The 72089-nt window shown below is 40.9% G+C and overlaps 1 pseudogene; it reads left to right on the plus strand.

Moving 5' to 3' along the window:
• The first annotated feature begins 37930 nt into the window (after positions 1 to 37930).
• LOC149211429 (pentatricopeptide repeat-containing protein At3g12770 pseudogene) lies at positions 37931 to 42521 on the plus strand (annotated as a pseudogene).
• The last annotated feature ends 29568 nt before the right edge of the window (positions 42522 to 72089 follow it).

A 72089-nucleotide genomic window follows, 5' to 3' on the forward strand; every position in this document is an offset into this window, starting at 1 on the left:
TACGTTTATTTTTTAACGAGCATGAACTTCTGCACAAAAACTGCTCGAAACTACGTTTATTTTTTAACGAGCATGAACTTCTGCACAAAAACTGCTCGATTTATACCAGTCTTAATACAAGGAATGCTTTAGGTGAGGTAATCTTTTTTAAGGAGAAATACCTCACTAATTACTCCAATTTGGAAGGTTTTAACTTTTGCCCTTCATCCTTTCTTTATGCAAACTGGAAACGGCTAATCCTACGAGTTTAACGGGTTAGACCTACAGGTTTAAGAGGGAGGACCTAAAAATTTAAAAAATAAATAGTCGTCCCGTGCTTGCACTCCAAAAGGTTTGCATGCCCCCAGGTATAAAGTATAATTTCTAGAGACTGCCCTCTTACTTATTATCCGAAAAATGGTTTTCGTTTGTTGCCACAAACTAACTCTCTTTTCGGCGATGTCTATCATTGGGTTGTTAAGGATGGTGACCACTTGTTACAGCAATTTCCTCTCTTTCTTTGAAGACTGCCCCTACTTATCCTTTTAAAAACCTGCCGTTTTAATGGGTGAGGCTTGAACTTCAAAGATGGTGCCTTCTTGCTGTCACAAATAGACCCCCTCCTTAGCAGAGCCCACCTTTTTAGACAAAGGAAGCGACCGCTTCGCTTCATAACTTTGACAAAAGAATTTTATCCTAGAACAACCCTCCTTTCCACTGCCGGACGGGGTACGGACTAGTCCATTCTTCTGCGGAAATTAACTTTATACCCAAGGTTTTCTCTGCCCGAGGCAGGCCAGGGTGCATGCCCCCTGGGTCCCCATTCTTATCTTCTCGAATTACTCACATTCATCGGGAAGTAGAACCGGGGGAGGTGGCATTCCTTGAGCGAATAAACCGTTAAGGGATGGTATTTGACTATTTGCAATGCGTGATCCTGGAAATGAAAGTTGGTCTACGAGCTTGACCATTCTTCCTTCGTGCGGAAAACACATGACTCTAAAGAGTGAGGACACTATTGCCTCCATGCAATATATATAGTCTCATCCAAGGAGTAAGTTATATGCCAAGGGTCCCTGGACGACCATGATGTTCATGCGAACTGTTTTCCCTTTCAATGTAACTGGAACATTGGGGAGAATCCCTAACGGGTGACTGGTTCCTTTATCAAAACCTGATAGATTTCTCATCTCAGGTAAAAGCGCTGGGCAACCCAGTGCTTTCCAAGCAACAGAGGAAAGGATACTCACAGATGCCCCTTCATCAATAATAGTTCCAGCCATCACCATTCTGTAGATTTGGACTATGATTCTGAATGGGATACTGGCTGGCAACCGGGGTCTGCCTAGTTGATTCCAATCAAAGGATACAACTAGGTTGCTTGGTGGTGGGACCGAATATACGGCCGGATACGACTCTGATGATGTTCCTTCCTGCGAAAAAGGAGTGGGCGCATTGCCCTGATGCTCACCAGAGTCTGTGTTGATGAAAAGAATATGGACGGTGTCATCCTTATCCTCTTCAGTGAGGGTGTCATTTGAAGATGGGTCTTCAATGACGGATTCATTGGACGATGATACCTCCGAAGGAAGAACTGGGTCAACTGCCGTTTCGACCTTTAGACTTTCGTCTGGTCTGGATTCAGTAGGTTCATTCTCAATGACCGACACTTCAGTTGACCACTTGAGCGGGTCAACTGGATTTTCAACTATCGAGGGATTAGGCGCGAGTTTTTGGTATCCAGGAGGAAGTCGCAACGGTGAAACCGGGCGATCTTCCAAAACTCTCTTTGCCTCATCTAAGAATGGACATCGGTGGATGGCATGCTCGCTTTCACACAACATACAGGGTGATCTTGGTCTCCCTCTTCGTCCTTCACTCTCGCTAGTTGACGGACTGCAATCAACATGACTACCAGAGGTTGATGCTACCGGATTGTGCAACCTTGGGGACCAGTCCCTTAGTATCCGGGGAATACAAGGACAATCACGATGGAAGTGGGTCCCTTCGCAAATGACACATGGCGATTTAGGCCCGGTCGGTGCAGTGTGTGGGTTTTTGTCAGCTGTCTTTCGTTTGCCCCCAGTCGCCTTCGCCATAGGCTCCTTCTGCTTCTTTTCTTTCTTCTTCTTTTCCTTTTTCTCCATGGGAGGCTGACTTTTGCCGGCTCTACCTCGTGAAGATGAAGGATGAGAGGAAGAATTGTAAGAAGTGGAAGGCTGGTGGGAAACTCTAGATTGGTCTGACTGTTGATTCGACTGCTCAGGATTAGTGGCGATCTGGACTACATTAGTTGAAAAGAGCCATACAGGTAGGCCAATTGTCAATCCTGGAAGTGACAATGTTGTCATATGAGGCGCACCAACATCTCCCCAAGAGGAGAAGGGATTTGGACTTCCTCCAAGGTTGCTTCCTTGGTTGGTGGGCTCCATACTTTTCAACTGGAAGATCAACGTGGGAATAATAGGTGATTATGTTCCGCTTAAAATAAATTTTATTAACGACGCTTTTAGACACAAACTTGCTTTTTCATGTTTTAAGAGTCGAGAAAAAGCTAAAGATGACTCTAGTCGCCTTCGATGTATTAACGAGCCCGAAGTGACAAATGCTCGGTTGGACCTTTTCAGTTATAGAGTTTGAAAAGGGCCAAAAGAAACTGCTCTGGAGATCTAGGCAGAGGGTGTGCCAAACCTTTCGCGAAACCACAGAATACGTTTTACGGTACGGGTGGTCGATCTTTGTGAATGCTGTGTTCATTGCATCGCGATCAGTAGGGCGGCCGACACGGCTTCCTATGGATAAAGGATAATTGCCTATAGGGGTCTCCCAATATATACGCGACGGTACGTGGGAGCACAAGTCCGTATTAGTGCCACCGACTCTCAGGAGGAATCACCCACCTTCGTAGAGATCGACAGTCACTATGTTTAACAACGCCGGAACACGTCTCTACCTAGACCTCTAGATGTTTGCGTTATGTTACAAAGCATTGTTATGTAAATTGGGTTTATTTTAATGTTGATCTTGCTTAACAGTTTGCCTTTAAGGATCACCACGAGATGTATATAACAAATTCCTGAATGCAATCTAAGATGAGAAGCAAACTTTTCAATCTTTCAACTTTGAAAACCTTAACTACTGAGGGAAAAGAAAGGCAAATCTTTTCGCACAGATCATAGAGCACACACTAAAATGCAAATTTTCCTAAATCGACAAGCACACAGTCAAATGCAAAATGCACAATGCATGTATTTTCTTTTCCCTTTCTTAATGTGGATGGATACAAAAAGAAAGTGGTTATATAACTTTGATTTCGATTTAAAGCGAAAGTAAACAAGTTTGTCCAACAATCAAAAGACACCTTAAGATTCACTTGCTTAATCACTGGAAATACATGAAATCAAACCATACTAACGAAAGTAAAATGACTAATCAGCTATGGACAGCAAGCAAGCTAACTCTTTAGACCAGCAAAATGCCTAACACAGGTTCAGATCTAAGAGGCCAAAAGCATGACTAGTTTACTTCTCGTTATGGGAAATTGTAAATGAATAAGAAATACAAAGAACAAGTACAATTTCGTTATATAACAGAGGCGGAATGATGGCAAGTAATACTGGTTTCAAAACAAGTACAAGACTGACACTTAGCAGCAAATCTAAGTGAAAACAGGCAAGAGAAAGGAGGAAACCCCAAATGCACTAGGCAAATTTGGGCCAACGCAGGCTTTGCACAGCCAAACTAGCTCTCAGCGCAGGTAGCCCCTTCGGGACCTGCGTTGCAAAGCAGGTAGCCTGTGTACTACCTGCTCTGGAAAACGAGAGTTGCGTTTTCACAGTTTCTGGGTCATAATTTTCTCAAAAATGCACGGTTTTTGCTCAAATCAGAGACATTCAGTCAAGCATACTCAAAGGGATGATTTAGAAGGTGAAAAGCTATCACTAAGAGCTTACAAGGATCTTTGTAGATCAGCTCTTCAAATCATGAACTTGCTCAGAAATGAGCCAGAGTAGCTGCCCCTCTACTTCGCTTTTGATATAGTCAAAAGCTTTTCGATTCGGTACTCTTTGGTTCAGGAAATGAATAGCAAAGATACTACAAACACAATCAAATGGATACGCTCCCCAGTGGAGTAGCCAGTTTGTTGTAGGGAAAAGTATCCGACTCGGATGACCCTAACCCACTCTAAGGGTGACAGTTCCTTAGCAACAACTGTAAGACAAACTACTGAAAGTTTACTTCTTTATGAAAGCAAAAGAGAGTGGAGAAAGCACTAACCGTTGCCTTGCGCTTAATGTCGAATCCAAACTCTTCTCTTTGGCCACTTGCTCCAAGCTCTTTGTCCTTCTTCTCGCCCAGCTACAGAGAGATCCTGCAAAACAACAAAGAAGGAGACTACAAGAGGCATGCAATCATAACTGGTTCATGGATTAGTGTAAACCAAATATGCAATCATCACAATATATAGATGAAACAAGAGCACATAGAAGAACCTCAATAGCTTTTATTAATGTAGAAGAAAAGGTTCTGAGAGGATTACAACCATAGCAGGCTCCAACCCAGCAACACCTCCCAGCAGAAAGAGTTGCTCTTCTTCACCTCTCTCAAACAATCACCCAATAACTCAAGAATGAAACCAACAGCATATCATTACTTTGCACAAAATTCCAGCCTCCTGAGCTCATAGGAGAGAGCTCAATATATAGATGAATTGAGAAAGGATGAGTCAACTTGCAACTGATGTGTAGCTGCCTTGTGTCCTTTCTCTCTTCAGTTAATCTTTAGTTGATCTTCAGTTCTTGAGTCCACTTGGTGAACCTTGCTTCCACTTGGAGAAACAAAGCCTTTGACTCATCACAAGGCGAAATACCTGATCCAAGTGTCATTTTTGGAAGATTCCAAGGCAATGACTCACTGTGCCACATGTCCAAACTCGCCCAACGTAGGTGGGCTTTGTTCTGCCTGCTTTGCAACGCAGGTACACCATGGAGCACTTGTGTTTCAGCGCAGAAGCCTAGTGGAGCACCTGCTTTGATTTCAGGATTGCTTGTTTTTGAGTGTTTTCAAGTGGAGAACTGATCTGAGAGCTGTTGGCTTGCTGACCTTGTTCCTCTAGGGGTAGGAACATCATGTTTAGGGAACTTTGGATCCCTTGGATTATTGACAATTCATGCTTATTGCTGTAAGGCACAAAATTGTCTATAACAATCCTCCTTCCCACCAAACATAAACAAAACCCCCTTAAACTCATTAGCTAGCCTAATATCATCTTCAAAAAAGCTAAATCAGAAAGAGACAGCCCTCTCTGACTGCAGGTAGGCTAGGACCTGCAGTCCAAAGATTGGTTTGTGGTTACCTCGGTCGTATCCCTTTAAGGAGCTTTAGGGACAACCTGAGTGATAACATAATGGCGACTCCGCTGGGGAGCATCCTCAGATAATTTCACAAATCAAGTTGGAAAGCTCCACTGGGAAATAACCAGACCTTCAAAAGTTTCTTTCTAACCCATACATTCTTAGAAAATCCCCAAAAAAAAAAACAAGCCAGAAGCTAGCTCCCATGAAGGATTCACATTATACAAGGTCAAATCTAGACCCAAATCCTGCAGCTGCTGTTGAAAATCCGAATTTAATCCCAAGGAACCTCAGGAGATTAGAGCAAAAAGAGGATTTTGCTGATTCTAGTCCTGAAACAGTTCAGCCTAGTTGTTTTCCAACCCTGGTCAAAGTTTTATTTTGTTCAACCCCTAGTTCCCCTTGTTCTTCATCTACCTCTCCAAGCACCTCTTCCACACCTCTGTTCACTGCACATACTACCACTACTACTTCTATTATCCCAGTTGTCCCAGTTGTTCCATTTATCCCTGTTGTTCCACTTATCCCTGCAAATATGGCTAACAGATATGCACCTTTGCAGTTGCCTGCTAATCCCGGGGCTATGCCTCAGGATTACCAGACTAAAATAACCTATTTTGATGGCACAAGTGCCTGCACAGCCCTTCAGCATACAAAGAAAATGCAGGATTACTTTGAAAGCTATGAGATTGATGATGATAGTGTCAGAATGAAAATTTTTGTCCAAAGTTTGACAGGTGATGTCAGAACTTGGTTTAGAGCACTCCAAGCTAATTCCATAGCAGACCCAGAAGCCTTGTACCAGTCGTTTATCAACAGATGGGAGAAAAAGAAAGACCCCTTGCACATACTAGCTGAATATGATACAATTAAAAGAGGCCCTCAAGAGACTGTTTTGGACTACTGTGCAAGATTCAATAGTGTTTATAATGCTATCCCACAAAACTTAAGGCCTCCACCTGACCTTGCCTTGTATAAATTCCCTGATGGATTCGACCCAGATATGGCCTACCAGTTAAAAGAAAGAGCCCCTAATAGCCTTGCAGACATGCAAAACGTGGCTGTCAATGTGGAGGCAAATTTAATTGCCAAAAGAAACAGAGCTAGAACTGAGAGGAGAACCACCTTCAAGGAAGAGCCCTCAGCCTTAGATCAAAAGCTAGATGCTATTATCAATGGCATGCATAGGCTGGGAGACAGAGTAGAGAGTGTTGAGAGGAAATCATCATGGGACGGGCAGCAAGCTAACACTGTCAGGAACCCGAATTTCAGGAAAAATCAAAATCCAAACGCTGGCAGGTCTAGCCCATACCATGATATAAGACCTCCTTTTCAAGAAAACTACGCAAAGGCAACCACTTCTAACGAACCCATAGAAGACACTCACATGAACTTAATAGATTTGAAGGGTGAGCAACAAATTTTTCTAACCCAAAAAGACCAAGATGATCATGAGATAAATCAATTTCAGACTAACTCTGGTGAGTCTTTTGACTTTAAACAAGGTTATGATTCAGCTATTTATGAAGTCCACAAACAGTAAAAGCTGAGGACAAGAACCATAGATGTGCCCGAAAAAGTTAAACCAAAGGAGGGCAAACAGCCCAACCAGATTAGAGGCAAGGCCATTATAACAAAAACAACTGATATAACTGTCCCAAACCCGCACCAAGTGACTGTAGAGGACATAACAAACATACAACCTTCTGTTGATCAGCCTCTACCACCTTCTTCCTCGAAAGAGAACTTGAACAGCGTTCCAAATTTCCCTCTTAAAACTGAAAAACCGCAAGCAATCAATTCCCATAACGTTGATATACAGGAGCAAATCGCTGATAATTCAAATGAAAAAGAAAAAACTGTCGTCGTCAACACCAAGACTCCATTGGAAAAGCCATTTAATTTAGAGGCAGAGATTGGAAAACTTAAAATATCCATCCCCCTCTCAGAACTTGCCAAACATGATGTGTATAGGAAACAAATTCAAAGATCACTTCAAATGCCAGAGGTCAAGGATGATGTAAATGTTTTAGATGATACCCCTGAGCTGCTGTTCGGTCTTGAAGTTAATGGAAAATCAACATATGGATATGTTCCACCCTTTTATGTCAGTTTGCACATTCATGACAAAGTCTTGCACAATGCTATCTTTGACTTAGGTGCCTCACACAATCTTATGCCGAAAGTTGTAATGGAGAAACTAAACCTTGATGTCACAAGGCCCTACAAAGATCTATTCTCCTTTGACTCAAGTCAGGTCAAGTGTTTAGGCTTAATCAAAGACTTATGTGTCTCCTTAGTCCAATTTCCCAACAAGACAATCCTAATGGACGTGGTGGTTGCTGACATCCCACCAAAGTATGGCATGCTCTTGTCAAGATCTTGGGGGGAAAAACTCCAAGGATCTCTCCAATTAGACCTCTCCTATGCCACTATTTCAGTCTTTGGGCAACCAAATAGACTGTATAGAGAAACACTGATGAAGTATGTGGTAAGTAGTGAGGAAAAGCCCCAAAAATTTCCAATTTACTCAATCCATTCTGATATGGATTCTTTTATTTTGTTTAATGATGAAACAAGTCCTCCAACTGATGATAAGCATATGGATTTAGTACAACAAGCACACATCAATGAAGAATCGGTTTCACATACCCATGAGACTGTCACAACAGCCAATGCAACCAGCACACAAGAAAAACTTCCCGAAACACAAGACTTGGGTCTGCCCAATTCTAAAATGACTGAAACTCTTAATACTAACCCCAAGCAAGAAATCACATGGTATTTAGAGTTTGACGGCTCTGTTAACAAGTTAGGAGCAGGGGCACGAATATGGATTCACAATACACACAACAACCATGCAGAGGGTCATGCTTATAGACTAAATTTCAAATGAACCAACAACATGGCTGAGTATGAGGCCCTCCTCTTAGGCCTTAAGCTGCTTAAAGCTTTAGGAGCTGCCAAAGTTTCCATTTTAGGCGACTCAGACCTAGTAATCCAACAAATGAAAGGCAACTTTGTTACCAATGATAGAAGGCTAAGAGCTTATAGGACTGCTGCCACTGCAATACTTGATACATTCACTGAATCCAAGCTTGCCAAGATTTCAAGAAATCATAACATTCATGCTCATAGCCTAGCCACTTTCGCTAGTACATGCAAGCTTCCCTTTGAGCCAAATCACCATTTCACTGCTGAAATAAAACATAGGTCTGCTGTCCCAAATAACATTAAAGACTGGCAAGTGTTCGAGGATGATGCTCAAATATACAATTTTCTTACCTTACAGCATGAATTTGCAGGTCTAAACATTGATGAGGATACTATGGAGGACCCACAACAACAAGCATCAAACGAAAATCAGCAAGCTGTAACAGCTGTAACAGCCAGACGGATCCTAAGCCCAACAGTATTTGACAATGCAAACATTGAAGAGCTGAAACAAATGCATTTGGAGGAAATAGATAAAACAGAGGCCGAGACTACTGATCTAAAAGACAATTTTCTCCCGGTTGGCCTCACTCCACTAGAAGACATGTTTGATGCAAATGATGTGCCCAAAAAGCCAAAAATACAGCCTATAAGCATTGCCATAGAAGAATACAACATTGGAACAGCAGAGAAGCCCAAAATGATCAAACTGTCTAAATCTTTGCCTCCTGATCAAAAACCAAAGTATGTGGATTTGTTCAAAGAATTCCAAGACGTCTTTGCTTGGTGTTATGAGGACTTGAAGTCCTATGATACCTCAGTAATCCAACACACCATTCCCTTAAAACCAAATCAAAAGCCTTTCAAACAAAAACTTAGAAGAATCAACCCCGTGCTCCTTCCCTTGGTTGAGAAGGAGGTAAAGAGGATGTATGAGGCAGGAATCATAGCACCAATCAGATTTTCCAAATGGGTGTCAAACTTAGTTCCCACAAGAAAGAAAACAAATGAGATCAGACTTTGTGTAGATCTCAGAAATCTAAATCAAGTCTCCCTAAAGGACCACTATCCTTTGCCCAAAATGGATCAAATTCTACAGAGAGTAGTGGGGTCATCACGAATTTCCCTGCTCGATGGCTTTTCAGGTTTCAACCAAATACTTGTTCACCCGGATGACCAAGACAAGACAGCATTTACCACACCGTGGGGAACATTCAAGTATGTTAAAATGCCTTTCGGCCTAAAGAACACTGGTGCCACCTTTCAAAGGGCAATGGACATTGCATTCGCCAAGGAAATCCATGATTTCCTAGTTGTCTACCTTGATGACTTAACCCCTTTCTCCAAATCTGATAAAGAGCACCTCAAACACCTAAGGACAATATTCATCACATGTAGGAAATATGGCATTTCCTTGAATCCCAAGAAGTCTCTCTTTGGCCTTGAAGAAGGCAAATTACTTGGACATATCATCTCAAAGGATGGTATTAGAGTTGATCCAGAAAGGATCCAAGCCATATTGCAAATCCCATATCCTAGAAATATAAAAGAATTACAAGCATTCCTTGGGAAAATCAATTTCCTAAGGAGGTTTATTCCAAACTTGGCTGAGCTAATAGGAATGCTAAACAACATGCTCAAGAAAGACGCCAAGGTAAAGTGGTCTCTAGAGGCCAAGCAAGCATTTGAGGATATTAAATCAGCCTTAACTCAAGCCCCAATCCTCACAAGTCCAAAATTTGATAGGGACTTTATCATATTTTCATTTGCATCTGATAATACTATAGCTGTTGTCCTTTTGCAAAAGGATGATCAAGGAACTGAAAAGCCAATTGTATTTTTCAGCTGAGCCTTAAGAGATGCACCCCTGAAATACCCAATCATGGAGAAGCAAGCCTATGCCCTTGTTAAAGCAATCAAGGAATTCCGAATTTATATTTTATATTCACATGTGATTGCTTATGTGCCAAATGTTGTTGTAAAAGACGTATTAACCCAAGAGGGGTTAGAAGGCAAAAGAGGCAAGTGGATTGCTAACATTCTTGAGTATGACATAGAGATAAAACCAACCAAGCTGATAAAGGGACAAGGTTTAGCTAAACTGATGTCCGAAACAAACTTTCAAGCCTTAGACATCAACCAACTGGACAATGAACAGGAGCTGGCAACTCCACAGATCAATGACACCTTTTTGCAATCCCCATGGTATTCTGATATTTGCTTCGTATTGTTAAACCTGTGTGCTCCCCCAGGATTGTCCGGGACCAAGAAGAGATTTTTAAGAATGAAGGCTTTGAAATTTTGTGTCTTAGATGGTGCATTATTTTGGAAAAATCACGAAGCTATATTGCTTAACTGCTTGATTGTGAATGAAACTAACAATTTCATGAAAGAATTCCATGCAGGGGACTGTGGAGGACATCTATACTAGAATTCCACTGCTGATAAAATTCTAAGGGCTGGTTTCTATTGGCCCACTTTGTTTGCAGATGTAAAGAAGTTTGCCACGTCATGCCACAATTGCCAAATCTTTGAGGGCAAGAGAAAGCTGCTCCCTTTGCATCTTAAGCCCATCTCAACCGAGAAGCCTTTTCAACAATGGGGTCTTGACTTTATTGGAGAAATCCATCCCTCTTCCTCAGGCCAGCATAAGTGGATCTTAACAGCAACCGACTATTTCACTAAATGGATTGAGGCCATCCCATGTAGGCAAGCCAATGACACCACCATTATCCAATTCCTTGAGTGCAATATCCTTTCTAGATTTGGTTGCCCTGAGAAGATCATCACTGACAATGCCGCTGCTTTCAAATCCAAAAAGATAATCAATTTTTGCCATAAATTCCATATCACTTTAGGCCATTCCACAGTCTATTACCCTCAAGGTAATGGCTTAGCCGAGTCATCCAACAAAAGCCTGATCAGTATTATCAAGAAGACCTTAGAAGAAAACAAGAAGAACTGGCATGAAAAGCTCACCAATGCCCTATGGGCAGACAGACTTTCAACAAAGAGATCCATTGGAATGAGCCCTTATGATCTAGTATATGGCATGGAAGCCAGATTTTCGTCTTCTTTAGGCATTCCTGTTATCAAGCTGTTGCAGGAGGTTCAAGCTGAACCAAATGATATTCAACGAAGGATCAATCAGACCATTCATCTTCAGCAAACCAAAGAGCAGGTGTATGACAGAGCTCAAATGTTACAAGAAAGGCTAAAGAAGGCATTTGACCAGAGGGCTAAAGCTGAGGATTTCTTTATTGGCGACAAGGTTCTAAAGTGGGACTCACGAAGAGAAGACAAGGGAAAGCATGCAAAGTTTGACTTTCTGTGGAAGGGCCCATTTGTCATCAGCGATATGCGAGGAAATAACACATATTTTCTCAAAACTCTAGATGGTTGCGCAGTTGAAGAGGGCCCTGTGAATGGCCGCATGCTTAAACATTACCTTGATCCATGTATTTGAGAGATAACGCAGCTCTGTATATATATGTACATACATGTTTGTAGATATCAGCAATTGGTTTTTAATTTTTATAGCAGTTTGGTTGTTAGAAGAGTGCAGCAAAGTTTGAAGGCACAAGCCCACATAAGTCATCCATTTCAAAGCTCTGTCTTCATGTTAGTCTCAGCAAGAAGCGTAGCGCAATTTTGAGGGAAAAGAAACAGAAAAGTGCAGCATTACAGTTCTTTGTTCTTTGAAATATTTCAAAGAAAATATTCATTTTTGATACCTATGCACAAATAAGAGATAGATGGCTTCCCAAAGCAGAGTTCAACGCAGTTCTGAACATTCGGTGTCAAAAGGGTATCGCTGTTATTTATAAGAGCAAGTTCTATTAAAAATGCTGCATTCAGGCTTCCAGTTCTTCAGTCAGTAGTATCAAAATAGAGGAGTTTTTTTTAGCGTTACATCTACAGCCTGTTCAAAGACAAGAAAAGAAGAGCTCCAGTTTTTTTCCCTTTTTGTGTTTATTTTACAAGGCAGTTCTCAAGCAAAAGTGTATGCAATATCAAGCACGCAGAAGAAAGCAGGCAATGCTTTATATTTCACAGTGTTTCAGTTAAGGAGGAGTGCTGCATTCAGAAGTTAGAGTTCTAGTCATTCAGCAGTTAGCACAAAAGAAATTTTCAAATAACAGCAACTACATAGGTTCAAGGCATTCTGACCTGTTGTTCTTGGCTTGTCACAAGGAAAAGCCATCCCCAAGTGGAGCCACTGTTAGCCTCTTGTTGCGGCAGGTTAATCATCTTTCATGATCGACATTTTTACATGCCAATATATGTCATACTTTGCTTGTTGCAATGCTCCATATTTGCTACAGATGACTAGAGAAGTATCCGTGAAAGTGAGCTAATCTAAATGCCACTGCTTTGTTTCAGTCTTGATGAGTAATCCATTTTGATCAATTTTCAAGTATGGGAAGGCCAAACAGCTTAATCTTGGCTTCCCTAGGTTTCAATTTCATATTGTAGAATATAGAGAATGAACATTTGTCCAAATAGCTTAATCTTGGCAGATTTGTAGTTAGGTAGAGAAACAAGGGTGCTCAATAGCTTAATCTGAGCCCCTGGCTGAAATAAGTGTAGAAGTAGATAGGAGCACAAGCAACAAGAAAGAATGAAAAGCTAGGTATGCTAGTTCAAGTGCACCCAAAACAAAAAGAAGAGAAAATGCTAGGTGAGTAGGTCGAGTAGGTAGCTTTGTGGTTGCAGAATTATGGCTTGTGATCCATTTCATATTGTCAAGTGTTATATCTATCATATCACAAGTTGAAGGCAATTGTTCAGTTGGAGGACTTCAAGCGAGGCATGTCTAACTTCCCCTTCTTCCTCTTTCCCCAAATCACTCACTAACTTCCCCTAAAGAGGTCAAGATTTGCTTGATACCTCTTAGATTTATCATTCTCCGTATCATTTGCCTTGGTGGAGATCTGCTTCACTCAAGGAATGCTCACACTTCTTCTATCAATCATTTTCCCCCTTGATAGCCTAATACATCATACTTAGCGCTTTTCCTCATCATTGTCATATTAACTACTAACTTTATTATGTAACTCCCTGTTTGTTTACCCTTCCCCTACTAAAACTATGTATATAACTCCCCTATATATTTATCCCTCCCCCTGGTTGAAAAATAACAATATACACCCTTGGGAATTGCTAAGCTTATCAGAAACTCAGCAAGAACCCACACTGCCCCCCTCTAACCATCTTCCAGATGCATTTAGGACTCCTTCATCACTCCATAAAACCCTTCTAATGCTTTTTGATTCCTTCACAAAGCATAAATTCCCTTCATATGTATAAAAAACCATCTTTTGGCCTTGTTCCTACCTTTTCCAAGGCAAAAATCCTTTTAAAGGCCTAAAATCCTTCTCATATCCATTGAAATCCTCCTAAGTGCCGTTGGACTCCTTCCAAGGCATAAGAATACAAAAACCATGAAAAACCTTCAAAAAAAGGATAAAATCCTCCCTTTTTGGCTATCGGGCCCCTTCCGATGCCTTAGAATCCATGCCAAACTATAAAGGAACCCTTCCGATTTCCCAAAAGGCTTGGCAGTTCACAAAAACATGGGTCCGATATAATAAAGTTTCATTTGGACCCCCTCCGATGCGATATCGCTATCGGGAGGGGGCAATCATATGTTTAAAACATCATATATAACCCCTCCGAATTCATTTGCCTTGCCTTTTCATAAAAAGCGTGCTCCGATGAGATAAAGATTTTTTTGATCCCCCTCCGATGCAATATTTCTATTGGGAGGGGGCAGTGGCATATATAAGCGAAAATGGCTAAGTCTCAAGGCATGGGGCATAGTGCCAATGGGCCAGACCCGAAAACATATAAAGTGGACCGGTAAAAGCATATCGGGTCCGCGCAGTTCGGCGATTCCATATGTGCCGCCCTCTGGTCCCTCCGACTGCCGATTCGCCGATGGATCCAGGACCGTTGGATCGAGCCCCATATCTGACGGTCCAGATCTTGTCGCGCGGCCCCCACTTCGCAGCGCCCATATACTGCTTTGATTTCGTGGAGCCGAAAAGTTATCAAAAGCCAGTATTAAAGGGTTTCGGGTCCGTTGGACCCATTTCAATTGTAAATCTGCTAATATGAGGGTCTCGATGGGTCGGACCCGAAAAGAGATAAAGTGGGTCTGTAAAGGATTTCAGGTCCGCCATTTTTCGGCGATCACACAGATGCTCCCCCCCGGTACCTCCGACTGCCGATATGCGATTTAGCGCCAACCGTCGGATCGGGCCCCCAGATCAATGGCCCTGATTTAATTGCAGCACTCCCCATGTATTGCTCCGACTGGCGGAGCCGAAATGACAATAAAGCATGGTATATTAGCATTTCGGATCCGGAAACCAAATTCTTGTAAATCCGCCGATATGACATCGCCGATGGGCCGGGCGCGATTCCAAATAAAGCAAGGCCTATAGCATATCGGGTCCGCGCAGTTCGGTGATTGTTTATGTGCCCCCCCCGGTCCGCCCCGATGTGATTTAGCGCCAGCCGTTGGATCGGCCCGCGCCGGATCCAATGGCCAGGATTTAAAGGCTGCTACAGTGCCCGCCAAAAGCCAATTTTTCATTAAAATTCCATGTTTTTGACACATTTTCTGTGTTATTCGAAAATGGGCCATTTTCAAAGGTTTTGTATGCGGCGCCCCCGCCCGCCCAGGTTTAAAGAAATAATGGTTTTCTCAGGCCATCCCTGGATCGATCCAGGCCCAAATTGCCCCAAATAGGAGGCTTTCACCTCGGCAGGCCTTCAGTGACCCTTTACCCATCCAGTTCATGTTGTTAAGTGTTGCTAAAGCATTTTGAGTCGGCCAAGGGCCGACAACCACCCAGAAGCAACAAAGCGCCTCGCAGCAGATACTTGGGCCAAATAACAACCACTAATGAGATGATGTGACAGTTTAGAGCATTTTTAAAGCCAAGAAAGATCAGGAAACAACAAAGAGTATCAGGGAAGCGGCAGAGAGGATCAGTCGAAATCTTCCGAAGCAAATGAAAACAGAAGGGCCCCAGCAGATTCAGCAAAGCATCATCAAGCCGTTATGGCTCCCCAACTTACAGTTATGGCCACGAGGCCAACACACTACTCAAAGACCTCTCTCCACTCATTTTTGAGGCTGCTGCCTCATGCGCAGCCCTTGTTTACAAGACTTGAGATGCCAGCTGCCCCAGCGCAGCTGTTTTAGATATTTTATGCATTTATTTCCAGCATAGATTAGGTTCAAAGACAGTGATTGTAGAGATCTCTTTTGATCTGGTTTCAAAGATATTTTTTGGGATATTTTACCCCTTGACTCCTGTTGAAGGGAATTCTGTAGCTATTTTTCTTTATATACCACCCTCTGCACTGTTTGAGGGGGGTTGGTGGTATGACTCCTCTAGAGACTCACTCTGTATCTAATATAATTTCTTTAATCAAAGACTGCTAAAAGCTTGGAGGATGGACTGTTTGATGTGTTGTTAATGGTTGAAGAGTGGATGATGGAATTCATGTGCTGCTATATGGATCAATAAGTGTCTCTCACCTCTGTTATCTCAATTTCATACATGCTTAAGTCACAGAACAAAAGATTGGCTTAGAATTTGCTTGACTGCACTCTATGCTCAGTTTCTGTGGCTTCTTAATGTTTTCCTCCTTATTTAGGCATAAATATGAATTCCTTTATGGCTCATGTTTGATCTATTTCACATATGAATGATTGTTGTTTAAGAATTCTTAGCTGCTCCTAGATAGAGCTCATTCATCTTCCCTCTGTTAAGCTGAGTGAGAGATTCTTTGTTGCCTCTCATTCCTTAGCCCTCATTCTATCCTTTTAGAACTTAAGTGTTGTTTCATGAGCAGCTACCTTGCTCCTCATTCCTCTTGTGACCAAGAAAACGCACCAGCAGTCTCACTCCATAACTCCATGCCCAATGGTTTGAACTTATCATACTACGCATTGCCTCTCTACTTGAAAGCATCCTCCTTCCCACCAAGCATAAACAAAACCCCCTTAAACTCATTAGCTAGCCTAATATCATCTTCAACAAAGCTAAATCATAAAGAGAGAGCCCTCTCTGACTGCAGGTAGGCTAGGACCTGCAGTCCAAAGATCGGTTTGTGGTTACCTCGGCCGTATCCCTTTAAGGAGCTTTAGGGACAACCTGAGTGATAACACGTTCCGTGGTCGCTCATCAAATTTTTTTTACATCCAAACCATTTCAACACATTTTCGAACAAACATTTCACAACTATAATGGCTGTGCAATCCTTAATCAGCTATGCTTCTGCCCATGAAGTCAAGTATTTTGTCGTGGTGATGATATAGCGTGCATCCGTCTTTGCTTGAGGTGTGATAGGCCCCACAAAGTCGATCGCCCATTTTTTGAATGGTTGTAATGTCATATGTGGCTTAAGCGGCATTTCGTCCCTACGCGATGGTTTCCCAGTCCGTTGACATACGTCGTAGGCCCGATAGTACGCTTTTGAGTCTTGATGCAGAGTTGGCCACCATAGTCCAGTGCGAAGAATCTTCTGTGTTGTGGCATGTCCTGCATAATGTCCTCCTGCAACCCCCCCATGTGCTTCGGCAAGGATCTGTCCTCGCTCAAATTCAGGTACATATCTACGTAATATTTCATCGTTGCCCATTTTGTAGAGGTGCCCTGCAATAACAATAAATTTTGCTACGCGTATCGCCAGTTTTTTCTTCTGCTGAACGAAGTACCCCTGTGGCACGATTCCTGTAGTTAAGAAGTGGATTATATCCTCAAAGTGGTCATCCGTGATGCGCACTGCATAAAGTTGTGCATCAGGTTGTCCTTCCTCTAAGTTTGTGGGCTCTTTGTCGTTCTCAATTTGGGACAGGTGATCCAGGCCGTTTAGACGCCCCGACTTTACGCTAACTTCAAAATCATAGTCTTGAAACAATAACAACCATCTACAAATGCGCCCCCCCAACATAGGCTTATTCACTAAGTATTTTAACGTGGAGTGATCAATATACATTTTAAATTGTTCTCTAAGTAGATAGTGGCAGTATTTTTGGAGCGCGTATACCATCGCCAACCCCTCACACTTAGTAGTGGAGTAGTTATTTTTAGCTTTGGATAGTCATCGACTTGCGAACACGATCGGGTGATCAACTCCTTCTGCTCCTTCCTGTGTGAGTATTGCGCCCAGCGCGATACATGACGTGTCAACATGCACGTGAATTTTGATGTCCCATTTTGGAAATACTAGAATGGGGGCTGATGCCATCTTTTCCTTGAGAGTCTCCAGAATTTTGTTACATTCCTTATTCCAACAATAAGTAGCATCCTTTTTCAACAAATTTTCCATGGGTGCCATGATCTGTGCATAGCTCTTAATGAACTTTCGATAGTAACCAATGTGTCCTAGTGTGGTGTGTAGTTGTTTGACACTTTGTAGTGCTTGTAGATTGAGTATGACAACAATCTTCAGCGGGTCCACCATCAGGCCTTGCTTGCAGACCACATGGCTGAGCAAGCTCCCTAAGGGGACGAGGAAAGTACACTTCTTTAGTTTTATCACAATCTGGTGCCGTCGGCAAGTATCCAACCATGGAAAATTTTAGGGGCTAATGTTCGCCCAGTGGGCTAATTTTCCATGATTTTTCCAAAAAAAAGATTCGCCAATTTCCAATTTTATAAAAGATGATTCGCCCAAATTTTAGAATATAAAATTATTTTACCTTAAAAATCGCTAACATTATAGAGAGACTATATATAAAATAATTATAAATTTGATTAATTTTACAAATATATCAATAAACATTTATAATTTTCATATTAGGGATTAGTGAGATTCGCCAATGTTTTAAACTTCAAGAAAATTTTCCATCCTTAAAATTTTCCTTGTTAATCCAACATTAGTCGTAAGCTCGCGTTATGTTTATTGACTAGCCCAAATATGGTCCAATCATTAAGATATACTTCCAAAAATTATGTATAAATTCCTTAAATGCAGCTACCACGACACATGAGAATATCGCCGGTGCATTCTTCAGTCCAAAGGGCATCACAGTGTACTGAAAACAGCCCCATTCGGTGGCGAAAGTTGTTTTACTCCTGTCCTCTGGCACGATCTTGATCTGGTGGTACCCCGAGAAACCGTCCGTGAAGGAGTAGGCTTCCTGTCCACCCACATTTTCCAGTACCTCGTCTGTGAATGGCGTTGGGAATGGATCGTTAACACATGCATCATTGAGCTTCCTGAGATCCACACAGATGCGAATTTCACCCTTCTGTTTTTTCTCCTGTACAACCATAGGACTTACCCAGTCAGATTCCTCCATTGGTTCAATTATTCTGGCTGTAAGCATTTTGTCGAACTCTTCGTGGAACTTTGCTTTGTATTTTGGATTCAACTGATAAGGCCACTGCTTGACTGGCTTCGTGTCCGGCTTCAGGGTTATCTTCATCATTCCTAGGTCACCGAGGATCCCTTTTAACTCCGTGATTTTGGTCGGGAATAAATCTTGATATTCGCAAAGTAACTCGACGACCTTCTCCACCGTGGCATCATCCCAATAATCTCTAAGTGTTGCGTACTTCGGCTCCTCCTCCGTACCAATGTTCACTTGCTTCGTCTTCAGTGGCGCGGTAATGTAAGGGTCCTCGATCGCGGGTCCGCGAACCTCACGACTTCCCTCTGTCTTCGGAATATTGATGTTTTTGGGGTCATCATCATCATCTTCTACCTGCACATTGTAACATTCTAGGGCCTGGCTCAACTGATGCGACCAATCTGGCTACACTATTTCCTCTGGTTCCAGTGGTAATTTGAAAATGGCGGCCTTCACAACTTGCAATGCATCGTCAACAGTATCCATCCATTGGTCCTCAAATAAGAATGTTAATAAAAATCCTTCACGCAAGATATCCCATTTGCCCATACCATGTCGGAGTTCTGTTTCAATATACCAATTCCTTGGGATGACATCCAAGGTATGATAAAATAAGTGTACCCACTTCAGCTGGGGTTCTTCTCCATAGGCCTGGGTCCATCTGGTGAGGTGCATATGTGGGTCATCACGTCTGTCGTATTTCTCAGTTATTCATAGTTTCAGCTTCCCAAACCTTATCTGCATCATCCGCCTGCAGTTGTGCCAGTCTTCAAAAGTTCCTTCATGTGTTCCCCACCAACGTGCAGGCATCGCATGCAATGCCCATTTTAATGCATCGAACTGTTGGTGTTCTAGTACCACGCTCTCAAACTTGGTCAAGAATTCATCCACCGCTATCAGCCCATCATACATTGGCAGCTCTCGATCCTGATCTTTTACACAATACAACGACCTCGTCATCATGTTGCAGTTTAACGTTGTTACTCCATTCAACCGGTTATGCCATCGTTCGTCTTCATGTGAATCTGAAATGCAGGCCTCTGCACGTACCCATGATATTCTTCCTTCTGCAGTCAGATTTACTCAATCCTGATCTCGCGCATTTATCTTGTAGATATGGTCCAAGTCATAATCAATTTCATCATCGCGCATGGGTTCAGTGTAGTGTGCTCCTTCGGCTGGGTCTAGCGGAATGACTATGCGTAGGGACTTTTTCTCAAATATCATCTTTCACTTCTTTAAATTAATGACCCCATTCATGTCTGTGGCCCAGTCTATCCCTAATAATGCAGGGTAAGGGTTACTGTCATCCACAATTTCTATTACCTCAAAGTCCATTTGCGTGCTCGCGCCTTCTATGTCCACCGTGACTCCTTGCAATCTTCCCATAGGCAAGATCTTTTGTTGGTTCGCCATCTGTAATTGAATAGGAGACCATCATAATGTGGGCCTGCCCATGCGTTCCCATGTTTGTTTAGGTAACATGTTCGCATCCAAGCCTAAATCCAGAATGATCTGATCCATCTCATAGTCGCCAATCTGCGCCATTAACCGCATTTCCCGTCCAGTGCACAAAGCATGTTTTCCTAGCTTTCGAACCACATGAGGTTCACCTGACCCTGCGCACCTAGTTATCAGTTCTTGTAGTCCTTTAACTACCTTATTGTTGTGTAGAAACTTCATACATGTCTATAAAAAGGTAGTTAGCATCGAGGGATCCATTTCCAGCCCAGTTTGATCCTTACTACTTGAGGAAGAGACCTCCACGAATCTTTTCTTAGCTTCCATAAACGTCTTCTTCGCGCATTTCAATTCGAACTCAGGCTACTTTGTAGGGGTCTTGTGAACCCCTAGGGCTTCCTCGGCTAGTTTTCCCTTATTTTCTTCTATGGCCGCACCACTTCTGAGCATCATATTCACGTTGGGGTCTTCCTCGCGCAGTTCATACCTCATCATTTGGGCATTCTGCGTTGGCGTAGGTTGTGCTGCCCTTTTCTCACGTATTTGCGCTATCAGCGTGGGGAAATCTATCATTTCATCACCGAACTGCTCGCAGTAGGGGCACGATATTCTGGTCGGGTTGGTACAATCACGCGCGTAGTACCCTGGTCCTCCACAGTTGTAACAAATTAGCTACCCATGGCCCCTTCCTGACCCCATTCCTCCCCATCCTCATCCTCGCCCTTGGAACCCACTGTGTGCTATCACTGCGGCTGGATCCTGATCTTGCGCCTTAGTCTGCATCCTATAGGCAAGTGTTCGATCCATCAACAATTCATAACTACGACAATCTCATTCATCGTGGCCCACCGATCTGTAAAAATTACAAAATAGCTGCTGGGGGGTCTAGCTAAAATTTTGCAGTAGGTGACAGTTGTCCATGTTGTGCTTTCCTCCCACCTGACAAATTGCGCACCAGAGTGAGGGTGTCGTGCTTGGCCCCACCTATGGGTCTAGTCGCAACGGCATCGGTCCCCCCACTACCAAATAGTTTGCAAATACCGGACAATGATCCTTATCATGGCCCTGGCTTCTACATTTTATGCACCACACTTCCTCTCGTGCTTTTGGCCGGGGTGCCTTCTCCTGTTTCAAACTCTGCATTTCTAAGCATAGGTTTTGTAGTTGCGCGTGGATCTGCTGAACTCCCAACCCAAGATCCTGTATTGGAGTCTCATGCAACCTCATCGCTATCTCTAATGCTTCAGCCTGGGTCGAGATCTTTTGTTGTGATAGCACCGTTCATAGATATGGCGCCAAAGATGCCATAAATGACGCGCGGTGCTGCCCATCCATTAACGTCATGTTAGCCTCTTAGATCATACTTTTCAGTCTTCAATCTAGATCCCAAGGGGTTTCACTTGGAAGCATCACAATCTCCTTGAACCTGATGATCAACTGCATCTCTGATTTTGGCCGACTGAACTCTTTGTTCAATGCATCCCGGATCTCCGCTATCCCGACATTTGGATGATCGCTAGAGTGCTTGATATACCAAGTCAACGCGCGGTCCTATAGTGCACTCACCAAGGTAGCCTTTTTAATATTATCGTTCGTAACTCCGTGTGCTTCCCACACTGCCCTTACTACAAACCAAAACTATTTTGGATCTTCGCTTCCTACTCCTTTGAATACAAGCAACTTGATCGCGCTTGCCATGTTAAACTTCTGGTTTGTGCGTGGGTGTGCTAAGGCCAACTATGAACTCGTACCACTTCTGATCCAACCAATATTCAATCTCTTTCTTTGTAGGGTTTCAAAATTCCAACATCAGACATCCCTTAGGCAGATCCTGGTCCCGGCAACGGAACCATTTGTTGGCTTGTTGGGTCCTGACCCAGGTTTAGAAGTGTTTTAGCCGAACAAATCCCACACTACCAGCCCGTTCGGCAACGATCCGCAGAGCGTGGACTGAAGTCTCACCCAAGGTAGTATGGGAGGGTGCTCGAACTAGGTTTCTGCACCCTAGGGATGTCTTGATGCGACCTGGAAGGATCGCAAACCGTTCTGCGAACCCGTGCTACTCTGCACAGTTATCTATCCTTCACGTAGATTCGTGCCAGTTACTTCCCGTATCTTATTATTTACATGGATTTATTATATATCAGAATTAATTAGAAAGGTCTTTAAGCAAACATTAAACAATGATAACCAGTGCGCACTATTATAATTCTTAAAGACATAAACTCATATACCAGATGCATAAACCAGAATACAACAGATCCACGATATTTCAGAAACAACTTATCTTTATTAATATCTTCCGTTCAGTACAACCAGATCTACCCTGCGCAGTCAGCTATAGGGGTCTGCACACACAGCTGCGGACTCTACCCGTCCTCCGTGCACATAGTTGCGGAGCCTCTATCTAACCACTAACCCCCACGACTTAGACTTACAGAAGCAGAGAGAATATTGCCTTCATAAACCCATAATGCCTCAGATGTTCCTCAAAGCTACTTTCTACCCTTAGAGCCTCTCTCTATTTATACATTCCCATGGTTTGTAGACCAGGACAGGCCGACTCACTTCCTATTATTTTATATCATTTTTGGGCAGACAACCCTTTGACTTGATCTATTACATTTCGCACTCCGCGCATTCGGTAGAGCTTTTACAATATCATCACCCTAACTTATAGGCTTTAAGCCCCAAAACCATTACGTGCGGCCTCTGCTACCCAGCACATCCACATGCACATGAAATTCCTTCTTCCAATTCGGGAAGAATAGGATCGACGTGGTGACCATTTTCTTCTTCAATACATCCAAACTCCATTGACATTCTTCATCCCAACAAAATGTAGCGTCCTTCTTTACTATCATTTCCATCGGCGCGGTAATCTGGGCATAACTCTTGATGAACTTCCGATAATATCCAGTATCACCCAACTTTTTGTGCAACTGTTTAACACTCCTTGGCACCTCCAAATTTATTATAACTGTGATCTTAGCAGGGTCCACCATTAATCCTTGTCTGCACACTACATGACCCAGCAATATTCTGAAAGGGGCACAAAATAAGAATTTCTTCAAGTTTAGCGCGATCTGATACCTTTGGCACATATCCAACATCAATCGCAAACTAGCTACATGGCATTTTACCAGTCCAAACACCATCCACTCATCAAAATATACCTCCAAAAACTTGTGAATGAATTCTTTGAACAACACAATGACTACATGCGAGAAGATTGCCAACGCATTCTTAAGTCCAAAAGGCATTACCGTATACTGGAAGCATCCCCACTTAGTCGTGAAGGTAGTCTTACTCCCGTCTTCTAACGCAATCTTTATTTGATGGTATCTAGAGAACCCATCATTGAATGAATAGGCCTCCTTCCCAGCAACATTATCCAGTACTTCATCGGTGAACGAAGTTGGAAAAGGGTCATGAACACAAGCATCATTCAACTTCCTGAGATCTATGAAAATCCTTATTTCATCTTTCTGCTTCTTTTCCTAAACTAGCATTGGACTCACCCAATTAGATTCTCCACTGATTCAATAATACCTGCTGCAAGCATCTTATCCAACTCCAAGTGGACCTTTTCCTTGTACTTGGGATTAAGGCGATATGGCCTCTGCTTAACAGGCTTCGCGTCTAGTTTCAACGTTATTTTCATCACTCCCAAATTGCCTATGATGCCTTTTAAGTCTGATTTTTTTTTGGGAAACAAATCCTGATATTCGCAGAGAAACTCAGTAACCTTGTCCACTGTAGCATCATCCCAATAGTCCCTTATCTTCGCAAATTTTAGCTCCGCCTCTGTGCCAATGTTCACTTGTCTAGTTTTCAGTGGAGCGGTGATATTTGGATTCTCCATCTATGGTGCCTCAACTTCATGGTGGCCTTATGCCTCTGGGATATTAATGTTTCTTGGATCCTCGTCTTGTTCTTCAGAAGTCACATTATAGCATTCCAACGCATGGTGCTCCAATCCATGGGTATTACATCCAATCCAATAGAGCTCTATTTCTAGGTACCAATCCATGGGTATTACATCCAAGGTGTGATAGAATAGATGTACCCACTCAAGTTGCGGATCCGTCCCATACACACTAGTCCATTTTGCTAAATGATCGTGCAGATCATTCCTTCCATCATATTTCTCTCTTAATCGGACTTTTAGTTTCATGTTTTCAAGAACTCTCTCCAATCCTAGAAACAACTGTGATATTTGCTTCTCAGGAAGAGTATATTTTAACTGCATTAAAAAAATTATCTATCTCTCCACCTCCACAAGAAGATATTCAAGTCTCTTTGGATTCCTCTTATCAATTTGTTGAAGAGACTGAAGAATATGCAATACTGTGATGGGGAGACTCTACTATAATATGAGGAATTCATAACAAATGAGGATATTCAAAGTGATTTAAACCAAGAAAGTAATCAGGAATGTCATGGCCTTATTGAAAGATGGTTCCAATCAAGTACCAAATCACCTTATTTCTTAATTGCATTATCAAAACAATTGGTTTTTCATGCTTTGATGTGTTTTAATGAATATTTTTCAGAACTAAGCATGAATATATTTTTACTCCTGTTATGCACATGGTTACACTGGAAATATGCATACACTTGATCAATTTTTCTATTTCCAGTAGAGTAGAGTAGGATATAATTGATGAATAAAACCAAGTCTAATGATGTTTTTTTTTTAAGTTTTTATGTTAAATTTCATTTTTTTGAAATTTTATTTATTGGTAGTGTAGTAAGAGCCACCCAACTCACTAATAATTTGTAGGAAGATGTAGAAAGAAAAGGAATTGAGAAGAAGGAGAATGTGTTGGACACCTAATCCTAAAGGGTTAGCGTGGAAGTTGAATGGACAAAGCAGTCCAAGAGACCTTGGGATCTGAATCCCAAGAGTCACCTATTGTACTATAAATGTACATCTATTGTTAATAAAAATTGAACTCAATGATTTATCTTTCCTATATTCTATGTTTTCCATGTGAGTTTAACATGGTATCAGAGCCACTTGTTTTTCTGTGGCCTATTATGTGCATGTCAGTCCATATTCTTTTCCAGCGCTCCTAATATGCTGCCTCTGCCATATATAACGTCTTTGTCCTGCGTTGCTCTGCCTCTGCCTAGGATATGGTAGTAATTGAATATCGCTGCTTTGTCCTGCGCTGCTCTGGGCTTGACACTGACATCTCTGTCACTGTGTACGTTTTTGCTAGGACGCTGTTGCTCATATTTCATTATGGAATTAACGCTCTTGCTCTGGGCTTGACACTGACATCTCTGTCACTGTGTACGTTTTCGCTGGGATGTTGCTCATATTTCATTCTGGAATTAAAGCTCTTGCTCAGATTTCAGTTTGGAATTTGCTTTCCAGCCACGCTCTTGCTCAGAATTCTGTCTAGAATTTAAATTCTTTGCCAATGCAGTCCGCGTTATTTATTTGTTAGGTTTCTTTATGTGAGGCAACATATTTCTTTGAAGACTAAACTCTGTTCTGCGCACAACTTCTTGAAAACCAAGCTTTGTTCTGGCAGTGAATAGCGCATTCTACGGATCGGTATTTGTTATGAAGCATTTCAAAACCACAACGAAGGCTTGATAGATTCTGTATTGGGTGACAATGAATTTCTACAATTGGATTATTGTTCTAATTTGTGATCAAAGTATCACCGTCTTCGTCCCACATCAAAGCTTTGACACAGTGAAGTAATTATCATGACTACGACTGTCTTCGCATTGGTTTGGGTTTCCTGCAATCTTCCGGGCCGAATCCTTGACATCCGACTGAACAACACGACTATCATCGTTACGAAAAACGAGGAAGAGAGGATCTAAGAGTAAGATGCGACATTTTCTGTTTATAGAAATTTGGGGCCTCTTCTCCTCTATGTGGGTCAAGCCGCACTCTGCGAAATCATAGCTGTCCAGAGCTTTTATCACCAACTTTGCCGCATCAGGGACTCCACTAAACGCCACCGCCAATTCCTTTTGAAGGGTTTCAAACTCGTTAATGTTGTCGATTATGTAATTTTTGAGGCTATCACCGTCAGCTTTGATCTCAAGGCGGCCTTTGACAGACGAGAGAATTTTAGTAAATAAAGAACTGAGGACACTCGAATCGGCGACCAGCCTTGAAGCGCTTCTTTCTTCGAGCACTTCAATTTTGTCGCGGAGAGACCCCACGGCGCAGAGGCTGGACCGTAAGATCTTTAAATTGTGGAGTGTGAAAAATTCATCAGCTGAATATCTTTATGGAGAAGAGCCAAATCTGAGACATTTCTGTGGACGTCGAAGTTCCTCATTTGTTGCTGGTTGAAGTTCACAATCGGAGCCACAAAGGGGACCAAGTTCACCATCAAAGAAGAGGGCCGACTCATCTATTGCTTTGTTGGCTGAGTTTGCTTACATTGTTGACTGAGTTTCACTGTCAAGGAAGAGGCTGAGTTCCTGTGAGTTGCTAGTCGAGTTAACTGCTTAAAGGGGTCGAGTTTATCTTATTTCAGAGCTGAGAGCTAATATCTTACAAGGGGCTGAGTTTTCTCTGTTAGGGTGGCTGAGTATCCATTTTCCATATAGGACCGACTGCAGTCACTTTAGGACTGAGTTTTACCTGCAAACAAAGGCTAAAAATCTCCTCATTCGTGGCTAAGTATATCTGCGAAAAGAAAAGAACCAAACTGCTGTTACATATGAGCCAAGTTGGGGTATTGTGGGCTGTGTAAGCTACTACAGCCATCATTTATAAGAGGCTGAGTTCCCTTGCCGTTGGTAGGATTGCTGTGCACAGATATTTGGGCTGAAGATTGAAGTTTGCTGCTACTGCTATCAAAGGAGGCCATTAATATCATCTTGCTGGAACACACCCAGATTGATTGAAGACCAACAAGCAATATATTTTCCTTAGAAACGAGTGACAGTTACAGCGCATGGTGTGCAGTTTCCACAAGAGTGCAGTCTTTTCCCATGAAATCAAATGTATAGGTGTTTTCCGTAGCAGGCTTGCACAACAATGTTTATGAGCAGTTTGAGTTAGAGCATGGCATACCTGGGTCTAAGATTTGAGGACCGCCTTGATGGGGCCTCGAATTTCTGTGCTCTTGGGTGAGATCACCATTTGTTAACATGGGAAGTTTTGAATTTTGCTTCTCAGTATGATGCTATTTATTATCTCTGTATTCTTTTCTTGAAGACCGGTGTCTAGTAGAGTAAGTAAATCTAAGAAGCAGTAAGTAAATCTATATCTAGTCTCTAGTAGCAGTAAGCAGTTCTCTTTTGGTCCAAGGGCTTATAATTTCAGTTTTAATGCAAAGAACTTGCTTTGGAAATATAAGTTTCAACTGAAGTGACTACCATTTCAATATTTTGATTTTGTAACCTGGAGGGACGAGATATATCAGTGTTTGTCGTTTCAGCAATTTGATTTTGTATGTAAAAGGGGGCTGAGATTCATTGGGGATCATTTGTACCAATGCTAAAAGATCAAGGGCGCATTGAGTAAGGACAAGTCCAAGCCTTTCATCGATTAAAATAATGGGCACATTATTTCATTGAATTTTGGTCATATATGAATAATGTTTATTGGGTTGATGAGCATTTGAATGATTTGAGTCAGTGGGTTTAAGAAGTTATGAATTTGCCTGCTAAAGAGTAGATATTGGAATTGAGATAATTCCATATATGATGACTTTTAATGAAAGTATGAAATCAATGGTGAATGATTTTGAACCACATGAAAGATAAGTTTCCGCATGCAAATGGTACAGTTGTGAAATTGCCAGCTATTGAAGTTTTTTTTGCTGATGCTGATTTGAAAGTGAAGGAGTACTTGAAGGATCCAAGCAAGTTTGCAGTTGCTGCTGCCCCAATTGTGGAATTGTACTTAAAACTCACTATAGTGCACTGTTTCCTTGATTCAACTGCTTTATAAAGTTTTTGTTGAGCTGATTGTAATCTTTTATGCTGCACATTGATCATTTGCTGACATTTATAAAGGATATTGCTGTGTACTGTGAGTAGATATTATTTTTCTGCATTAAGACAGATGACCAGAACCAGTGAAGTATTATAGTTCCTTAAAACTTTGATATTATCTACTGTTGATGACACATTACAAATCAGCAAAGGATCTCTCTCAGAAATTCAGACATGTTTACAAAATGCACAAGAAAAGATCGATTTTTTGCAGCTTGAATCACAGCTACAGCAAGAAGAGCTACATCAAAATAGACACCATTCTGAACTTGTTTTTGTTCAGAACATTGAGACAACCACCCATCAGCAGCATGTTAAAAATGTTACAGTTCATTCAGATAAAGCAGCAAAGTTACATGCAGATGCAGAGGTTCAGTCTGCACTTCCCAAGCCCATCATCAGACCTTGGGAACAGCTTGTCCACAACAAGCACAGAACTGGTCTTGGATATGACAAGGACTTGTCCTTTCATATTCCAGACTATGCCAAGCCCATTCAATTTCAGAGTGCTGGATTCATTCATGACAGTTCACCTGCTTCCCATGCCAGTTCAGCTTCAGCTATTCCAGAATCTGCTCCTCTTCCACAACAACAACAACAACAGATTGAGAAATGCCAACACTGTGATCGAGTTGGCCATCTGAAAGATCACTGTTTTGATCTTCATCCATGTGAGCACTGTCATAAAACCAGTCATTCTTCAAACAGATGCTTCAGAAACAAACGTCCTGCAAGAACAAAGATTCATCTAGGATGGATCGCTTCTTGGCAATGGGCATCAATAGCCAAGAAGATATTCCAAACACATGTCAGAACTTGTTCCAGAGTATTGAACAGTCTTGCAGTTGAGTCTTCTCCATCTTCTCACCTTGTACCTGACAGGGGGGGAAATGATGGTCATCTACAAGCTTCAAAGTCACATCAAGCGAGCCTGAGCCACAACCTGCCACACCAGTTTCAGAGTTGCAGCCAGAGACAAAGATGCCCGTGATCACAGATTGAGAACACTTCCTCTAGCAGAAGGCACCAGCTTCTTGCCAGTTTTGGAAGAGTTCCAGGAATTGCATTAAGCATTCCAGAGTTGTTGGTTATCCTTAAACCATCACAGGTTGAGACTTCCCTTTTCAGGTTGAAGTTTTACCTTTTATGCGGGGTGATACCTCCCTTTTATGGTTGAAGGTTTCCCTCTTTAAAAATAGGATCACTTCCTCTAGCAGAAAACTTCAGTTTCTTGTCAGTTTTGGAAGAGTTCCGGGAACTGCACTAAGCGTTCCAGTGTTGGTGGTCATCCTTAAACCACCGCCCTTTTTTACCAACATTTCATAGAGCACATTCAGCCTAGTGCTGCCATGCATTCTTTGCACATTTTGTATTACAGCTCTTTTCTTGGACTCATACATAACCCTTCGGATTAAGGGGGGGAATGTTGGACACCTAATCCTAAAGGGTTAGCGTGGAAGTTGAATGGACAAAGCAGTCCAAGAGACCTTGGGATCTGAATCCCAAGAGTCACCTATTGTACTATAAATGTACATCTATTGTTAATAAAAATTGAACTCAATGATTTATCTTTCCTATATTCTATGTTTTCCATGTGAGTTTAACAGAATGAATAAGAGTTTTGAGAGCCACAATCTGAAGCTAGAGATCAAATCATTTTGCTTTGTCTTTTATATTTAACATTCCAAATGAATAAAGAGTTTCAATGTTGCTGAGTATGCTCTCTTCTTGCGCTCTTTGTGACTCAAAATGTCATAAAGACAATTGAACAAAGTTAGTTTTAAAAATTTTCAATAAAAATGGATAAGGGATCTAAATTCATAATCAAAAGTATAAGTATAGGATTTTATAAAGCTCAAATAGAAAAAATAATGTCTTCAATGGATCTAGAATTGTCGAAAACCCCTGTTTTGACTCTTTTTGCACCTCATTTGGCCAAAAATTGAGAAAGATATCATTGTTTTAAGTTTTTTCCCAATTTTGCTACTAATAAGCCTACAATCCGACCCAAACCTAGCTTGTGCACCCAGGAAACAGGAATGACATGCAAATCTGGCCTTCTCGACCGATGGTTGAAATTGTAGGACAGTTAAAACCGCCCTAAATCCTCTGTGCTCGTGGTCATGTTACGTTGCATAGGAGTGTGGGCTAAGGCTTAGCCCTGACCCCCTTCCCAAATAATGTGCTCATAAAAGTTAAATATGAAAATTGGGACATTAATTAACAAAGCATGTGATAGTTGAGTTGGTTAAGTGCTTTGTTGGTAGGATGGAGGTCATGGTTTCAGTTCTCAAGGAGGGAAATTTTGGCACTTAACATATTTTAGGTGACCATACACAAAATTGTAACCAATAAAAAACAAACACGTGTCAACCAATCAACTTGTGACAAATGTAAACACACATTGGACAATGATGAGGTCCAATAAAAACTTGCTAAGTGTCATGACCCAGTCAGCGTACGCACTACTGACTGGGTATTCTTGTAACTCAAAAATTCATTTTTTTCGTTGTTTCACAAAACGACCAGAACGCGATTTCGGGAGCATCCAAAGTTGTATTTCAGTGAAACAAAGTGCATTGGATTCAAGGCGACGAGATCTACGATTTGGCATTGGTTTCAAGCTAATCCAAGAATTTTGAATTTTGAGCATTTTCTTGATCCACAAGATCATGGACAAGGGTGGAGCACTAGAGAAAAAGGAAAAACACAGTTACAGACTTAGAATTTCATAAAAACATACAAATATTTAAAAATCTATCTACAATAATTGAAAAACCACCATCCGAGTCTAATTGCAAGTTGTAAAGTGTCAAGGCAGTGCAATGATCTGTATTTTTGGTAGTTGCGGAATTGACGCAATTCAATAGCTTATGAAAATTTGGTTTGTGGTATATTGATGAAGCATTAAGTGTGTTGAGAAGAGGTCTCAAGATAAAAATTGGTTAGAAACAAATGAAGAAGTCACCAACAAAACAATAACAAGTGACCCATGGTACTGATGAGATAGAAGTGCATTCAATTTTTCGTTCTTGAATTTGTTTTATTAGTATTATTTCTGAGTTTTTTTGTTTATATATCAAATTAAGAGGGACTAATCACCTCTCCATTTTGATAGTCTTACATTTTATTGCAGAAATTTCTAAGTTTTTGCAAGGTCTAGGATGATGAAAGAAGAGCATTATATGCACGAGTTACTTTTTAAAGACCAAGTCTGTTTCAAAAGAGCATGATCATTCAATGTAAAATTAGATCCACTACACCATTGTTACTAAACACATACCAATTTTACCATTGCTACACATTTTAAGCTTGTAGTTGATCCATAATTGTCCATCTCTCTACTACCAAAAACTCATTTCCCTTTGCAATCTTCATATTTTCCTGCCTCATTTTACTCACCCTTAACCCAAAAATAAAGTCATTCAACTCCCTTACAAAGCCGAGTCACCCCATTTTTCATTTCTTTTCTGTAAAATAAACCTTGCTTCAATGGAAATCTTTCATATATAGTCCTTCAAATTATTATTTCATACTCACGTGAGATGATGGAGGATTCATTAAAGCCTCCCTTCTAACAAGTTTTGACCCATCGACTCCAACACATCATCTGGGATCAAGACTAGAGATCTTTCAAGTACCTTGAGGCTTACATGCCTTAATGGCAAGTTCTCTCACCAATAAACAGTGGGAATGCATCAATGTCCCCTGTTTTTTGGATCTTCTAGGTGACTCAACTATGCCACATCTATTCGTACCTAGTAAGATGTAGTTAGGCATCTTGACTCTCATTGACATCAATGGTGAGTAGTCTCGTGTTGGTTAATGACATTCATTGATGGCTAGTAATCCAACAATTTATTTTCTATGTTCGACATAGACACATCTATTCACATAAATAAGAATTATGCCATCGAGTGTGAACGAATGAAGACTACATGATTTTAGCAGTTTCCAGTAGGACTCAATTCAGCAGGCATAACAATAAATATTCCAATCTCATCCTCAATTCATACAACCAAGGGAAAGAAGAAGCAAATCAAATTCTTTTACTTCATATTCCATGATCCAGTAGCAATAGCCACACTCTTTGATATACATAACTTGTCCACTTTTCAGGTAAGTGAAGGTATGTAATTTTCTAATTTTTAATCATGTAATTCCTTAAATGCTAAAATTGTGATTTTGGAAAATCCCTCACCACATTCATATTCCCTTTCTCATTTGCAAGAAAACTAAAAACACCTTAAGTTGGGGGGAAGGGATATTCATATTTCATGCCACATGTCACATTTCATTTCATCCTAACCAACATATTTTTCCCAAACCAACTATTATTGCATTTTGATTCAAAAAAAAGTTTATATGTTTTGCAATGATCAATTGATGAGCACATTAAATGGTTGATAGTCACTATGGGACTTAAAAAGGAATTCTCAATGTTTTCAAGTATTTTGATGCAACAAAAATAATAAAAGTATTGTTACACAAGAACCAATACTCATAAAATTTTGGTTGTCACACAAGAACCAACCATAAAAAATATATATGTTGCAATCAAATATCTTTCAAAGTACACTTTGCAAAAAAAATAAAGTTATCAAATGATATGATTATGCAAAGTTAAAAGAGAATCAATATAAAGCCAAAGCTCATATAGAAGCAAAACATTTCAAGATGATTAACTTATGGTTAAAGCAATCAATGCGATGGTTGCATGAGGACATGCAACATCTTCAGTTGGGGGGTATGTTGGGTCTCCAAAATGTCATCCACTTTCACCTTCATTTCCATCATTTTACCCTCATTCCATAACTCTATAGCCCCATAACCTTACATTAAGTAACCATTTTCATCATTACATGGGTTTATCATTATTATTTTCCAAGTCATTGATTTTAAGTATTATAAGTGAATTTGTGATTAAATGTTAGGAAATTAACATATTTTCATATATATCTAAAAGTGTTATGAGTTTTGTGATATTGTAGGCCTACTTGGAGATTCTAGAAGGGTCCTACTTGGCCACCCAACCACAAATTCTAATTTCAAATTCCAACTCATGAGGATTTGTGGAATAATTGTAGAAGATGTGGATCATTAACTATGCACATCCAAAGGAGAAGAATCATGGATGAGAGGATTTTGAGAAGATTTGTATCTTACATTTTTAGGAGATTCGTTGTAACCATGAGAGATAAATGTGGATTTAGGAGAGATCTAAGGATCTATATTTATTGTATAGTTATCCTCAATTTTTGTATAAATATGAGTGCACCCTTCATACAAAGGGTTGTTAATTGTTAGTTATCAGTTGTCAATTGTAACTAGTTAGGGTCGTTGTTAGTGATAGTTGCTAATTGGAGGTTCCAAGTTCTATCCATGTGGTTTGTACAGTGAGGAGAGAGAATTCTTTTAATATCTTGTAAATTCATCTTTATGAAATACATAATGCTACTTTGATATCCAAGATGTGATATTTTGTTTAATGTGCTTGCTGAGGAATGGAGGGCCCCCATCAACCACAATTTGCACATCTTTGTACATCTTGGTAACATAGTGTAGTTGTTTTATTTCATTTCTTTTCATGTAAGTGTGCTTTTACTCTCAACAAGTGTGATTTCATTTCAATAAGTGTGATTAAGTTTCCAACATGTATGATTTCAATTATGCAAGTGTGGTGTGATTTCAATTCTGCAAGTGTGATTTTAATTTCAAGCATGTGTGATTTCAATTTCTATATATTTGGGATGGTTTGATTCGAATTGGATTGATTTAATTTGTTTTGTAATTAGTTTTAATTGCATTAGATTAATATAATCTGAAATATAACCACCTCGTACATATAGTACAGGCATACCACGTTTTACGAAGTCTCGGGTTGACAAATTAAATGACAGGGATTTAGCTTACAATTAAATCACCGGAACACCAAATTATAAATGAACGATACCCAAAATTGGCCGCGACCACCCTTTATAGAAAACAATAATAAAAGGGTAATGTGTTCCCAACCCCAGTGTACCCATAATTCCAACGACGAGGCTCCTTAATAAGAACTCTTGATAGAAATCCATCCATTTTCGGTTGAGGCGCAAAGGAGCCAAAAATGATACCAACCCCCCCTCCTAAGATGGAAGAAGGACAACACTAAGCCCCTCTAAGGAGAAAAATAAAGACATGAAATTTGGTTGTCAAGACCTCTTACTCCATGCATGAAACACCTAGTCAAGTAGGCTTAATAGAAAAATATGCCACACAACTAGTGAATACTAGATACACCTTCTAAGATGAGAAAAAGGGGGATGAATTACTTGAGAGGATCGTCGAAATTCTAGTGCTACCACCCTACCACTTCGTAGTCCAACATATTGATGGGGCCCTTGCAAGGAGCTTCCTCCACCACAATTTGAATTCTCGGTAGTTCATGAACCCATCAGGAAACTCGGTCTCGGGTCCTAGATTACTACCCAAACATCACTAAACAACCATACTTCACCATACTCAGTCCCTTAGAGCACAATTAAGGACACACATCGACCAATGAACCATTTCGACTCTCCGAGAAGGCCACCCACAACAATGGTGCCAACACTTCCCTCCTCAACTACAAGTTTCATTTCCCAAATGTTACAAATGATTATCCAAACCAAGGTCATTGAAACTATACCCTTGACATTCTAGAGAACATTCCTTCAACAACTTCCTAGCGCTACTTGCTCAACACACTTCAACATCATGGTTGCCCTGTGGGGGATGTTCATTACCACTCTCCTACGTATGATCCATGTTCATCACCCCAACGAGGAACCTCAAACTTATTCCATGATAAACAAAGAATATTGTACTTTAACATTTTTATCTCAAAATTAAATTATTAAAATGTTAGAAAATTATATATTACAGAGCAATGGAACACATAAAATATTGCAGAAATATAAACACAGAAAACACATAAACAAGAGAGACACAGATATACGTGGTTCACCCAATTTGGGCTACATCCACGGAGAAACAACCAGTCCTTCCTTTTATATTATCCAACAAAAATGAAGAGATACAACCTACAACAAATTTGTTGTAATTCCCTCTTCTCTCTCATACAATCTCCTTTCTCTTTCTCACTCAGAATACATATCTACATAGCTGCAATACAATTCCCTCATATATAGTGAGGGGTTTCCTTCTAGGGCAAAAAACACTAAATTAAACATAACTTCTACCATTAAATCTTCACCTAATAAACTACCCAGATTGACCATGAAATTACAACATTTTAAAAGCAAATTTCCCCCTGGACCCCCAGGCGGCACACATTTATAGGTGGCACTGCCGCCACATTACGAACTGCGGTCCAATGCGACAATACCTCTGAATAAAGAAGATAATCAGCTTCCACACCCAACATAAAATTGTACTTTTCAATTATAAAAATTACATAATTTAAATATTTTGCACTATATTACGATAAAAATATTATTTTAAATTTTGTTAAGACCTATATTTTAAATAGCAAAAATATCATTCTATCAAAATTTATTCAATGCCTATACTTATAACAAATATATTGTTAATTTGTAAAATTCATTAATAATATACTCCATTTTTTTCTCTTTCTAAATTATATATATATATATATATATATATATATATATATATATATGTTTCGACATTATCAATTAAATATCAAATACCTACTTACAATTAATACCATTTTCAACTATAGTTTCTTTTCACAATCTTCAAAAATTTTGATATATAAAAAAAAAGTTAAAATTGAAGGTCCATCGATTTGAACTCGAATCCATCAATAAATTCATGGATTCAAAACGACCTTAAGGAAGAGAGAGTTCTTCCTCAGAGAGAGCTTGTTAGCTTCATGTTTAACTCCTTATAAAAGGAAGAGAGAGTGCTTCCTCAGAGAGAGCTTGTTAGCTTCATGTTTAATTCCTTATAAACATGTTGAAAGAAGAGCTAGTCCAAGGATTGGATCTAGATTTGAGATTTTCGAGTAGAGGTTCAATGCATAATAATGTATACTCTTTATTATAATAAATATTTATATCTTTTTCCTATGTGGTTCATGGACCCTAGAGATCGATGATCACTATGTCCACAAAATATCTGTACCATGCAGATCCACTCGAAGGGATCACTTCCTACCAACTCAACTATTGAGCCTAACCCCGAGAGTGTTGAGATAATTGAACCCATAACCTCTCAACAATAAAGGTGTTTTAACAATGAGGACTCAATCGATTGAACTAACCCTCGAGGCTATAATAGAATATTATTTCATCAAATTAATAATTTACAACTTCTTATAAAATAATGTTATTCCATCCAATATATATATATATATATATATATATATATATATATATATATATATATATATATAGATATATATATATAGTTTAAAGATATTTTATGAAGAAATTCAAAAGATGTTTCCCCATGTCATTGGCTCGAAACTCTGTGGGAAAAAATTCATTCATGCTAAGGGCTAGTGTGGCCCAGACCAGGTGTTATCTCAGAGTGATTTTGATGGCTTAGATGCCCTTGAGTCGCGATTACTCAAGCCACATGTTAGGTGTGCCAGTCATCTCAAGCCCCACATTACCTAACAGAAAAAAAGATGCTTCCCCACATTTATGGATGATTTTTTCAATATTCTTGGCATAGATTATATATTAATGTACCTCACTAAAGGGGTTTCAAATTGCCCCCCCCACGTCATTGGCTCGAAACTCCGTGGGAAAAAATTCAGTCATGCTAAGGGCTAGTGTGGCCCATACCAGGTACGATCTCAGAGTGATTTTGATGACTTAGATGCCCCTGAGTCGCGGTTACTCAAGCCACATGTTAGGTGTGCCAGTCATCTCAAGCCTCACATTACCAAAAAAAAAAAAGATGCTTCCCCACATTTATGGATGACTTTTTCAATATTCTTGGCATAAATTATATATTAATGTACCTCACTAAAGGGGTTTCAAATTGGCCCGTCCCCCTCGCCACCCCCAACATGGAATTTGCAAACACATAGCAATATTCACAACAACTAATTGAGCTCACTCCTTTAGTTGTTTTGTTTACAATTTGCTATAACTAATGCATTATTCTATCAGATACACATATTTTAAAATTTTGTCCAATTAATGGAGTGACTATTCGATCAAATTCACCAAGGGTTTACACCTTTTGTTCCCAAGCAAATTTTGATAAAAAAACTTAAAAAATGTTTTCTCACATTTTGTAGATAAAATTAAAGAAGTATCCATAATAAACCCATGATATAAACTAGATCACCTAACTTAAAAATATGAATTGAATACATATTCCATGAAACTAGACAAATACATAAAAACATTGACAACAACTAATTAAAAACCACTAATAAGAACTTACACCTTTTTACCACAAAATTACTATTTTGTAAATTCACCATCAAACTATTCTATTGAATTCACAAAGTATTATATCTCAATGTATCAAAAATACTATTACATCATATTCATAAAGTACTTACACTACTTACACTGAATTCTAAGTACTCATTCATGTTGCTCAACCAATGAAACTTTAGTCCGTGCTTTTTCTACCACCCTCTTCACTATGAAACCACAATCACAACTCTCACATAAAGTTATTGAGTTATTATTGAATGCCTTTGAAATATTGTAATGTAACTCACGCACATAAAATTTCCATTGAATTGTTGGGTGGTTGAATGCTTTGGATTTCAGGTAAATGTTTTAAAGGTTGATCATCTATGTTGATTGCTTAGGTTGTTCGCCACGTTTTTAACTCATTTATACAAGTAAAGGTAAACATATAGAGTACACTGTCTGACATTTGCCACTGATACGATGCTTTCTGTGGAGCACAAGCGTGACTATTGCGATGGAAATTATGGAATTGGCTTCCATCACCATTACCGTCGCCGCTTCCTTTATTTCTTAAACGCGGCCTTCTCTGCTTGTACCAAAGTCACCCATTGCAGTACTTTTCCTGTAAGAGATCAAATGGTACGCGACTCACTCGACTCACAGGCTAAAAGCGCTATGAATCTTTCTTCCGCCGATCCCTCCAAATCCCAGATCAACGACAAACGTATTTTTCGTTCATTGCAGGACTGCAACGACATAAAAATGCTAAAACAACTCCACACCCAGCTGATCACAGCTGGGTGTGACCAAACTGAAGCCAAGCTTATCAACAAATATGCTATGTTTGGCAGCATGCAGGATGCATGCCAAGTGTTTGACAAAATGTGCCAACCAGAGCTTTTTGAATGGAATTTGATGCTTAGAGGCTATGCCACCAATGGGCTGTTCAAAGATGCCCTTGATCTGTATTATCAAATGCAGTGGGCAGGAATAATACCTAACTCTTACACATTCAACTTTGTCCTCAAGGCCTGTGCTGGCCTTTCAGCATTTCAACATGGTAGGTTGAGTCATCAGCAGGTAATCAGGCGTGGATTGGAATTGGATATATTTGTGGCGAATGCCCTTGTTGACATGTATGCTAAATGTGGAAGTATAGATGCTGCCCGCCGAATTTTTGATAGAATGTCTGTAAGAGACGTGGTCTCATGGACAGCAATGATTGCCGGATATGCTCAAAGTGGACATCCAAATGAAGCCTGGATTCTCTTCAACAAGATGCAGCTCTCTGATTCGAGGCCAAATTCTGTCACCGTGGCCAGTGTGCTCCCTGTGTGCGCCGATCTGGGAGCTCTGCCGGAAGGTAAGGGGATTCATTGTTATGTGCTTAGAAATGGGTTTGAATCGGACGTTATTGTAATGACTGCTTTGGTAGACATGTATGCTAAATGCGGTAGTTTAGACTTTGCACGCAAATTGTTTGACAAAATGCCTAAAAGGAATGCGCTCTCATGGAGTGCTATGATTGCTGGGTATTCTCAGAACGGACAAGGAATCAAAGCCTTGGAGCTTTTTAATCAAATGCAACTCTCAGGAGCGAAACCCAATTCGGCCACGATGGTGAGCTTGCTTTCCGCCTGTGCTAGTTTATTTGCTCTGCAACAAGGTCAGTGGATGCACTGTTACATAATTAAGAATAAATTTGAGTGGGATGTTGTTCTGGCAACAGCTCTTGCAGACATGTATGCTACGTGTGGAATTTTAGAGGTTGCTCGTCGGTTGTTTGATAAAATGCCTGAAAGAAATGTGGTTTCATGGAATGCAATGATTTCCGGGTATTCTCAGAATGGACATTTTAAAGAGGCGCTGACACTGTTTAATGAAATGCAGAAGGGTGATATAAAACCGAACACGGTGACGTTGGTGAGTGTGCTCCCAGCCTATGCCAATTTAGGAGACTTAGAACAAGTCCAGTGGATTCATAACTATATAATGCAAAGTGGTTTTGAGTTGGATGTTTCAACTCAGAATTCCCTTGTAGCTACGTATGCGAAATGCGGGAGTGTGGATGTTTCTCGCCACTTGTTTAATAAAATGTCAAAAAGAAATCCAGTCTCGTGGAATGCAATGATTTCTGGTTATACCCAAAGTGGCCATGCTGACGAGGCCCTTGCACTCTTTAATCAAATGCTACTGACCGTGGTGAAACCTGATGCTGTCACCATGGCCAGTGTGCTTCCATCATTTGCACATTTAGCGGCTTTGCAACAGGGCAAGTGGATCCATGGCTACATTATTAGATGTGGATTTGAGTCCGACATTGTTGTGGCGACAGCACTTGTAGACATGTATGCAAAATGTGGTAGTATAGATAGTGCACGCCAGTTTTTTGATGAAATGTCTAATAAAAATCTAGTCTCGTGGAATACAATGATTGCAGCATACGGTATGCACGGGTATGGGGAGGAAGCGCTTGCACTTTTTGACGTGATGCAGCCAGAAGGCACGCAACCAGATCACATCACCTTTATTTGTGTTTTGTCTGCCTGCAGTCATGCAGGGCTGGTTGATAAGGGATGGCAGTACTTTTATTGTATGGGTAGAGATTATGGCATTACTCCTGGGGTTGACCACTATGCATGTATAGTTGATCTTCTTGGCCGTGCTGGTCATTTGGATGAGGCAGAGGACTTGATTAGAAAGATGCCATTTGAACCGGGTGCTAGTGCATGGGGTGCTTTGCTAGCCGCCTGCAAAATGCACTCCAATATTGAGCTAGGAGAACGTGCTGCACAATATCTCTTTGACCTGGAACCTGATAATGTTGGATATTATATATTGCTTTCAAATATATATGCTGCAGTTGGCAGATGGGATGGTGTAGCGAAGATGAGAACAATGATGAAAGACAAGGGGTTGAAAAAAGCTCCAGGTTGGAGTTTGATTGAGGTAAATAACACAGTTCATGTGTTCTTTGCAGAGGATAGATCACACTCTCATTCTGAAGAAATTTATGCAACATTAGAGGCCTTGACTAAGCAGATGGAGGCGGCAGGTTATGTGCCTAACATAAACTCCGTTCTGCATGATGTTGAGGCAGCAACGAAGGAAGATATGCTCTACACTCACAGTGAGAGGCTGGCCATTGCCTTTGCGCTTATCAGCACAAGCCCTGGAACCCCTATACGGATTACAAAAAACCTGCGTGTGTGTGATGATTGCCACACTGCCACCAAGTTGATATCAAAGATTGTCACTCGTGAAATTATTGTGAGGGATGCAAAACGTTTCCATCATTTCAAGGATGGATTTTGTTCCTGCAAGGATTACTGGTAATGCTGCTTTAATGGAAAACTAGTACAGGCGGAGGGAACTGCAAATTGGGTGTATTAGTTTCCTGGATTTACACCTTGGGTATAAGTGTTAGACACTTTCATGCAGATATTTGCATTACGAGATCTAAGTTGTAAAAGTTGTGAAACACAAAAACAGTGATTGGGAAGACTGTATAAACTGCAACTAAGTGCATAATTGATCTTCTTGTCCTTTCTGCCTATTTGAACAAGGCAGAAGGTTTCATTTGAAAGATTTGAGCTGGGCACTAGTGTTTGGTGAGGTTTGGTAGGCACCTGTGAAATTCAGTTAAACTTGAACATTGAGCTAGGCGATTGTCTAGCTCAACATCCTTTTGACTTGGACCCTGCTAATATTGGATATTGTGTACTACTTTCAAATGCATATCATGTGGTTGGCAGTTGAGATGGTGTAACAAATGTGAGAATAATCATTGAAGGACTAGGGTTTCGAAAACAAACCCCAGGATGGAGCTTGACTGAGGTAAAATAACATGGTTCCTGCATGTCTTGTGGAGGATAAATAACACTCCATCTGAAGAAATATATGCCACACTGGAGACCTTGGCTACGCAAATGGAAGAGACAGGTTTTGTGCTAACACAACCTCTGGGCAGCACGATGTTGCAGCAGCAGTACAGGAAGACATGTTCTACACTCATGCTGAGAAGTTGGGACCTGTATACGGCTAATGAAAAGCCCGTGTATATGTGATGCTTGCTGTACTACCACTAAGATCATATTGAAGCTTCTAAGGAATGAATTATTGTAAACAATGCAAAAGGTGTATTGTAAGCAATGTAAAAAGCTTCCATCATTTCAAGGATGGATTTGTTCCTGTAAGGACTACTGGCAGTGCTAATTAAAATGGAAAACAAGTATAAGCATATACAGCTACAAACTTATACACATTAGTTTCTTGGATTTGCACGCTGTGTAGAATACTAAGTTATACATCATGTATACATTTGCATGGAGATCTAAATTGTAAAATTGTGTAGCACAAAAGAGTGACTTGTGTGAGTCCAAACTTGGTGAATTATTGTATGTGAAGACAGTATAAACGACAATTAGATGCATAATTGATCTTTTTGGCTGTGCTGGCCATTTAGATGAGGCAGAGGACTTCATTCAAGAGCAGTGTGCTAGTGTGTGGGGAGCTTTGCTAGGCACTATGGAATTTCACTTGGACACTGAGCCAGGAGAACATGTAGTGCAACATCGTTATGTCTTGGAGTTTGACAATATTAGATGTTATATATCACTGTCAAATGTGTATCCTGTGGTTGGCAAATGGGAAGGTGTACCAAAGGTGAAAACAATGATTGAAGACAAGCAGTTGGAAATGAAACTCCTGGAGTCCTGGATGGAGCTTGATTGAAATAAATAACATGGTGCATATATTCCTTGTGCGTATAAGCGCTCTCAATCTGAACTAATTATGCTACATTGGAGACATTGGCCAGGCAGATGGAGGAAGCAGGGGATGTGCCTACCAGGAAATTTGTGCTGCATGTTATTGAGGCAGCAGCAAAGGAAGACATGCTCTACGGTCATACTGAGAGGCTGGCTATTGCCTTTAGGTTTATTATCACAAACTCTGGAACTCCTACACATATCACAGATCACCTGCATCTGTGTGACAATTTTCTATAGTGCCTTTGAGTTCATTTTGAAGATTGTTTTATGTGAAATTACTGTGATGAATGTAAACAATTTCCATTATTTCAAGGATGGCTTTTCTTTCTGCAAGGATGAATGGTGGTGCTTATTGAAATGGAAAACAAATATAAGCTCAGACATGCATGCATACTCTCACAGCCTGCACAGTGCTCAGACATGAACACATATACTCACAGCCTGCACTTGCATCTTGCAACAACTTTGGAAAATGCTTATCTCCCCAAACTTTAACAGTTTTGACAGTATCAATGTTGTGCTATCTGCAATGGTACTATGAATTTAAAAATCACAAACCTATGACTGGTACCATACTGAAATTAGTCACATTTAGGTCCATTAATTTTTGTGAGAGTTCTTGCTCTAGGCCCATTGCCATCTCCTGCGATGTCAAGAAACAGTGAAAACAGTGACCCTGCTTCACCAGTGTATCATAGGAAATTGTAGTTTAATCAACAAATATTAATGGCCAAAATATTTGCAGTAGGTACATAAGAGAATCGGAAGGAACTGCAACTTTTTCTGCAAAGTAAATTGTTCAACTACAGCATCTTTTGCAGCTTGCTCAAGCTCTGCGACCACTTTATCTGGGAAGACTGAAGGAGTTGATACAGGAAAACACACCATTGTATGTTTTGTACAACGACACAACAGCTAGCATATGAGTTTCTGAATTTTACCTACAACGTTCAGCAAGGGTTTTATTATTAATACACCTATCCCCATGGATGTCAAACATTGAATATAACTATCTAGTATCTATCATAAATATCCTTGCACAAAACAGAGTTAGTTTGCATAATTTTTAAATTACAACTGCAAAGCTTGTATTTCCCCATTCATTCACCTACTCAGTTTTACTATGATAGCTTAACCTAGGTTCACATGATGCTTTTAAATACTCAAAACCAGAGTATGCATACCTACAATTTCATAACCAAATGGTAGAGAAGACATATCAGTTGCTGCCAATCTTTACATAAAAGTAACGCTACATACAAAAACTAGGTAGCAGAATAAATTTAGACAACAACTAATAATATTAATCAGAAAGCTGTATTCAGGTTTTTATTTTGTTTACCAATAACATAAATGTGGGAAATATTGATAACATAAATGTTGGAAACACTGAGAGGGGGGTCAATCAATATTTCATAAATTTCAACAATTTAAGTATCAAAACAATTGATCAATAATATCACATCAAAGAAACACAAGATATATTTGAACAATCTATTTATATTACAAGGGAAGCTACAACTTTTAGATTTACCAGCTACAACTGGAAGGGCTACAACCCCAAGATTAATTAGATTCCACTGGAAGGAGGTGACAAACTCTTGAAGGAAGCTACAAATACCTTCTCTAGCACCACCCGACCACCCTATAGAATAAAAAGATAAAATAAAATTCTTGGGTTCCCATACAAGGGTCAATGACCTAATTACAACACCACGTAGGCTCTCAAATCATCAATGCAAGTGCTCTTACTTTGCTTTTGATTTGCCGCACAAGTTCTTCAAGGGTAGCTCACAACTCTGCTTCACAACTTCACTAGAGGTCTGCTTCAAGGCTTATCAAGACATCCAGCAATCTCTGCTTCAACAAGGGTTGCTTAAGACTTCAACGATTGCTCCAAAGATATACTACAAAACATGTGTCAAAGTCTGCTCCAGAAGAGGTCGAGGTCTGCTGCAAACGTCAAAGTCTATATCAAACTCTACTTCAGATTGTCATAGGTCTGCCACAAGTTTGCTGTAAAGGTCTACTTTAAATTATCAAAATATCTGCTTCAAAAATGCCTTGAATGCCTGCTTAAGAATGACTCAAAGATTAAATTTTATGCCTCAACTTCAAGCTTCAGACCTGTCCCAAAATTTTCTCAAAAAAAAAAGTTTTAGATATGCCCTAATTATGGCCAAATTCATCTTAGAAAGATGCCTAAGAACAAATCCGAATTCTGTCTCACGAAAATCCAAATGAAACCTCATGTGCAAAGTAAACCTCAAGAGCTGCCCTCAGAAAGGGGCCGAATTAGGTCCTTAGATAAACTCAGATAAGGGCCTCAGAGATGACTTACACAACCTCAAAGATGAACATGTTTGGATCTGTTGTCACCCAGATTGTACAGGCATCGTGACAACTGCTTAGGGCGGAGGCTGTCACTCTGATCCCTGCCGACTCTGTTCTAGCTGTTGTGAAAATTTCTAACCTGAAATTTTACTGTAGCAATTAATTTATTTCATTTACTTATTCTTCACAATAAGTTATTTACGAAATCCTTTCGACAAACATTAAATAAATTCTACTGTAGTTATCACATAATTACACAGAGAAAATAATAAGGATATACATGCACAAGAACCAATCACATCAACAGAGTTGTTTTTGCACAATTATTCCCGGAAAAATCCAATTTGGGAAAACCGGTGCAACAGATAAGGGTTTTATTAATCTTCAGCAACAATTGCTTTACAAGGAATGATTTTATAGAGAAATTGAGAGAAAACACCTGAGACTTTCCCTTGGAAACTTTCTGACACCCTGTAGACCCTTCTTCCACTTCTGCATTACTTTGCTTGGTTTTGTGTCCCTCTGCGTCAGCCTATGTGAGGGTTGCGTCTCCCTCTGCGCTGTCTCTCAATGCCCCTACGTCACCTCCTCCTCAGTCTCTGACTGTCGCTGATGCCCTCCTCTTCCTCCACCCTACAACTCTCCCTCTGAAATTGATTTCCTTCTTTTTGAAAATCAATTTCTTTGGGATACTAAGTATTTGCTGGTATATCTCCAAATGATCCTCAAGTCTTCTCTTATACTTTTCCTGTTGATGAATCAACGACCGAGATTAAGTCTCTAATCAATGGCTAAAATTAAAACAGACTTGATCTTCATCTCTTAGAAGCTTCTCACCCTTATCTTTACTAATACCAATTAATATTTTTATTTTCTTAAGTTTAGACTTAGGGACCCATTAAAAATATTAATTATTTTAATAATTCCTCATTCGGATGGAATTTCTCCAAACAATTTTTGTGTCTTGAAGATCTTATGTGCTTTAGCCTCTTCACCAAATTTCAAGGTTAGAGCACATCCGATGCTACCCAAAATCAACAACTGTCTCACAACAACAGGCTATGGGGGGTGGTCCCTATGGAATGAGGTGAAGGAAAACAAGTTGGAAACTAACTTGTTTGGGAGACACAGATCAATGGCCAAATTACTTGGTTAAATCTTAGCAAGATTAATGATTCGAATAAATTTTAAGTATGAGACTAGTGCCTTAATGGAGTGACAATTCTTGCTTATGGTAAATTAAAACCAAGTGACCTGATGGACACCCGCTGCTTGAATGATTAACTAACTTATATGATGTGCAAGTCTTAGAATTTATGTGAGATGCAGTGATCTTGGTTTATTTTAATTACATGCCTAGTCTAAGTATGACCTTCTATTGTGCTCTTATCACCTGATGCCTTTGGTGCTACAGAGATTGTGGCTCTGACTACTACAAGGTCATCGTGTTAACCACCAAAGAGTTGCCAAGCCCCTCAAGCTAGGTGAGAAGGGTTTCCCTAGATTTCTATCAACCTAGCTTATGTTGGGAGGTAAGGTTTAATGCAAGCTAGATCTAGGGCTTATGCAAGAGATTATGAGTGAGATTATCTTGATTTAAGATTGTTTGTTTTACTTAAGTACTTAATGTGAATTAGCTTGTAGCGAAAGTACTTAACAATGATGAGATGACAATCTTGAATAAGATAAGGCGCTTTAGAGACATAAGTGAAAAACTTCAACAAATTCTCACAAGGTGTAAAATGCCATGTTTTCAACAATATTCGATACCTTTTTAAAATAAACAAATCACTATTCAAAATAGCCAAATAAAAACTTAGATGCCAAGACTTAGAGTGAATTACCAAATACAAAGATGCTAATTAAATTCCAATTATCACAAGATCAGGTCTAGAGCTTAAATGTATGAGTGTTTTAGGTGCCAAATTCTGGAAATTTCACAAACTGAGTATAATGCACATAGTGTTAAATATCAACAGTTGAATCAACAATAATACTTCAACAAATTTGAGTGCTTATTAGTATTATGAAAACAATAGGAAGTTCACTCTAAATCATAAAATTTGCCCAAAACATGAAGCACAAAACTTTCCAATGACCAACAAAAGTAAATTTATGTGTCTAGTTTAATTTATGATGATATATTTAGTAATATTTCAGATCTGTAATAAATTATTATAGTAGTCAATTGACCCACAGATGAGCAAGCTAGAGATGTTAAAAGCATTGCCCAATATACCAAAAAGTAGTAAAATTCATCTAACTTGAAAAAAAGTGAATTTTAGGGTTTTTATAGGGTGTGATTAAGACAATTTTAGATTTGATCTATTTACTACAACAATGAATAATTGATAGATCAACAAACTAATGAAGTTACAATCAATACCAACATTCCCTAGAAATCAGAAAATTTACCGAAAATTGAAAATTTCGAATTTTAGACCCTTATTAAGTGTATGCTTCAGAAATTTCAAATCTAAAAACTTCAATTATGTTTTAAATTTCAGCAAGCATAAAAGTTAGATCTAGGCTAGATCATGGATGCCCAAGTGACCAAAATTTATGAAAATGAATATTTTGCAATTTTAAATAAATTTGACAATGTAGCATGTGATTTTAGGGCTTAATTGTTATTGATTTGAATGTTGTAATAAATTAGAGATAAAACTAGGGTTTAGATGTCAAACCCTAGGCCCAAGGCCTTGATGATCCCTTGATCAAAATTTATTGAAACTTTGGGATCAAGTTGGCACTTGAAAAATAGAAAGTTTGAGCCTCAAAACCTGCAAAACCACCAAGTATTCAGTGCTGGAAAATCAGAGGGTTTTAGGGAAAATTAGGGTAAATGAGGCCAAGAAAAGACAACGCTAGGCTAAGGAAGACCAATGTTTGGGGATAAGGAGGCTAGAAAGGTAGATCGAGGTCAACAAAGCTAGAGGAGGCCACAAGAAGGGAATGCTGAAGGAGGATGAGCCTCAAAGGCTTGACGTTGGTGTTTCTGAGGTAAATTAGGGTTGAAAAGAGGACAAATTTCCCAAAGGGCAACTGTTTGGGTTAGAGAGGGTAGGCATGTGGCCTAGGGCCCACGACTAGGCTTTTTAAGGCCCTAAAGCCCCAACGTTGGGCTAGGAAAGGGAGGCGGAGGCTAGGACATGCCCTAAAGGGCTTAAAAAAGATAAGGGAGAGGCTCTGGAGGCTGATGCAAGCCAAGGAGGGGAGACGTTGGCCCTAAGAGTGCCGGATCTTGGCCCGAGAAGCTTGAAAAAGTGAAATCTTTGTCTCAATTTTTATTTATTTATTTATTTATTTATTTTCGTTTTCTTTGGGTTTGAATTTTGCCGAAAAGTCTTCAGTGAGTGGCCCTGCAAAATTACCTAGAGACTAGATCTTACCCTCAAGGGCCTAGATTTAGCTTTTTTTCCACTTTATCCTTTGATCCAACTTGCAAAAATGAAAATAAGACACCTAAACCCCAAATATATACAAAATACTATAAATTCCCAAAATCCAAGCTAGAAAAAATAAATCCCAGGGTAGATTTATAAAATTATTCACAAGATCTACAAATATACACGGATTTTAAAAATTTTAAATTTTTGTGAAAAATATTTTATTGAGTTTTTCCTTTGAAGAATGACTAAAAATACTTTAGAAACCTCAATGTGTACTATAGCGTTAGTGAAAATTTAATCCACCATATAAATATTTGGAATCCAAGCAATAATGATTCTTGCCCAAATTTGTGAATTTGGAGACCAATGATTGAAGTATATACAAGAACTATGAATTTATCTCAAAATAATTTTTTAGATCACATGGAAAATCAAACCACCTAAGATTAGCTCAAAACTATCAATAGCATGGTTTTATTTCTATCTAAAGAAAAAAATGAATCTTATCAATATTCAACACAACATAGAGATGCATGTAGTTAACACATACCACAAATCAATAAACAAGAACACTTTGAATTGCACCCCAAAGTCTTTATTATGATTGAAAAAATAATTCCCAACGGGACAATGGTTACAAGGATGTTTCAACACAAATTTTTTAGCCAAAGATCAAGATGCTAGAGACACAAATGGCTCTCTAATTTATAGATTTATCCTCCAAGTGGAAAAATAACGGTTAGTTTCTTTGATCTTCGTCAAAATAATCTTGGCTGTTGATAAACACTTCAAGATCTTTTAATCTTGGCCCTTGATTTTTTTATTGTTGAGAAATTTTCGAATTTATTATTTAATTCCATTTTTATTAGCTCAAAATTAATTATTTTGAGTTAATTTCCTTAAAAATTTGACTTTGACTTAACCACCAAGGTCCAAGGGTCCAAATTTTCTTGAAATATTCAATATTCTCTTGGTGGAAATTTCTAAAAAATTGATTTCTTTAAAACCCACGAATTTTTCTAAAGACAATTAGTTTTGACTCTATTAATTAATTTTCCGGCTTACGATTTAAATTTTATTTTGTTAGAAAAATTAATTAATTTACATATGAGAGGATTTAATTATTTTTCCATCCTATAATACATAAGATTTTACATTTACAACCCTCAAAGGGGGAATACACATTTGGCTTAGACCTTTAAGGCACAACCCATGTGCGACACAATATGATCTAGTAGACCAAGTGATTTGTAATAAAGTAATTAAGCCAACTAGCTTAAATTATTCCCAAATCACTTTTACATCAGACTTGACTAAAACACTAGAACTCACATAAGATTTCGACAATAAATTCCATTCTAGCTTTGGGGTTTACGTTGGAAGGAAAAACTCTTCTGATTAGTTGTATATAGAAACATAGGTAATCAATGAGGTTAAAAAACCTCATAGGATGAAATTTGTTACCAAAATCATAGGCCTACCTAGGTTGTTACATATACTCAATGTCTTACTAGGATCATTTACGTCATATAACTTGCAGAATGAGTTTAAAACGACATGTAAACTGCTGATAGATGCCCCAATCAAGTTGAAAAAATTAGGCACTTCCGCTCCCTTGGAACTTTGACAAAATGTGTGCAACATTTGGTTCCATATGGGGACACATTGCTTTTGTGAAGTAACGTGAGAACCCCAGAAGCCTGCATCCAAGAAAACATAAGTCCATTAAATATATATCCATTAAACATCGAAATCATCATGCGTTTATAGAAAATATCGTTGGAATAGAAAAATCTATTCTAAAATATAGAAGACATAATATAAATACATTAAATAAAACTAGCTAATGACATGAAATAAAAATGGAATAGGGTTAAAGATACTATACAAAATGATGCTCTATGGCATCAAATTCCATCAATGAGGTACGATCTCGGTCATTTGTATGCTGACTGATAGATCAATGGGTTGCTTTTCAAATGTCTCGTGTTGAAATTTGACCCTCTTAGGTCAGTGTGACTGCTCATTACTATGTTGCATATTTTAGTCAATCTGGAATCTTCCCCTTTCTCTACTTGATGGAGGGGATGGGTGGTGGAAAAAGTGATATACTAGTTGGATGAATTTTGACTCAAAGTGAGGTGGATGTTCCTGTGGCACAACCTATTCCCCATTCTCCAACTTTGTTGAGACTTCTATGTGGCACTTGTTCTACCTATGAGATAGTAGTAGGTCAGCTACCAATGCTAGAGCATTTAAAATAATTGTTTTGGAGTTTTTGGTTTTAGGTTTTTGGAAGACCAATGATTGAAGACAGATGTAGAATTGAAATACTTAATCCTTTGGGTTATATTAATATCTCAACAAAGGGTTACTATAAAGCCTTACACAGTGATATAGATAAAAAATAGTGGTGAGAGGAAGACAAAAAATAATATGATTATCACAGTTTCCAGACTGTAAAATAGAACAATCATAAGTAGGAAAACATTCTAAACTACGTTCCAAAGGTTTAAGTCAGTATACTTAAGCTTACACAAGATGCTGATGGTTTATTGATTAGAGGGGATTAGCTAAACAGACAGTTCATTAATCCATTCTCTTAATAGATGATCACTTCAGGAGCTTGTAGGAATAAATTGAGACACAATTCTTCCTACTTAGATATCTTTATAAGTCATAAGCATACAAAGAAAAACATAATGATTGATATCTAGAAAAACTTACAGGATAACGAAAACTGTGTAAAACCAGATTCAGAATCCTTTGCTTTGTATTAAGGTTCCATAAACACTTTGTACATCAAGTGTCTAGAAAATCTTCTTTCAAAGGTGGCTACCAGTTTCAAAGTAGAATTAACAGTCAAGATTTAACAAGAAATGAACAATGAATCTTGAACTTCAAACCATTAATAACTCGAGAAGAGAGTTATTTATACAATAATGAAACCAAGGAAATATCCTAACACTGATTGATATTTATTCTAGGAAAGGAAAGATCTTCATACAAGAAGATAGGGGCAGTTGTTGAACTGCTTCTTGCTGTCCATTTTATTTAGGTTGTGTTGGCTTTGTTGTTTGATATTTTCCCTTTTAAGCTGCTTGATTGTTTGAATCCTTTATGCTTGATTGATTTCTTCATTTGATCTTTCATTTGATACCCTTTAAACTCTGTGAATCTCCTTTAACTCTGCTGAGTAACCTTTACTGTTTCTTTTATCTTTATAGTGCATTTGAGGTTTTTACTGTGTTTTTCAACAACAAATCACTTTAGATTTTATGTTACAGGGTAAAGTAAATTGATATGATCTTCATATTGTCTTCTAACTGTATGCAGACTTTTTTCTCTGTAACCCTGGAACAAAAGCTTTACTTGCAAAACATAGACACTGTTAAGAAAAACAATGGTGACAGAGAAGGTGGTTAATGGCTTTATTGAGCTTGAAAGGCAATTGGAATGAGTCCAGAGCATATTGGAAGGTAAAATGATGGTTTTATGGGTTGCAAAGGCTTATGGAGGCTTCACTGTGTAAAACAGGAAAAATAGAGCAAAATGATGTTTTTTTGCTTTTAAACGGAAAAATAGTTCATTTTTTGAATTATGGCGCAATATGAACAGTGACTATTTTGTCGCTATGCAGAAGGTGGTTTTGGTTTTCATCGCACCGCTTATAAGGCGTGGGCATTTTTTGAAAGGGTTTACTTGATATGGTTTAAAGCTTGACACGTAGCAATGGAGGACGGTGGAATACCGTTTTTCGGGTGGGTAATGCTCGTACAAAGAGTTAACTCGAAATTTTTCGAGGGCCGTTGGATTTGAATATATGTGATTGGACGGTGATGGAACGAAGGAGTACGGAGGGGCTCAATGATCAATTATGACAGCAATGACTTTATTATTGGTTAAAACTGAGATTTAGCTTTGAAATGAAGGTTAAAGTTAATTCTTCGTTAAAATAATAAAAACTATTTAACAAAGAAAAACTTAGCAAAACACATATGGCGGACTTGAAATAATATGAATGTGGGCGGATAATGATATCGGGTCCAGGTTAATCGCGTATCGCAATCAGAGTTTAGCAAATGACGACCTATCGCAAAGGAATGTGATAGGGGCCGGACACGACGTAGGAATGAATCATATATGATATGTGATCTAGTTCAGGTCCCAATCGCATATCGGAGATCGCAATGGCGGAGGGTTATTGCTTTAGCGGAACTTGCCATGAGGGGTGGATGCAATATGGGTATGAATTGTAAGATATATTGCATCGGGTCTGTTGCAATTGGAGATCACAAATGGCAGAGGTTTATTGCTTTAGCGAGACTTGCGATGGAGCCAGATGCGAAATGGCATGAAATATAATATATATTTGGGTCGAGTCCAGGTCTATCGCACATCGCATATCGAAATGGCGGAGAGTGTTCATGCATGTTGAGAAGCTTGCGATCCACCGATGCAATATTTTATTTAATATATAGTTTTTATAATAAAACTAAGAGTTTCGTGGTATTTTAATAAAGGCAGTTAATATATACGGGAAAAGGACTTTTAGGGGTTTAATACATTATGTTAGTGTTAATATAAAATATGAGCAAAAAAGGGAAAATATATGAAATATGATGCGGAAAGGGGAAAAACACTAAGTATTATGCCTTTCACGGGTTATTTTCTTTTTTGCATATATACATCAATACTTAGGCTAAACATCATTTTGTGGGTTTTTTTGGGTAAAAGGGAATTTACATAGTAAAAGGGATTTTTCACGGTAAAAATGGATTTTACATTGTAAAAATGGATTTTACATGGGGTTTTCACTTTTTCTTAGGTAAAAAGGAATTTAACCTTAGGAAAAGGGATTTTTTTGTAGAAAATGAATGAATATGAATGTATGAAAGTAGGAAGGGAAAATTAGTGAATATAGGGATGAATGGAGATGAATGAGAAGTTAATTAATTGATCTTGTAGACCTTCATTTGCTTTGTGTAATTGCCTCATGGACATAGAAACATGGTAAATGTACATTTTGTCCAACCAATAATCAAACTTCTGCAACCTTTCTCTACTTACCCTTTGCTTATTCTATAATTTTTTTTACTTAATGGGTGCATTTAAGCTAGCAAACCCTTTTCCTTTCTTTTTATTTTATGAAACAAATTATCTAAATCTACCCTTATAACCTCCAAGGGCTCAGATTAAACTGATAAACACCTTATTATTCTCTACCTAACTACTGTTCTGCCAAGATTAAACAGTTTGGCCAGATTTTTATTCTCTAACTATAACATTAAATTTAAAGCATGAAGTAATCAAGATTAAACTATTTGACTGTCATGGGTTGTGGCATTTAAAACAAGCTGCACACAACCATTATTTCGGAGAAACAATAGTAGTGACAATTAGATTTGCTCACTTTCAGAGTTTATTTGTTTTATTTTATTTCTAATCTAGCATTTTCTTTTTGTCTTTATTTTTTAGGACATCTAACCTAACATTTTCTTTGATATGGAAATTATCATCAAGATTTTTCACTAACATTTTATTCAATATTGTTATGTCCATATCTTAACTTAACATTTTTTCAAAATATTTTTATGTATTTTTTGACTAATTTATTCTATCTTATCAAAACCAAAAAATGCTACAACATTGGCTCCAACTAGGGACTGCTTTCTTTTGTGGAATGCAGAGAACCTATAGATCCATGTGCGTTCTTCTCGGGCTATGGAGTCCTTGCTGTAAATAAAATCATACTGACATCTCGAAAGGTAAAATAAAACCAGAGTATTTACAATGAAAACTATTTCAACTTATTAGTACTGAATGTAATGTTTGAGAAACCTTCCATTTATAGGATAAGTGGAATATAGCTCCTCAATATTCTACAGCACAAAAGTGTTGTTACCCTTGACTTTAGCAATTGCTAAAGGTCCAAACCATAGATTGTCAAATTTGCCATGCTTTCCTTGAATCTCTTATTTCCTAGCATCCCATCTTAGAACTAGATCACCTTCCTTAAAGTCCCTCTCCCTGGGTCTTCTGTCAAACATGGCCTTCATCTTACTCTGATATTTATTCAATTTGTATTGAACTTCATCTCTGTTTTCATTAAGTTCAATACTCTGATTTATTCTTCTTGAAAAATCATTAGGTTCATCTGTAGAATCCTGCAGGAATTTTAAAATAGGGAAAACCAAATTGCTAGTGAAGATTACATCTTTCCCATAGACTAATTGAAATGGAGATTTCCCAGTTGATCTCTTTGGAGTAATTCTATTCTCCCATGCTGCATAAGTTAGATGTGAATCCCAGCTCTTCTTGTGATCAACTAGAGTCTTTTTGATTACCTTTCCCAGAATTTTGTTTGATGACTCTGCAAGACCATTACCTTGAGGGTAGTATGGAGTTGAATGATGTAACAAAATATGATATTTCTGGCAAAAGTCAATCATTTTAACACTAGAAAAAGCTGCTGCATTATCAGTGACAATTTGAGTTGGGCAACCAAATCTAGATAAGATATTCTCTTTAATAAACTTAATTACTACTGAATCAGTAGCATTTCTGATTGGAATTTCTTCCACCAATATAGTAAAGTAGTCTGTTGTAGTGAGGATCCATCTATGCTGATTACTTGAAGTGGGGTGAATCTTTCCAACAAAATTTAATTCCCATCGAGAAAAAGGCGCTGAAATTATTGATTGAACAAGTGGAAGAGCTGCTAATTTTTGTTTACCAGCAAAAATTTGACAAGGAACACAACCTATGACCTTTGCCCCTACCTGTAAGAATAATGTGGGCCAATAAAATCTTCCCCTCAGAATCTTGTATGCTGTTGCTCTCCAAGCATTATGTCCCCCACAAAATCTTGTATGAAACTGATCAATGATTCCTTCAGTTTCTGATTCTGTTAAACATAATAACAAAATATTTAGTGGATATTTCCAGTATAAATTTGCATTTATAATGCAGTGCTTGACTAATTTTAACTTAAGGGTTTTACACTGGGTTTTGGAGAATGATGCTGGACTCAAAATGAATCAAGAAATTTACAATATCTTGATACCAGTTTGACAACAAGAATTTTTCATCAATGTGTATAGCACTGATCTGCTCTGAAGGTTGAGGTTCTTGTGGATTCTTCCCTTCTGTATGAAAGGAAGGTTCTTATGGATTCTTCCTTTTAGGATGAAGGGAAGGTTCTTGTGGATTCTCCCCTTCTGCAAGGACATAAGGTTCTTGTGTATTCTTCCCTTGTATTTCTAAAACAAAATTAATTCCAAGTACTTTGCAGTTGGATTCAGCTAGAAGCTTGGCTAATCCTTGACCTTTTACTAGCTTGGTAGTCTTGATAGTTAGTTCATACTCCAGAATTTGAGTGATCCATCTACCTCTTTTTTCATTAGTGTCTGGTTGGTGTTACACAGTAATTTGTCACTGTCTCCCTGTCAGTCTCCCTACTCTGTTATGAATTCCAATTAATCATGCTCCTGCTCTCTAATTTGGCCAAATGACCCACTTTGCCAAAGTTTATTTCATCATCGCGACTGTTATTAAAATAACCGCGCTGACTGGCGCCTGATAGTGCAACTGATGCACTGCCAACGCGGAAGCACACGGGTTTTCCGCGCTGGTCGAATTTCATGAGCCAGCGCATCCTATGTTTGTATTAAGTCGCGTTGACACAACCTGTTCCGTTATTAAGATGCGATGTCAGCGCCCCAGTGCAGTTATACACCCGCGCTGATCCAGTTTGGGCGAGTTTGTTCTAACAACCAGCCTTCCAGATTACTCCAGACCTGGTTGTTGGCCTTGTTAATGCCACCCTCCCTTCTATGGCATGTCTGTTCGTCATTTGAAACACCTTCCTTGGAGATAAGCTCATCCTCCCACCATTCATGGAGACTCCTCCTATTTAAACCTCTACCATTGCCATGAGCAGCTAGTTTTGGATTGTGTGGAGTTGATAGTGCTCAGAGTGTTGCTGCTAGTAGGTAGTTGGTGTGATAAGTGTGGAATTGCTAGATAGCGTAAGGGAGGTTGTGGAGTGTTGCTTGTGTGAGAGAGAGTTCTTGTCTTAGTAGATCTACCTCCAAGGGTGAATGCTTAAGGGACTTGCTGGCTGGACCCTCTTGAGAAGGATTCGATGTCAGAACATTTGGTTGTACTCTTCTCTGTTATTGATTAATAATAGATGACTACTATTATGGTTCCACTCTCATTTGTCTTTGTAATGGTTAATGTGAGTTATGTCCTTTCTGACTGATGTATAATTGCTTTTATTAGATTTCACGCTTGTGTTTGTCTTTCTCTTCGTGTGTGCAGGTATCTATTCACGGAGATCGTGGAGGATTGTGACCGGCCAGAGCGAAGGAGCAAGAGCGGCATCTCTTCATCAAACAATAGCGTTGGAATCCAAGTAGGTGTTCATTTCCTACCATTTATTTGCAATTAGGAACTTGCATAGTAGCATTGACTGATTGTTGCTAGACCCGTTCTGGGCTAGTAGGGATCGCCTCTATCCGTAGAGGGGATTTACCTCTCCAACAATTTGGCGACTCCACTGGGGAGCTGGCCTTTGTCTCTTTTTGTTCATTCTTGTTTTGAGTTTGATTGTTACTCTCTTTTCAAAGATCAGGGGTTAGTCCTTTGCTTTTAACCTTCCTGGTTCAACCTGGGAGGTGCCTTAATTGTCCAAAGAGTTATTGCCTTGGTTTGGGAGCTTTTGGCTTGTTTGTGCTTGTTTTTTAGCCTCAGCACGGTTTATATCAAAACAGTCGCGCTGACAACACATAGCTGTTTCTTTGACTCCGTGGTCATCGAGCTTGTACGCTTAACAGTCGCGACGATTTTGAAAAACGAACCAGCGCGACTAAGTCGTGTACTTCCGCGCTGACAACGCTTTGTTGCTATGCGTGACTTCTGGTCAGCGCATTGTTGCTGAGTGTTACCCGCGCTGATCCTGTAGAATTCAATTTGTTTCAATTTTGCCTCCTGAGCCTATTGGTTTGACTATCTCCTACTCTTTCCACCTGGTTTATGACTTGATTTTTATTATTTGAACTGTGAAGCACTTGCCTGCGAAGTCTTGTTGGGCGGATCTTGTTTTGTGTCCTATGACCTGGTGTTATCATCCCATTTTTGCTGGATTGACTTTGTTTTATCACTCGTTCACAAAGATTCGTTGCTACTTGCCTTTGCTTTTGCGAAAACCTTCCTCTTTTTCTTTCTTTGCTTGGTTGTTTAGGTGATTGTCATTGAACCAGTCCTCGGATTGTTTCGATTACTTCTCACTACGTAGACACAGATTACGATTGCTTGGGTTCAACTAGCTCTTTTTCACGCTTGTTGTGTTTTTCATTGAGTGATTTTTGTTTCTTTTTACTCGGTGTTGCTCTCTCAAAATTCATTTTAAGTGCACTGTGCCATTGAAAAAGAAATCGAACTAATGTCTTTTGCATTCAATAGTTAATGGGAAAAAGAGCATTTCATTGATTTGTGTTCTCAAAAGAAAAGTCTCATTTCTTTGCCATTAGCTGCATTAGATTGTTTGATTGACTGAGTTCATTTTGTTTGATTGAAAACTCTTAACCCTCTCATAGTTAGAATTCATCGAACGAAATGGTATTCTTTGGCATGTATTTTGCATCTAGGTAATTGTGAGAGATCACACGATAGGGCCTGAAACCGAAACTTAATTCAAGATCAACCACAAAATAAACCGAATAAACCTAAAAACGCATTGGAACTTAACGCAAACATCTAGAGGTCTAGGCTAGAGACGTGTTCCGGCGTCTTTAAACATAGTCACTATTGTTTCACATTACGGTTGGGTGATTCCTCCTTCTGTGACTCGATAGTGGTCTAACACGGATTGTGCTCCCACGTACCGTCGCGTATATAGGGAGACCCCACTAGGCTTTTATCCTTGATCCATAGGAAGCCGAGTCTGCCGCCCTGCGAACCGTAACGCACCGAACACAGCATTCGGGAAGATTGACTGCAGTACGGAAAGTCCTTGGTTCTCATACGATTTCCAAGGTGTATAAGCAGTTTTACGGATTGCTTGGTAAACCCTTTGCCTAGAATCTCCAGAGCAGTCACTTTTGATCCTTTTCGGACTCCCTAAAAGAAAAGGTGCCAGTGAGCGTCTTGTCACTTCGTGCTCATTAAACATTCGAAGGAGACTAGAGTCATCTTTTCGTCCTTTTCTCAACTCTTGAAACATGAAAAGGTCAAGTTTAGTTCCTGTGTCTTAAAAATTTATTCGGCCACGATAACATTACCTGGTTAGATCTTGTGTGCGTTAGCCTGAGTAGGGTCTTTATCATTAGTTTCCTTTAGGTTTTGAGTGGGGTTTGTCATCCTGGCTGACCCGTCAACTCCCGGTCCAAGTTATCAAGGTTCTCCATCTTCTGTTGCTCATGAGGTACCAGTTTTAAGCGATACTCTTCCTGTTATCCCGAGTATCCAACCTATCAACGTACGTGCCCCGGGCGACGAGGATTACGAAGAAGATTGGAACCCTATCTGGGAGCCTGACGAGGACGATATTCCTGTTACCCCTCCTAGTGTTTCGTCTCCAATGTCTACTTCCCACATGGATGAGACATCTCCCAGTGCAAGTGAGACACCTGTGGTGTCGAATATTGACACTCCCATCCTAGCTACTTCTCCACTCCCCCCGCGTTTTCAGTCGCTAAGGGATAGAATAGCTGCCAGGACTCCTGCTACGACTATGTGGGATCCTCATGTCATTCCCACCACGGAACCCTTTGTTTCACAACCCCATACTACACCTGTTACCTCAGTTCCCACAAATCCAACCGTTTGTGTAGCATACTCGACTCCGGTCATCAGTGCCGTGACAGCGTCTTCATCTACAAACACTGGTGCTGATCCCTCTCACGGTCAAGTGAGTAATGGCCAGCCGGAACTTTCGTCTGGAGTCGTCGACCCTGCACAAAGTGCTCAACCCTCTTCTGGTCCTGTTCCAGGAGGGGGGCCGTATGATGCCCATGGGCAACCCGTTTTGGACCCGAATGCGCAAGGTCCACTCTTTTATTATGATTCTACTGGTCAGTACCTCCAGTTCACTCAAACCATGCCTCTTCAACCTTTCGTTGAAGTCTCGGTACCGTTATCCATCACTTGGGACGCCAGTACTCATTCTTTTCATGGGGGCCAGGCAATCCCTGGACAGCCTCAAGGACCACCTAATCAAGGCCAGCCACCTTATGTGCAAGCCCCCCAAGGGCAACCACTTTATGGCCAGTCTTACCCAGGACAATCTGGGGGCCCACAAGGACAACCCTATCCGGGACAACCTTCGGCCGCTGGTGGTCCATCATTTTCCTATCAGAGTCAACCTTCTGGTTATCCAGGGCAACCTGGTACCCAGCAAGGTTACCCGTCTGGACAACCAGGACAGCCTTACATCCAACAAGGCCAACCTGGTCTCCAGCAGGGTTACCCCTCTGGACAAGCTGGGCAAACTTATAATCCTCAAGGTCAACCAGCAGTCCAACAGGGGTATCCTCTTGGGCAAGGGGGGCAACCCTACGTACAGCAGGGCCAACCTACTGCTCAGTCTGGTCATCCTTCTGGGCAAGGGGGGCAACCCTACGTACAGCAGGGCCAACCCACTGCTCAATCCATGCATCCTCCTGGGCAAGGGGGGCAACCCTACGTGCAGCAGGGCCAACCCACTGCTCAGCCAGTGCACCCTTCCGGGCAAATGGGCCAGCCTTCTATGCAGCAAGGCCAACCCACTGTCCGCCCTAATCATCCATCTGGACAGGCTGGCCAACCGCAAGGTCAACCGGCCGTCCAGCCTGCTCGGCCATCTGTTCCGCAAGGACAACCCTTGGTTGCTCAAGGACAACCTGGCACCCAGCAAGTACGTCCTTATGGGCAAACAGGTTTATCCCAAACTCAACCGGGCCAACCTTCCGGCCAGATGATCCAAGCCCAACCGGTTCAAGGACATTATTCTGGGCCCCAAACTCAAATGGGCTATCAAATGCAAGGCGGGCCGCAACCCCAACCTTCTTACCAAGCACAACCTTCTTATCAGGCTCAATATGGAGCTCAACAAATGTATGGCTACCAGCAACCCCAGCGGCAAACTCAGTTTACCCCTTATCAAAATTATCAACAGATGCAGGTCACTCCTTACCAAAATTATCAGTATGCTGCACTTGCAGGTCAAGTTGCTAATACATGGGGTGCTGGGGGGTAGACCTAGGGACAACTGTCCACATATGGACAGAATCCGTATGGACAGAACCCCTACGGGCAAGGTCCCTATGGGCCAGGCCCTTTTGGGCTGGGTCCATCTGGACAGAGTCCATGGGGGCAACCACCACCTGGTTGGAACCCTGGTACTGCCTCGCTTCCGCAGCCACAAATGTCCTTTAACCCTCAGTTGCCTTTCTTAGCGACGTTGGAACTTCCGGATGTGTCCAAGTTAACGAATGATCCCATTCTGCATAATCTGTATTGGCCACCAGTTCCAACTAAAATACCTGGTGATTGTCCAAAATTTGATGGCAAAGCTGGTGAAGATCCTCAAGCCCATGTCATGACCTATCACCTTTGGTGTTCATCGAACTCATGGCTTGATGACTCTATCCGGATCTGCCTCTTTCAGAGAACTCTCACCGGTTCAGCCGCTAAGTGGTATATTGAGCTGAATCGCAGCATGTTTCAAGATTTCAACTCGCTGGCTATGGCGTTCTTAACTCATTTTCAGTTACCCATTCGGTACGAGACAGGGACACATCTCCTTACGTCTCTCAAACAGGACACGGCTACACATATATCTGATCATATACATGAATGGAGAAGGCGTCGTCGCTTGATCAAATTCTGGATTCCTGATCAACTCCTGACCGATTGGTTCACGACTTCCTTTGTCCCTGCAATTGCGCGGGACATCGCCATGGGAGCTTGTGTAACTGAAGAGCAAGCTATCGCGCGTGCTCAGTACCTTGACTTAGTGTACTCTCAGTCGGGTACTTTATATGATTATTTGCCAGACGCCCCGAGGCCTGGACAGTCCAAGGCTCTGCCAAAACCATCTGTTGACGGAGTCATTGGCTCTGTAAACTCGTCATCGAAGAAATCGGCTGCAAACCCTGGGAAGCAAAAACAGAACGCTTCTAATGGAAATGATTCTCAGGGCCAATCTAATTCTGGGAGTACCTCCGAGGTAAACGCCATTCAGTCCACTGCGGCGGATAAATCCTCAAAAGGGAAAAAGAAAGGGAAAGCTAAAGATAAATCTAGACAACCCAAGCAGGATCCCCCTAAGCCTCCCTCCGAGGAAGGAGCTAAAGGAAAACCTAAGTATCCTTGTCTCATATGTGATGAGGATCACTACACTAAGGACTGCCCGAGGCGGTTCGAAGTTAGTCGACTTTTGAAAGGTGCTCCTGGGCCTCCTGCTGTGCTTAAAGAGCCCTTCCCTTCCCAGTAGACTCAAATGGTGGTAGACCCATCTCAACCCTCTTCCTTGTTTGGTTCTCAAGTGTTCATGGCTAGAACGATTCCCATCCATGTTTCAAATCGAGCAAAAGACTATCCATCTCATGCCGGGAAAGAGCCGGAGGTCCCCTCCAGCGCTCCTCCGTCCAGTTTTGGTCCTCTCCACATCGAACGACCCACCACTGAGACGATCCCCCGACCCCCTCCAAAAGGTGTACTCAGGAAGTCGTCTTACAACCCTAATGCTCGTGCTACCCAGCATTATAGCATTGTTGAGGACTTAGCTCAGGCTCCGTCTGCTATGTCCGCTCTAGAAGTCCTCCAGAGCTGCCCCTCCCAGAGGAAGTCCTTGTTATCAGCTATTGGTGGCATCGACCCGGCATATTCAGATTTGATTTCTTTTGATCTCGAGGGTTTTACACAGAGACTGCCTCACCAAGTCGCTTTCCTTATACAGGTCATCATCAATGGCAAAATGATTCATCGTACAGTTATTGATGAAGGTGCCTCAACCTGCATCATGTCTGTTGCTTGCTGGAAGGCTATTGGTTCTCCTACTTTGAGTCAGTCTCCTACGACGTTAGAAGCCTTCGATGGAAGAGAATCTCGTCCTTACGGTATCCTCCAACGCTTGCCCATCTCTTTAGAAGGGAAGACGGTAGAAGTGGAGGTCGAAGTTGTTGACGCCAATCTTACCTACAACCTCCTCCTCGGACGTAGCTGGACATACGCCATGCAAGCCGTGGCTTCCTCCCTGTTCCGTGTCATTCGTTTCCCTCACCAGGGGAAGATTGTCACGGTGGACCAGCTCTCCTTCTTCGCTTCTTCTTCTGAAGGTAATGTGCCATTTGTGGAGCATACCTCTAAGTCTTTAGAGAGCGTGGGTGCCGGACTTTTTAAAGATCCCACTTTAATGGGAGTTTTTCCCCTCCCACCTCCAAATCTCGCCCCTATCAACATGATCTCTGTACGTTCTGATCCGTGGGTTCTTCCTCCCGCGAATCAGGAAGACTCTTGGGGTGATATGATGCCGTTGAGTCCTGCCGAGCTCAACTACATCGAGATTGTTGCTGCATCGGCTCCCCCTGCTGAACCTGCTCTTCCGAGCAGTGTTCCCAATTCATATGTTCATTTCCCTTTGCTAGGAGATGAGGCTACTTTGGATCCATTGAAGGAAATATTTCCTTCCGATGAAGCCATCATAGAGACTATGTCTCTCGAAGAGCTCCCTTGGTCAGATCACCACCATCGCTCTTCGTTTCTCCCTCCCCATCCGGAAATGGTCGCATGTCTCGAGCGGTTTGCTTCGTGTATCCCATCCCCGCCCCTTCAAACACCTATTCAGCTTTATCAAGTGTCTTCCGAGGGAAATATGGGTAACATCACACAAACCCAACCCATTGACATCTCTGTCAAAACAGGGATTGTTGAAAACATTTACATTGGAGTCACTTGTACTCCAGAGGAGGTTCAACTTTACACTGCTCTATTTCGCGAATTCTGTGATGTCTTCGCATGGTCCTACGAGGAAATGCCCGGCATCGACCCCAGTATCGTGGTGCATGAAATACCGACGTACCCAGGGGCTAAGCCTGTTCGTCAACGCTTACGCCCAATGCACCCTCGAAAGGCTGCCGCCATCAAGGCCAAAGTCGAAAAGCTTCTTAAAGCCGGTTTCATTTACCCCATTCCCCTTACGGATTGGGTGTCTAATATAGTCCCTGTGAATAAAAAGTAGGGCACTATCCGGGTCTGTGTTGACTACCGTGATATCAATCGTGCCTGTCCGAAGGATAACTTCCCTACGCCCTTCATCGATCAACTTATTGATGAGTGCGCAGGAAGTGAAATTTACTCGTTTATGGACGGCTTCTCTGGCTATAACCAGATCAACATTGCACCCGCGGACCAGCATAAGACGGCTTTTATTTGTCCTTGGGGCACCTTTGCCTATAAGAAGCTCCCTTTCGGTCTCAAGAATGCCGGCGCCACTTTCCAACGTGCAATGTCTTATGCCTTTCATGATATTCGTCACATTGTACAACCATACCTGGATGACCTTCCGGCTCATTCAGTCAAGCGTCAGGACCATCCCTCTCATCTTCGCGAAATTTTTCTCCGCTGTCGACACTACCGTATTCGACTCAATCCTCATAAGTGTGTCTTCTACGTAGAATCAAGCCGACTGCTCAGGTTCATCGTCTCCCGAGAAGGCATCCGTCTGGATCCCCTCAAGGTCGAGGCCATCCTGAATCTCCCTCCCCCTGCTTCCTTGCAGAGCTTGCAGGGCAAAGAGAATTTTCTTAGACGATTCATTCCAAATTATGCCGAGGTGGCTAAGGGTTTCACATGGTTATTAAAGCGAGACACACCCTTTCGTTGGGATGCTATCGCTCAAGAGTCTTTCGAGCGACTCAAGGACCTCCTTGTCTCGGCTCCGCTCTTAAGACCCCCGAACTACCACCGTGATTATACTCTCTATCTAGCTACCGCTGACACCACCATCGGCATGGTTCTAGTGCAGGATGATGATGATGGCAATGAGCACGTTATCTATTACCTTAGTCGCAACCTTTTGGATACGGAAACTCACTACGCTTATGTCGAGAAGTTGGCATTGGCAGTTGTCTGCACCGTCCAACGTTTCTGGCACTATATCCTGTTGCGCACCACGACCGTGATTTCTGACTGCAACCCAATGACCTACATTTTGTCGCGTCAGCTACTGGGGGGCAAATACTCGAAATGGATCGTAATCCTCCAAGAGTTCGACTTGGAATTTACTGTTGCCAAGTCTAAGAAGTCTCTGGTCTTTGCTGAATTGCTCTGTTCTTTGCCATCTCATTCTGCACCATCTTGTTCGGAGGAGCATATCCCGGATGAAACATTGTTTCTCATCAGCACCCTCGACCCTTGGTATGGGGACATCATAGTATATTTGCAGACGTCTTCCTTCCGTCCCAATGTATCGAAAGACGCTCGACAGAGGATTCATCACCAATCTCAACCCTATCGCATCATTGGCGATACCCTGTACCGCTTCGGCGCTGATTCTATTCTCTGCCGATGTTTGACTCTCGAGGAGGCTGAGCGGGTGCTGAATGACTGCCACTCCGGTGCTTGTGGCGGCCACATGTCCGGATATGCCACCGCCCAGAAAATTCTCCGTGCTGGTTATTTCTGGCCTTCTATCTTCAAGGATTGCATCCTTGCCGTCCGTGCATGCCATGAATGCCAGGTCTACCACCGGAAAATGCGTGCACCTCCTGCACCACTGCGCCCTGTTGTTACCGTAGGTCCATTTGCCAAATGGGGCATCAATTATACGTCCTGTAACACTCGTTCGGCCGGGGGGCATGGGTATATCATTATTGCCGTGGATTATTTCACCAAATGGGCCGAAGCGATGCCTACATTGAACGAAGACGGTTACACAGTGGCGCAGTTTTTGTTTAATCATGTCATTACTCGGTTTGGAGTCCCTCAGGCTATCGTCACGGATCACGGAAAACATTTCCATAATCACATGATGACGGAACTAACGACCCAACTAGGCTTGCGTCAAGATAGTTCGACACTGTACTACCCTCAATCCAATGGCCAAGTTGAAGCCGTGAACAAAGTTTTGATCACAATGTTCCAACGTACCGTTGGTACACACAAGTCTAATTGGCATCTGATGCTGTTCCCTGCCTTGTGGGCCTACTGGACCTCTGTGAAGGATGCCACCGGTTTCACCCATTTTCAACTAGTTTATGGACTGGAGGCCACCCTTCCTATTGAATGTGAGATTCCTTCGTTAAAGTTAACTGTCGAGTTGCTTCCCAACATCACTCCGGTGGAGGAACAACTTCTTTACTTAGAACGGCTAGACGAGACCCGTTGCTTAGCTTCTCTAGCTATTGACGCACAGAAGAAAAGGGTTAAGGCTCATTTCGACAATACCATTCAACCTCGTTCCTTTTTTGAGGGAGATCTAGTACTGCTCTACGATCAAGCTAAGGATAAGCTAGGGGCAGGCAAACTCGAATCCATGTGGTTAGGCCCCTATATCGTGAAGAGAGTTTTGTAGAAGGGCGCATATGAGTTGATTGATTACGAAGGAAATCCTCTCGACAAGCCCCACAACGGGATTTATTTGAAAAAATACTATGCATGATTTCGTGCACCTAGCTTGTACATACGCGTGTTTTAAGTGTGTTATCTGTGCATGATTTCACATTTTTCTTTGGTGTGAAGGCGTGTTTGCCTCTTATTGTGTTTTCTGCTTCTTGTGCAGATGTCTAGTGCACCTTATGTTGGTTTCGCTGATGGCGCCTGTCGTAGCACTTGCAATTTGTCTTCGGCGGCGTGGGCGATCTATGATCCTCACGGAGAGTTGCTAGACCTTTAAGGTGTGTGCTTGGGTCGTACCACTAACAATGTTGCCGAATACAGTGCTGTAATTGAGTTACTGGCCGAAGCAGTTGATCTCGGCATTCATGCAATGGTGGTGAACCTGGACTCTCAACTTGTCGTCCATCAACTCAACGGGCGATATTCCGTCAGGGACCAACGCATTCTAAGGTTGTATCTACGTGTAAGATTGTTAGAAAGGAATTTTGATTACATCACATATCAACACATTCCGAGACGATTAAACACGTTAACTGATGCATTGGCAAATCATGTGTTAGACAGGCATTTGCGTAACAGATAAAATTCATACAAGAAGACATAGAAAGCATAATAAGACCATAGAGTAAGCATATGTATATAAATGAATCTTTTTCCAAGCATAGTTTGCATGTGTGTTTGCATGTGTGCTTTTAAGCTTGCATAAAAATTAAAATACATGGGTCGTGTGTTATGCAACTGATACATTAGATTACATTTGTATTAGACATTTGCATAGCATATAAAAACATCATCACATGTGAAAAGATCCATTCAAAAACAATATATATATATATATATATATATATATATATATATATATATATATATCGCGGCGCACCAAGGCGCTCAAAAAATAAGTGTATATGTCTAAAGTAAAGTCGGTGTCCTCAGTACATCTGAGACATATGTCTCTCAAAAAACATCAGTGGAAATAAAACCTAGATGTCTACTGTGCTGGGTTATGCTCTCTGTAGCATACAGCTGCCCGTGCCACCCGCCTCAAAAGGCGGTGCATCCTGGGTTCCACCCCCACTGTGTGGATCTGAGAGGCTATGGGGACCTCCTCGATCCCTTGGTAATCTGGCACCCCCGCCAGTAAACCCTCGAGGTTGTGTGCCACAGTCTCCATCGTATCAACTCCCGGAGGAGCCAGGGCCAGGACTCTAGCACCTTGCCCCTCTCTCCGTGCCTCTGGGGCTAGACCAACGGGTCTCGTGGGTCCCACATCTGCACACCATAACATTCATCAAGACATGTACATGAAAAATAAAAAAAACATTACAAAAGATAAAAATTAAAAAGAGATCAAGTGTCATACCTCCATCATCCCAATGCTCTCCCGCGGGCAGTGGCATGTCGAGATCACCGCGGAAGTCTATACCGGCATATGGCCAGTCCTCTACAAAAATGACCTGCCGATCCAGCCACTCTCGAAAATAAACACCCCATGCCACTGGGCGGCCGCCACCTCTGCGCGGCATGACATGGCCCCATCGACTGGCCCTCGTCTCCCGGGGACCTCTGGGTGGATCCACGACCATATCCTGTAGCTGTAGGGCCGGTACCCGCTCCAGCATGAGCGGAAGTAAGAGCGACCCATAACCGAACTGCTTCGACTCTCCGCGTCGACAGTTGCTCAGTTGTCTCTTCATGCTGGTCATTACTGCTGCTGCCCAGTTGAATATGGTGGGCTGTAAACACTCGAGAGCTAATAGTAAATGGGTCTTTGAGGCCTCATGATTGGCCAAACAGCCCGCTGCCCGAGTCACCATAAAGAGTATGGTCCGAAGGACGATGTCCTCCACTGTCGGAATTGCCACCTTTCCACTCCGTGTTTTACGTGCCCGTGGGCACACTCGAGCCATGAGCATGTCAAGGGTCTCACCGCTGGGTCGTTGCCCCTCCAGAATGGGCATCTCGCCCTGGCGTGATAACCCAGTCAAAAAATAAATGTCCGTGTGATCAAACTTGATATCACGGCCTCGGATTGTGAATTTTCCATCAACTGGGTTCCAGGCCCTGATCAGGAACCCTAGAAGATCGGGTTGTGCTCTCAGGCGCGGAGTGAGGAAAAATTTGAGGAACCCGCATGCCTGTATTGCATTACGGCACCCCGCATCGGCATAAGCTGCTATATCTTCGTTATCGTGAGCTCTCTCTTGCCAAACAAATGCCATTGTGTCCTGCATGACCATAAAAAAATATTAGGGCCCTGACCATTGAAGTTTGTACGTTCAAATTCATAAAAATAAAATTTCACGGCGTCAGCGCGACTGTTTTTAAAACAGTTGCGCTGATAATGGCGCCCCGTGTTTTTTTCCTTGGGTCAGCGTGGAAGCGCACGTGTTTTCTGCGCTGATCCAGGAGGTGGTTTGTGTAAAATTAATCGATCAGCGCGGACCCGATGAGGAAATCCGCGCTGACCGAGAGCGCATTGGAGCTCAAAAAATTTGCCCAAATGGCCACTTCCCACCGTGGAAATGCTCCAAAAAAGACTCAAAATGAAGCGCAGGGGGAGGAGAACCTACCTGGAACAAGCTGCCGGATGGATGGTGTCCGCACGTGATGGAATTCGCTCCGTCAACCTCGCAGCTCCACAATGTTCTCCACGGCTCAAAATGGTAACAATGGTAAAAAATTTCTTTTACCCCCTATTTATGGTAAAAATTTATAATTGACTATAGTTTTTCATAAATGTGGGTTTTTGTCATGTTTTTACCATGTATTTCATGCCAATGTCGCTCTGCTATGTGATTTATGCATGTTTTACTATGTTTTTTAACATGTCGAACAGGTTTATGCGGGTGGTGTTCTTATGCAGGTTATCGACGCCGGCAAACGGTTCTATATACACTTGGTCCCAAAAAAACGTCGTCTTCAAGCTCTTTTCCGACGTAAAGCAAGAAAATATGGCCGAGCTCCCTTTCAGCTCGTTAAAAGGAATGAGAGGCGGTCGCTTTTAAAGCTCTTTTTTCGACCGTTTAAACTAAAAAGATTGCCGGGTGTTTGTCGTTTCGCACTCGTTATTGGCTCCAAAACAACGTACTTCTGACCGCTTTTCTACTTTTTCGGGTTGAAGTCACTACTCACGAAAAGTACTCCTCGATCATACTGGTCGGGCGGTTCTTTCGAGTATTGTTTTATACTTTTTCGGGCTCGAGAGACACAAATTTACGAAAAAGGACCCCCCTAGAGTTTTCTTTTCCGCTGTCTTTTCAGACTCTCTAAACAAGAAAAGACGCCGAGTTCTTCCTTTGTCAGACTCGTTAAAACTCAATGACATCGGACACCGTCGAAATGACGCTTTCCAAGCATATGCTATCCCCGTCAAGCTTGTCATCCAAAAATAATCGGGGTACCTGCCAGAAATGGTGGGGAAAATGGAACTGTAATAATTGTCGTGTCGGCAGTATGTCGCTCTTGAACATGGCACTTGTCTGCTTTCGTGTCTGGGTGGGGATTTTCTCATCTTGTTTTACACTAGCCTCCGTGGGTTTGGGTTATCCTATTTTGACCTCTCATCTGCTCATTGCCTTGTCACCATGACCTCTGCTCATTTGATGTCAAATACTGCCAAATCTGCTGTCGTGCCGCCGATATGTTCAAGAGAAGTTGACCTCTGCACGCTTACAACCTCCCTCTGATGTCTCACACAAAATATTTTCCTCTGTCTCGTGTCGATGATGTGGGAAACTTTATAGCCCACCTTCACTCAAGGTTACTTCCTGTCGACTCCAGCTCATTATCCAGGAACGCGACCTAGAGACTCCCTTCAGGTGCCTGAGAGCCTGCATGCCTCAATGGCAGGTTCTTCGTGTTCGATGCGAGGTTTTCATCATTCGCCTCCGATCGAATGATTTTGCGGGTGTTCGACACTAGCTCATTGATTCACACGCCGCGGATTGTACCTATGAGTACCTTGAGGACGATTGTCATTATTGGTGGTACCTCTCGCGTCTGTTAATAGTTTTCATTATTGGCTGGTAATCAGACGATGTTCATGCATGTTCAACTTCAGCTCACGTATTCACATGCTTGGACTTGTACTTTGTTCGGGTTGGGATGGAGCGCAAGACCCTGGTTTTTGTCTGCTGCAAACCAGGTTGCGATTTTGTGGATTATTATTACATGACTCATTGATGGATGGCTGCGCCCATACCTGAGTCTTTTGGGATGGCTGCGACCATACCTTTTTTATCATCATGGTCTCTTCAGCTGGGTGGCTGCGTCCATACCACAGACCTTCTTCGTATGTCTTTTGGATGGCTGCGCCCATGCCTAGACTACATGTAATCGAGATATCAGTTGTACGTGCAGGTCCTTCCTGGTGGTGTTCCAGTTCAGCGAGTTTTGTAAAGCATTTCACCCCTCCCACTCTCTCGGGCTTCATGCTTTAGGGGGCATCTGTTACACAGTAATTTGTCACTGTCTCCCTGTCAGTCTCCCTACTGTGTCATGAATTCCAATTAATCATGCTCCTGCTCTCTAATCTGGCCAAATGACCCACTTTGCCAAAGTTTATTTCATCATCGCGACTGTTATTAAAATAACCGCACTGACTGGCGCCTGATAGTGCAACTGATGCGCTGCCAGCGCGGAAGCACACGGGTTTTCCGCGCTGGTCGAATTTCATGAGCCAGCGCATCCTATGTTTGTATTAAGTCGCGCTGACACAGCCTGCTCCGTTATTAAGATGCGATGTCAGCGCCCCAGTGCAGTTATACACCCACGCTGATCCAGTTTGGGCGAGTTTGTTCTAACATCCAGCCTTCCAGATGACTCCAGACCTGGTTGTTGGCCTTGTAAATGTCGCCCTCCCTTCTATGGCATGTCTGTTCGTCATTTGAACCACCTTCCTTGGAGATAAGCTCATCCTCCCACCATTCATGGAGACTCCTTCTCCTATTTAAACCTCTACCATTGCCATGAGCAGCTAGTTTTGGATTGTGTGGAGTTGATAGTGCTCAGAGTGCTGCTGCTAGTAGGTAGTTGGTGTGATAAGTGTGGAATTGCTAGATAGCTTAAGGGAGGTTGTGGAGTGTTGCTTGTGTGAGAGAGAGTTCTTGTCTTGGGAGATCTACGTCCAAGGGTGAATGCTTAAGGGACTTGTCGGCTGGACCCTCTTGAGAAGGATTCGACGTCAGAACATTTGGTTGTACTCTTCTCTGTTATTGATTAATAATAGATGACTACTATTATGGTTCCACTCTCATTTGTCTTTGTAATGGTTAATGTGAGTTATGTCCTTTCTGATTGATGTATAATTTCTTTTATTAGATTTCACACTTGTGTTTGTCTTTCTCTTCGTGTGTGCAGGTATCTATTCACGAAGATCGTGGAGGATTGTGACCAGCCAGAGCGAAGGAGCGAGAGCGGCATCTCTTCATCAAACAATAGCGTTGGAATCCAAGTAGGTGTTCATTGCCTACCTTTTATTTGCAATTAGGAACTTGCATAGTAGCATTGACTGATTGTTGCTAGACCCGTTATGGGCTAGTAGGGATCGCCTCTATCCGTAGAGGGGATTTACCTCTCCAACAGTTGGGTTAGGAAAATTTTCACTGCACTATTAGGGACATAAGCAGTAATAGGTGAATGTAAGACATACATCCTGAATGATCTCAGGGCTTGAATGAGGGCATATGCTTGCTTCTCAATGATGTCATACTTAAGCTCAACATCTCTTATAACCTTACTAAAAAAGGCTATGGGTTGGTTTTCTATAATAGAACAACAACAAGGGTTGTTTTAGAGGCAAAAGAGAAAATACTAAATGGCTTAGTATAATTAGGGTTGGCTAAGGTGGGAGCTTCAGAGATAGTCTTTTTTATTTGTTCAAATTCATGCCTAGAAGTGGGAGTCCATTTGAATTCATGATCTTTTTGGAGCATGTTAGTTATATCTTTTACAATCTCTGCATAATTTGGAATAAACCTCCTTAGAAAATTAATCTTGCCTAGAAAAGCTTGAATCTCCTTCTTGTTTCTAGGTAATGTCAATGTTTCAATGATAGATACTCGTTTGGGGTCAATTTCTACTCCCTCCTTTGAAATTATATGGCCCAACAATTTTCCTTCTTTGACAACAAACAAGGACTTCTTAGGGTTCAATGGTATTCCAAATTTTCTACACCTGTCAAAAACCTTCATCAAGTGCTTTAGATGTTTCTGATCAGATTTAGAAAAAATAGTTATGTCATCAAGATGAATAACCACAAATTTATTTACCTGACCCATAAAAGCTATGTCCATAGTTCTTTTAAATGTTGCTCTAGCATTGGTTAAGCCAAATGGCATCTTAGCGTACATGAATGTACCCCAGGGTGTAGTAAACACTGTCTTCTCTCTGTCTGCTGTATCAACATTCACCTGATTATAACATGAAAAACCATCAAGCATAGAAAGTCTTTGTGCTTCTGAAACTATTTGAAGTAACTGATCCATTTTGGGCAAAGGATAATTATCTTT

This window comes from Pinus tabuliformis, chromosome 1_1, assembly GCF_031772625.1.
Source record: "Pinus tabuliformis cultivar Carrire ecotype Pingquan chromosome 1_1, CPIR1, whole genome shotgun sequence".
NCBI lineage: Eukaryota > Viridiplantae > Streptophyta > Pinopsida > Pinales > Pinaceae > Pinus > Pinus tabuliformis.